Source organism: Ammospiza caudacuta, chromosome 10 (assembly GCF_027887145.1).
Source record: "Ammospiza caudacuta isolate bAmmCau1 chromosome 10, bAmmCau1.pri, whole genome shotgun sequence".
NCBI lineage: Eukaryota > Metazoa > Chordata > Aves > Passeriformes > Passerellidae > Ammospiza > Ammospiza caudacuta.
In genome coordinates this window covers 28,407,952-28,479,074 of record NC_080602.1, presented here as the reverse complement: position 1 = coordinate 28,479,074, position 71,123 = coordinate 28,407,952, and the positions used below count along the sequence as shown (strand labels likewise).

At 51.3% G+C, this 71,123-nt stretch overlaps 1 protein-coding gene and 2 long non-coding RNA genes across 4 annotated transcripts; all 3 read right to left on the bottom strand.

Moving 5' to 3' along the window:
* Positions 1-12,729: 12,729 nt before the first annotated feature.
* On the bottom strand, positions 12,730-16,214 carry LOC131562049 (uncharacterized). 2 transcript variants are annotated; one of them, XR_009275124.1, is made up of 4 exons: positions 16,078-16,214; positions 15,390-15,453; positions 14,630-14,705; positions 12,730-13,862 (listed from the first exon to the last, which is right to left on the bottom strand). It is a non-coding gene; the product is annotated as an uncharacterized LOC131562049 (long non-coding RNA). The 2 variants fall into 2 exon arrangements; XR_009275125.1 differs by lacking the exon at positions 12,730-13,862 and adding an exon at positions 13,896-14,511.
* Positions 16,215-35,425: 19,211 nt separating this feature from the next.
* LOC131561738 (steroid 21-hydroxylase-like) lies at positions 35,426-42,226 on the bottom strand. The gene is made up of 10 exons (XM_058811111.1): positions 42,040-42,226; positions 41,584-41,673; positions 40,909-41,060; positions 40,342-40,437; positions 39,962-40,069; positions 39,219-39,305; positions 38,675-38,860; positions 37,828-37,988; positions 36,719-36,822; positions 35,426-36,129 (listed from the first exon to the last, which is right to left on the bottom strand). The coding sequence occupies exons 1-10, from the start codon at positions 42,224-42,226 to the stop codon at positions 35,882-35,884; spliced, it is 1,419 nt and encodes a 472-aa protein (XP_058667094.1). The 3' UTR covers positions 35,426-35,881.
* A 653-nt stretch (positions 42,227-42,879) lies between these two features.
* On the bottom strand, positions 42,880-47,841 carry LOC131561953 (uncharacterized). Its single transcript, XR_009275115.1, has 3 exons — positions 47,155-47,841; positions 46,141-46,241; positions 42,880-42,983 (listed from the first exon to the last, which is right to left on the bottom strand). It is a non-coding gene; the product is annotated as an uncharacterized LOC131561953 (long non-coding RNA).
* Between the last annotated feature and the right edge of the window lie 23,282 nt (positions 47,842-71,123).

Genomic DNA, 71,123 nt, shown 5'->3' with positions numbered 1-71,123 from the left:
CTCACCGCGCTCCTAAGAAGGCCCGGCACCTCCTAACCCTGACCCTCTGCCACACATGTGGAATGCATCTGCACCTGAAAGAAAGTTAGAACATATTTCAAACACCACCAGGATAACTCACAAGCTGCAAACACCTTATGTCAATCTAGGAACAGCATCTAGAGCCCAACTACAGCCCACATTACAAATTCCAACTCTCCATGGTTTGTCCTACTGCAGCTGGCCATGCGGCAGGGCAGAACAGCTCCGGCACAAATACCGGAAGACACCCGTGACACAGAACGTGACAAACAGGGGGGACATTAAACACGACACATCATGCTTGTGGTGAGGGCCTCGAGGGAAGAGGGCAAAAGGGACCCCAAAGACGCACTAGGTAACACTGCACACCAGACAACACGACACAGACCGGAGCTGTTCTGCACTGCCCGCCTGAAAGCTGCCATCAAAAGTAGAGCCTCTCCCTTTAGCTGTCCTAAGAGGCCCTTGGAGAAGAATGCTTTTCCCTTGGCTAATTTCTAAATCTGTCCCAAGAACTCCCAACCCACTATTCTCTCATCTCCAGGCCGTGGCCCCCGACTTATCTGTTAGATGATGGGTGATATGGATCCACGTTCCACCTGAAATGAGTCTGCCTTGGAGGGCTCTGTGATGGCCTGTGAGCCTCTTGGTCAGCTACAATAAAGACAACCAAAACCAAAGTGTGAGTCCAGAGTTATGTGGGCCAAATCCCTGCAAGGCAGCTACTTGCCCTCTACTGAGTGTGCCTGGCTCCCTCAGGCTCCAGCTTCATCCTGATTCCAAGGCTTTGGCCTTCATTAGGGGTGGCACCTGGGTAAGAGAAAGGCAAAGTTAAATGGCATTCCTGTGAGTGCAGTGGATGACCTTGTGTGCTCTAAGACATGGGAATGCCTCTGGCTAGGCTTCTGAACAGCCTTGTGTGGGGGGGCCCTCAAATAAACATCCTTTCTCACCCTGCTGCCTGCAAACCCTCTCCCAAGAACTCCTAACTGGATACCTGATCACCCTCCCTCTCCCAGTCACCATCCTCAACTCACCTGAAGCCTCAATCTCAAACATCATCTTGGACACTGGGCAGATCCCTCTTGTGACACGATGAATCTGCTGAAAAATTGTTGTGCTTGAGAGCCGAGCAATAACAACCACTTCTCTCCACTGCTCACCTTGGCTGCTGGTATCCAGATTTATTTCCTAAAAACAAAGACAAAGAACAGAGCTGTAACACAGTCACCATACACACTTCTGCTGCAGAGACAAATGGGGCCTCACCTGCTCGGGACAATCCCCTCACCCATGATGGGGCCCTCTGGCATAGATTTAATCCATCTCAATCTGAATAAAAAAGTTAGGACAAGAGTCAAACCTGCATGATAACTGAAGAGCTCCAGATATCCTGTGTCCATCTACAAATACCATCTAGAGTCCAACTACACCCCACGTTACAAATTCCAAGTCTCCAAGACTTCTCCTATTGCAGCTGGCTATGCGGCAGGGCAGAGCAGCCCCATCCCAAATGTGTGCTGACACCCGTGACACAGAACAGACAGGACAGACAACGGGGACACAACAGGAAAAGAAATCTCTTGGCAAGGAAAATGGCTGCAAGGACTGAGAGAATGCAAAAGGAGATGAGTGAGCTGAGACCGATGGTGAGCTGATGAGGCTCAGAAAACCCTGGGGGACGAAGATGATAACTGAATGATTAATTCCAAGAACAGCAAAGATGGATGCCTAGGAATCCTACTGTCAGAATGCTGTACCTAACCTCATATTATTACAAGTCCTAATCCACCACAATGGATCCTGGTGGGGCAGAGCTGTCCATACAGCTCAGAACTAGACCTGACAAGAAATCTGACTGGATGCTTCCAAAGAGAGAACTTTTGACTGGGGAGCTCAGACAGGTATCAGAAACTCATATATGGCCTGGGTGCCAGGCCAGGGAATGCAGAGATCAGAGATGCTAACAATGATGCCAGGGGTACTGACAGGGCCCTCCAAAGGTAAAAGACATGGGATACACAAGAAACACATAATGCACAACAGACAAGTGACACCAGACACACCGGGACTGCTCTGCCCTGCACACCTCCACACTGCGATCAAAAGTGAGACTTTGCTTTTATGAGGCCTAAGGGGCCACCTCATGAACATCCCCCACCTCCAAAGCTGAATCAAAAACCCCACCCAGTATTTCCCGAAACAGCACCATGCCTTCATCCCCACTGTGGGGCACAGCCCTCTACTTATCTCTCAGACATCTGGGGATGCGGGTCTCGGGTGCAAAGAAAGGCCACCTTGTCAAATGGGAAGGTCCTGCTGGCACCAGGCTGGTGTCTCTGAGACAGCTTATATTCAAGAAAACCAAACATCAGTGCCTGATCTTGGCACCGCATTGGCCAAAACCCCACCACTCTGCTACTCACCGCGCTCCTAAGAAGGCCCGGCACCTCCTAACCCTGACACCCTGCCACACATGTAATGCATCTGCACCTGAAAGAAAGTTAGAACATATGTCAAACACCACCAGGGTAACTCACAAGCTGCAAACACCTTATGTCAATCTAGGAACAACATCTAGAGCCCAAGTACAGCCCACATTACAAATTCCCCCTCCCTATGGTTCGTCCTATTGCAGCAGGCCATGCGGCAGGGAAGAACAGCTCCGGCAAAAAATTTGTGCACACACCCGTGACACAGAAAGTGACAAACAGGGGGGACATTAAACACGACACATCATGCTTGTGGTGAGGGTCTCGAGGGGAGAAGGCAAAAGGGACCCCAAAGACACACCAGGGAGCACGGCACACCGGACAACACGACACAGACCAGAGCTGTTCTGCACTGCCCGCCTGAAAGCTGCCATCAAAAGTAGAGCCTCTCCCTTTAGCTGTCCTAAGAGGCCCTTGGAGAAGATTGATTTCCCCACTGCCAATTTTTAAATCTGGCCAAAGAACTGCCAACCTGATACTCTCCCATTGTCCCATCTCCAGACCGCGGCCCCCGACTTATCTTTTAGATGATCGGTGAGGGGAATCCACGCTGCACCTGAAATGAGTCTGCCTTGGAGGGCTCTGTGATGGCCTGTGAGCCTCTCGGTCAGCTGCAATAAATAAAACCAAAACCAAAGTGTGAGTCCAGAGTTATGTGGGCCAAATCCCAGCAAGTCAGCTACTTGCCCACTCCTGAGTGTGCCTGGCTCCTTCAGGCTCCAGCTTCATCCTGATTCCAAGACTGTGGCCTTTATTAGGAGTGGCACCTGGGTTAGAGAAAGGCAAAGTTAAATGGCATTGCTGTGAGTGCAGTGGATGACCTTGTGTGCTCTGAGACATGGCAATGCCTCTGCTAGGCTTCTCAACAGCCTTGTGTGGGGTGCCCTCAAATAAACACCCATTCTCACCCTGATGCCTGCAAACCCCCTCCCAAGAACTCCTAAACTGGATACCTGATCACCCTCCCTCTCCCAGTCACCATCCTCAACTCACCTGAAGCCTCAATCTCAAACATCATCCTTGACACTGGGCAGATCCCTCTTATGACACGATGAATCTGCTGAAAAATTGTTGTGCTTGAGAGCTGAGCAATAACAGCCAATTCTCTCCACTGCTCACCTCGACTGCTGGCATCCAGATTGACATCCTGGAAAGAAAGACAAAGAACAGAGCTGTAACACACTCACCATACACACTTCTGCTGCAGAGACAAATGGGGCCTCACCTGCTCGGGGCAATCCCCTCACCCGGGATGGGGCCCTCTGGCACACGTTTAATCCATCTGAATCTGAAAAAAAAGTTAGGACAAGAGTCACACTGTTGTAGGATAACTGATGAGCTCCAGATACCCTGTGCCCATCCACAGATCGCATCTAGTGTCCAACTACACCCCACATTACACATTCCAAGTCTCCAAGACTTCTCCTATCGCACCAGGCTGTGCAGCACGGCAGAGCAGCCCCGTCCCAAATGTGTGCAGACACTCGTGACACAGGACAGGACGTGACAAACAATGGGCACAAGACACAGACAGAAATCTCGTGGCAAGGAAAATGGCTGCAAAGACTGAGAGAATGCAAAAGGAGATGACCGAGCTGAGACCGATGGTGAGCTGATGAGTCTCAGAGAACCCTGGAGGAAGAAGATGCTAACTGAATGATTTATTCCAAGAACAGCAAAGACGGATGCCTCGGAATCCTACAGTCAAAATCCTCTACCTAACCTCGTAATATTACAAGTCCTAAACCACCATAATGGATCCAGCTGGGGCACAGCTGTCCATACAGCTCAGAACAAGACCTGAAAAGACGTCTGACTGGATGCTTCCAAAGAGAGAAGAGAGTCTGATGCCTGTCTGAGCTCCCGAGTCAAAAGCTCTGTGGCCCGGGTGCCAAACCAGGGAATGCAGAGATCACAGATGCTAACAATGATGCCAGGGGTACTGATAGGGCCCTCAAAGGCCTAAGCTAAAAGACAGGAGATACACAAACAACATACAATGCACAACAGACAAGTGACACGATGCACACCGGGACTGCTCTGCCCTGCACACCTCAGCACTGTGATCAAAAGTGAGACTTGGCTTTCATGGGGCCTAACGAGCCGTTTAATGAACACCTCCGCTCCAAACTGGACTCAAAAACCCCTCCCAGGAATTCCCAAACCAGCACCATGCCTTGATCCCCACTGTGGGGCACAGCCCTCTACTTATCTCTCAGACATCTGGAGATGCTGGTCCCTGTCAGGTGCAAAGAAAGGCCACATCGTCAGATGGGAAGGTCCTGCTGGCACCGGGGCTGGGGTCTCTCAGACAGCTGTATTAAAGAGAACCAAACATCAGTCCCTGATCTTGGCACCGCATCGGCCAAAACCCCACCACTCTGCTACTCACAGTGCTCCTAAGAAGGCCCGGCACCTCCTAACCCTGACCCTCTGCCACACATGGAATGCATCTGCACCTGAAAGAAAGTTAGAACATATGTCAAACAGCACCAGGATAACTCACAAGCTGCAAACACCATATGTCAATCTAGGAACAACATCTAGAGCCCAAGTACAGCCCACATTACAAATTTCAACTCCCCAAGGCTTGTCCTATTGCAGCAGGCCATGCGGCAGGGCAGAACAGCTCCGGCAAAAAATGCGTGCACACACCCGTGACACAGAAAGTGACAAACAGGGGGGACATGAAACACGACACATCATGCTTGTGGTGAGGGTCTCGAGGGGAGAAGGCAAAAGGGACCCCAAAGACACACCAGGGAGCACGGCACACCGGACAACACGACACAGACCAGAGCTGTTCTGCACTGCCCGCCTGAAAGCTGCCATCAGAAGTAGAGCCTCTCCCTTTAGCTGTCCTAAGAGGCCCTTGGAGAAGATTGCTTTCCTCTCTGCTCATTTTTGAATCTGTCCCAAGAACTCCCAACCTGCTACTCCGCCATCTCCAGACCGCAGCCCCCGAGTTATCTTTTGGATGATCGGTGAGGGGAATCCACGCTGCACCTGAAATGAGTCTGCCTTGGAGGGCTCTGTGATGGCCTGTGAGCCTCTCGGTCAGCTGCAATAAAGAAAACCAAAACCAAAGTATGAGTCCAGAGTTATGTGGGCCAAATCCCACCAAGGCAGCTACTTGCCCTCTCCTGAGTGTGCCTGGCTCCTTCAGGCTCCAGCTTCATCCTGATTCCAAGGCTGTGGCCTTTATTAGGAGTGGCACCTGGGTTAGAGAAAGGCAAAGTTAAATGGCATTCCTCTGAGTGCAGTGGATGACCTTGTGTGCTCTAAGACATGGGAATGCCTCTGGCTAGGCTTCTGAACAGCCTTGTGTGGGGGGGCCCTCAAATAAACACCCATTCTCACCCTGCTGCCTGCAAACCCCCTCCCAAGAACTCCTACACTGGATACCTGATCACCTTCCCTCTCCCAGTCACCATCCTCAACTCACCTGAAGCCTCAATCTCAAACATCATCCTTGACACTCGGCGGATCCCTCTTGTGACACGAAGAATCTGCTGAAAAATTGTTGTGCTTGAGAGCTGAGCAATAACAACCACTTCTCTCCGCTGCTCACGTTGACTGCTGGCATCCAGATTTACTTCCTAAAAGAAAGACAAAGAACAGCAGTGTAACAGAGTCAGTTGAGAGGTGTAACAGAGTCTGCTGCAGAGGCAAATGGGGCCTCACCTACTTGGGAGAATCCCCACACCTGGCATGGGGCCCTCTGGCACAGATTTAATCCATCTGAATCTGAAAAAAAAGTTAGGACAAGAGTCAAACTGATGCAGGATAACTGATGAGCTCCAGAGATGATGTGCCCATCTACAAATCCCATCTAGAGTCCAACTACACCCCACATTACAAATTCCAAGTCTCCAAGACTTCTCCTATTGCACCAGGCTGTGCAGCAGGGCAGAGCAGCTCCGGCACAAATGTGTGCTGAGAGCCGTGACACAGGACAGGACAGACAACAGGAACAGAAATCTCTTGGCAAGGAAAACAGCTGCAAGGACTGAGAGAATGCAAAAGGAGATGACCGAGCTGAGACCGATGGTGAGCTGATGAGTCTCAGAGAACCCTGGGGGACGGAGATGCTAACTGAATGATTTATTCCAAGAACAGCAAAGACGGATGCCTAGGAATCCTACAGTCAAAATCCTCTACCTAACCTCGTAATATTACAAGTCCTAAACCACCATAATGGATCCAGCTGGGGCATAGCTGTCCATACAGCTCAGAACAAGACCTGAAAAGACGTCTGACTGGATGCTTCCAAAGAGAGAAGAGAGTCTGATGCCTGTCTGAGCTCCCGAGTCAAAAGTTCTGTGGCCTGGGCACCAGGCCAAGGAGTGCAGAGATCACAGATGCTACCAATGATGCCAGGGTTTCTGACAGGACCCTCAAAGTGGAAGATATGGCATACACAAACAACACATAATGCACAATAGAGAAGTGACACGAGACACACCGGGACTGCTCTGCCCTGCTGCACACCTCAGCACTGCAATCAAAAGTGAGACTTGGCTTTTATGGGGCCTAAGGGGCCACTTCATGAACACACCACAGCACCCCCCCAAAATTGGACTCAAAACCCCCTCCCAGGAATTCCCAAACCAGCACCCTGCTTTCATCCCCTCTGTGGGTCACAGCCTTCTACTTATCTCTCAGACATCTGGGGATGCTGGTCCCTGTCAGGTGCAAAGAAAAGCCACCTCGTCAGCTGGGAAGGTCCTGCTGGCACCGGGGCTGGGGTCTCTCAGACAGCTGTATTAAAGAGAACCAAACATCAGTCCCTGATCTTGGCACCGCATCGGCCAAAACCCCACCACTCAGCTACTCACCGCGCTCCTAAGAAGGCCCTGCCACCTCCTAACCCTGACCCTCTGCCACACATGGAATGCACCTGCACCTGAAAGAAAGTTAGAACATATGTCAAACACCACCAGGTTAACTCAAAAGCTGCAAACACCTTATGTCAATCTAGGAATAGCATCTAGAGCCCAAGTACAGCCAACATTACCAATTCCAACGCCCCACGGTTTCTCCTACTGCAGCACGCCATGCAGCAGGGCAGAACAGCTCCGGCACAAATGCCGGAAGACACCCGTGACACAGAACGTGACAAACAGGGGGGACATTAAACACGACACATCATGCTTGTGGTGAGGGTCTCGAGGGGAGAAGGCAAAAGGGACCCGCAAAGACACACCAGGGAGCACGGCACACCAGACAACACGACACAGACCAGAGCTGTTCTGCACTGCCCGCCTGAAAGCTGCCATCAAAAGTAGAGCCTCTCCCTTTAGCTGTCCTAAGAGGCCCTTGGAGAAGATTGCTTTTCCTGCTGCCAATTTTCAAATCTGCCCCAAGAACTCCCAACCCACTATTCTCTCATCTCCAGGCCAAGGCCCCCGACTTATCTTTTGGTTGATTGGTGATGTGGATCCACATTGCACCTGAAATGAGTCTGCCTTGGAGGGCCTCGTGATGGCCTGTTAGCCTCTCGGTCAGCTACAATAAAGAAAACCAAAACCAAAGTATGAGTCCAGAGTTATGTGGGCCAAATCCCACCAAGGCAGCTACTTGCCCTCTCCTGAGTGTGCCTGGCTCCTTCACGCTCCAGCTTCATCCTGATTCCAAGGCTGTGGCCTTTATTAGGAGTGGCACCTGGGTTAGAGAAAGGCAAAGTTAAATGGCATTCCTCTGAGTGCAGTGGATGACCTTGTGTGCTCTAAGACATGGGAATGCCTCTGCTAGGCTTCTGAGAAGCCTTGTGTGGGGGAGGCCTCAAATAAACAAATAAAGAAATAAAGACCCTTTCTCACCCTGCTGCCTGCAAACCCCCTCCCAAGAACTCCTAACTGCTCACCCTCCCTCTCCCAATCACAATCCTCAACCCACCTGAAGCCTCAATCTCAAACATCATCTTGGACACTGGGCAGATCCCTCTTGTGACATGATCAATCTGCTGAAAAAAATGTTGTGCTTGACACAGCTTGGAATTTCAGGGAGTTGCACTCATCAATTAAAAAAAAAAAACCAAAAAAAAACCAAAACCAAAACCAATCCCAAAAACAAACAAAGGAAAAAAAAAAAAAGAAACAAACAAAACCCCACAAAAACAATAAATCCTAAAACACCTAACTCCCCACAGAAACAAAAAAACCACAGAAAACATCAAAAAATCCAAAACCCCCACAAAAACCAACTAAAAACCCCAAAATGAAAACCAAAAAAACCAAAAATTCCACCAAAAGAAATCCAACCAAAAAAACAACCAGAGCAAAACTAAAAATTACAAAAGCACCTTACCACTCCTAAACACAAAACCCAAAATCACAAACCTAAATACTCCCTGTATTCCATGCTGTTTTCTTCACAGAATCTTCCAAGCCTCTGTGCTTTAGATGCCCAGAAACACCTGCTGAAAAGATGCTGAGACGGGCTGAAAAAGCCTCTTCACTGAAATGAGGAGAGCTCTTAACCCAGCACATCCCAGAGAGGGAATGAAGCCCCTCAGCCACGGCTGGGGTTAACATACCCCTGATTGTGCCCGCCTCTCGTTCCCACGCCACCCAGGAAAAGGGAGGGGGCAAATCCCACCAACCCCTCAGAGCAGCTGCAGCTGTTTGGCTCCTCTGACTCACATTCAAGGGCAGTAAAGGGCTTGTTATAGAAGAAAACTTTTCAGAAAAGGAACAGTGCTTTCTTTTTTTGCAACAACTACTTGGAGCAGAAGAACAGAAAACTGGCAAGATATAAAACTTTGTGGTAAGGTTACATAGCTAGATCAATTGGGTAATTGGGTAATTTGCTGTTACCTTACATAATTATTCTGTGTTTAACAAAAGCCATCTAATAAATTCACACCCAAAACTCCAGCAGCCCAGCTGGCCCTACCAAATCTCTATGTTTATGCATACAGTAAACAAAACCAAAATCCCAGTAATACCTATCAGAAGTCTGTGAAAGAAACCTCTTGAAATTGATCCTACCTCAAATACAAAACAACCCATGCAAAGTTAGCTTGACTCAAAAAACAATTTACACAGAGCTAACAACACCAAGAAATAAAACAGCACACCATATACCACCAAAGAATATAATAGTGAAGAAAAAAGAAACCACTTTTTTTTTTTTTTTAAAGCTTTTGCCAGGACTCCAACAACAACTTCTTCTCCTTCTGAAATGTCCCTTCTCCTTCCCAAATTCCTTACAACTTCTGAGTTTACATCCAAGCAAAAAGCAAAATTCGTGCACTTGTGCGTTCGATGCTCCTGCCAGATTCTCTATTTCCCTCCACATCTTCTTACACTTTCAGTCTTCACTCTGTCCTGCCGTGATGAGTTTGACGGACGAACTGGTAAACGTTAAGAGAGGATTTCCCTGCCTCCCTCCCCAGAGCTGGTTTCCTTAGTGCATTTCACTCAATCCCAGGCCGGCAACGATGCACGCTCACCTCAAGCGTGCAAGGCTCACAGCTGCTCGGCTAAATGCGGCTGTAATCGGCTAAACTCGGCCATTGTCATCTGCATTCGGCTGGACTCGACCCTTCGGCGCGGCTCGGCTCGCTTCGGCCGAACTCGGAGCCGCTCTCTGCGCTCGGCGCGCCTCGGCTCGCTTCGGCCCAACTCGGAGCCGATCAGTGCGCCCGGCGCGGCTCGGCTCGCTTCGGCCGAACTCGGAGCCTCTCTGTGCGCCCGGCGCGGCTCGGCTCGCTTCGGCCCAACTCGGAGCCGCTCTCTGCGCTCGGCGCGCCTCGGCTCTCTTCGGCCGAACTCGGAGCCGCTCTCTGCGCGGCCCGGCTCGCTTCGGCCGAACTCGGAGCCGCTCTCTGCGCCCGGCGCGGCTCGGCTCGCTTCGGCCGAACTCGGAGCCGCTCTCTGCGCTCGGCGCGCCTCGGCTCGCTTCGGCCGAACTCGGAGCCGCTCTCTGCGCTCGGCGCGCCTCGGCTCGCTTCGGCCGAACTCGGAGCCTCTCTGTGCGCCCGGCGCGGCTCGGCTCGCTTCGGCCGAACTCGGAGCCGCTCTCTGCGCTCGGCGCGCCTCGGCTCTCTTCGGCCGAACTCGGAGCTGCTCTCTGCGCTCGGCGCGGCTCGGCTCGCTTCGGCCGAACTCGGAGCCGCTCTCTGCGCGGCTCGGCTCGCTTCGGCCGAACTCGGAGCCGCTCTCTGCGCTCGGCGCGCCTCGGCTCGCTTCGGCCGAACTCGGAGCCTCTCTGTGCGCCCGGCGCGGCTCGGCTCGCTTCGGCCCAACTCGGAGCCGCTCTCTGCGCTCGGCGCGCCTCGGCTCGCTTCGGCCGAACTCGGAGCTGCTCTCTGCGCTCGGCGCGCCTCGGCTCTCTTCGGCCGAACTCGGAGCCGCTCTCTGCGCTCGGCGCGGCTCGGCTCGCTTCGGCCGAACTCGGAGCCGCTCTCTGTGCGCTCGGCGCGGCTCGGCTCGCTTCGGCCGAACTCGGAGCCGCTCTCTGCGCTCGGCGCGCCTCGGCTCGCTTCGGCCGAACTCGGAGCCGCTCTCTGTGCGCCCGGCGCGGCTCGGCTCGCTTCGGCCCAACTCGGAGCCGCTCTCTGCGCTCGGCGCGCCTCGGCTCGCTTCGGCCCAACTCGGAGCCGCTCTCTCCGCGTTCGGCTGAGCTCGGCTCGCTTCGGCCCAACTCGGAGCCGCTCTCTCCGCGTTCGGCTGAGCTCGGCTCGGCTCGGCTCCCTGACGGCGGGCAAGCGGCGCCGCCTCACGTTAAACTCGCCCGGCTCGGGGCTCTCCTGCTGCCGCGTCCCGCGGGCGGCCCGGCCATCGCACGGACACGATCGGGAGCGCGGCGTGGCACAGGAGCTCATTGGGCTGTGACCGCACTCGCGCTAATTAGCGCGCACGAGAGCAGCGGGCTTGGTTCGGCTGAGCTCGGCTCCGTTCAGGCAGCCTCGTAAGCCTGGCCTCGGTTCGCTCGAGGCCGTCAGGTTCCGCCGGTCTCGCCTTGGTTCGGCCGAAGGAGGCGTCGTTCGCTCGTGTTTTTACAAATATCTTTCTATATTGACTGTATATTTCTATATTTCATTTTATACTTCTATAATACTTCCATTATTCCAAATAAAAACCCCGTCTCTAACCAAATAAATAAAAAAGCCCCTTCTTTTAAAGGATACTGAAATATTTTTTATTTATACTTTGTACAATTATACATTCATATTTTAATTTATCGTTTCTTTGGATGTATTACATTAATAATGATATATATATAAAATTTTAAAATAGATTTAAATTATTATTTAAATTATGTATAATATCTACTGCTACAACTAATTTTTTCTGATATTTTTAATTTTTATATTTATCTGTATGTATTTATTATATATTTCTAAACTTAGATTTCTACCTTTATATTATTTGTATTTATAATTTTTACAATCAAAACACTGCCTATTGACCAATAAAGAAAACCCGCTTTATTTATTTTAAAAATATTTTCATGTTTATAATTTTCATATTTATATTTATAATTTGTTCAATATTAGATGAGAACACACCTGCTCCCGCACCGCAGTGGGGCCCCCTCTCCTGGGGACCTTGGGGTGCCCCAACGGCATCAGAGCCCCGAGTCTTCACCCCCTTCTCCTCTATTTAGAAACTACACTGGAACTTTTTCCTGGAAATAAAGACATTACCTAAATCCTCTCCCCATGTCCTAGACAGATGGATATTCAGTTATTAGTTGGCTGGGCAGCAGTTTCTTAAATAGAATGATAAACAAGATGTGAACATTTCAGCTACAAGCAAATAGGCAAATCTGAACAAGGTACTGGTGGGCGACCACTGAAGTTATTTTGAAGGAATTTTTTAAACAATAAAATGTTGATACCACAAAAATAAAGCAAAAAGCTAACTACTGACTAAGAAAAAATTAACTTTTGACAGCAACAACATTCCAACCACACAGGCTTTTTCCCAATGTCATACCTTGTAACTACCTCTCTTGGGAATACTCCTCATGTATCCCAAAAGGAATAAATACCTCAGAGCGTCCTAAAGCAAAAAGTAGCACACATGAGCTCCTCACACTCCCGGGAGGCCTGCACAGCGTGCACTGAGTCTGCAACAAATTCTGCTCAGTGAGAGTCTGCAAACAAAGGTTCAACTGATGGACTGAACTGATTTTAAAGGGAGGTTTTCTAAGCACAGAAGCACAACAAAGAACAAGCAAAAACAATTCTTAAAAAAAACCTGCAAGTTTTATTTAGCATATATGCGACTGATTTCCACCCTGTGGCTTCTCACTTTGATTCGCGTCTGTAGGTTCAGGAAGATGACAATGCACACTCTGCCTTCCCTGAGCCCCCCACAGCAGCTGAGCGCTGCTCCGTGTGCTCAGATCATCAGGAGCTGGATTACACGTGCCCGCATGGACTGGAACTGCTCTGCTGCAGATTCAGGAGAGAGGGGCTGGCTGAGGCGTCGTCCCAATTCCATTTCTGTGTGACGAGAAGCGGTTTGTTCCCAATGGGTGCAACAATCCCCAGCTCCCATCTGTGGTGAGTACCGATGGCACACAAATGGCAGCCTGAGGAAATCGTGTTCTGGGCTCTAAGTGGTTGGGACAGGGTCTGATTTTTTGTTTTGCATCTGTATGACGATTAGTACGACAGGGCTCTGATGGATGACATGGCAACACAGAATTAAAAACTCCTCAATAGGATTACATCGACTTCTAGGAAAAGACAAAAGCCTAGGACCCTTCTGAAATCTATTTTTAATGCGAAGCACACGGATTGTCACTATGCTGTGCCTTCCAGCTTTTCAAAGCAGCTTACTTCTGAAGACCAGAAAACATTTATTTCTACAGAAACAATGGGCAACCCCCAGGCTAATCTCAGCACTACTGTTTAATAGGGGATCTGCCAGCATGCCAGTCCAGCTTCAAGTGTGCTTTATTTCAGTCTAACATCCCCTCAAAATTCTTCTCACATCTCCCAACCCTGACATCTTATTTTTCCCTAAAGCTTCTCATCATTAGCAATTTCCAAGTAACATGGTATTTTTACAACATTCAAAAATGTCATGCTGGACTGTGCTAGAGAGTAATTTGCAAATATAAGCTTAGCAAAGTTTGAATTGACTTGTCCAGAGAAAAAACCTACAAGTGAACACCTACACCTGCCTACAAAGAGCTAACAAGCCCCTGGCAGCTGCCAGCATCAAAGCACAGCGGATGTTTCTAATACAGGGTAAGGGTAACAATATCATCTTCTGTTCTCTCCAGCTTCTTTTCCCTGCAATCGTATTTTGCTTCTTATGATTTTTTTAGTCTCTGCATCTTCTTGGACAGCACCGAGCCCGACGACAAGGATACAAGAGTCTTTCCCTGCCGTAGGGAGAGAACCAGGAAAACAGTTAAAATAAGAACAGGGTAGTTTGAAATTCATACTTGCAACGAGAAGCAGCGCCTAACAAACAGAACAAAAGGAAACAAAGCATGATACCTCCCTGGGGACAGAAGACTTATAAACTCTCCAGGATTTACAATTCTAGCGACCAACCCCTTCAGGACGGCAGCCAAGTGTCCCATGGGATGGTGCTGCACCAAAGAACGATCTGAGAGGTTCCAAAGAGTGAAATGACAATATTTTGCAAAGCCGTAAAATCTTGCAAAATAACAAAAATACAATAGATGTAAACTACAGGGTAAGAGTACAAGTGTTCACTTTAAGAGTTGGAACCATCCAGGTGAGCACCTGATAACTGGATCCTCACCAGAGTTTGAACCCTTCAGGACACAGAAGGGTTTTCCCCAGAAATTTCACAGACTGAGTTTTGATAGAAGTATACTTGCCAGACCCTCAGAAACATCACCCATTCTCCAGGTGTCTGGAGAGAACTGCAAATGGCTCTCACGTAGTTTGAGCTAGTTCTGTAAGGTCTCAGGGTGAATTTCACCAGATGCAACCAAACTGGGCAACTCCCAGTGGGACAGAAGGAACCCAAAGCTTGGGTTCGCAGAGCTGCAGCAAATACTGAGGAAACAAACATAACAGCATAAAAAATAATAAACCATCCTTTTTTTTTTCTCTTGCTTTTGTTTTTTTCTTATTCACATCAGCATAGCAATTAAAGAGAAGGTGAAAAACTCACCATTACTGAACATTTCATCATCTGTAGGCTGAGCATCCTTAGCACAGAGGACTCCAAAGTTAAAATTCACCGATCCCTGGGAAATAAAACCAAATATTGTATGATAAACAATCAAACAGCAGACGTAAAAATTTGTTTCCTCTAAGGACTTTCGGGTACGTATGTACCTTTGCATACATCCAACACATTGGAACATACACTTTATACCATCTCCTAATAAGTAAAAATTTACCTTTAAACTTTGATAGTACAGCATAAAATTATGAACTTAAATTGGTGATCTGTTATTATTAAGTTGGTGCCTAAAGTTATTTCTGCTGTCAGGTTCAAAAAAACATTAATTTTTTTTACTGGAATGAGCAATTGATTTCAAAGTCATCACAAGCCCACCAAAACACAAAGCAGTATTCACTGGATGGGTCTGTGAGCTAGAAGTAGTTAGGCTTGTACTTCCCTCTTGCTCTTCCAGAACCAATAAATCCTGTCAACAAAACCAGGATCTATAGCCCACTGCTGTGAAAGATTCTACGAGGATGATGGTTTGATTTGTGTTTAGAAGTTTTGATTTGAAATGGCCAGTTCAATGGATAAAGACAGTTTAGGTAGTATTACATTGCTATTATTATTATTTCTATTATTATTTTTACTATTACTACTGCTATTGTTATCATCTGCTACTGGAAGAAACAAACCAGTAGTACCTATTATTTCCAGGAAATAATAAAGAAAAAGAACCAAACCAAAAAAAGTCACTTCCTACCTTTTATATCAAGGGATGAAAAATTTCTCTTGGGCTCTTCTCCAATTTATCAAGACTCATAGCACTGAAAGGCAAACAAAACAGTGCTTTATAGAAGGGCAAGTGCACATTTCAAGGCTGAACCACCAACTGATTGCAGTGACAGCAGTTACAACATGAATCCTTCCTAGAGCCTCTGTTAAATGGAATGTTCTGTGGAACTGCCGTTTCTTTCCCAAAACACTAACTTCCAACACTTCCTAATCATATTTTGTATTTTAAAACAAAAGAAGTTAGTGAGACTCTGTGCGGAGGTCAGGTTTAAATTTATTTCCTTCTAAAGCACAGAGCTCTGTTCCATCACCCTTCACTTCGGCTCTACACTGAATCGTGGTGAGCATTTGAGGAGTGCTCAATAATCAATTCTATTTCTCTCTTTTTCTAGTTCTCTCTATTCCTAAATCATTCCAGACAAGTCAAATGAAAAATGAAAAAAACAAGTTCAGCATCAAAGTCACACTTTTTCCCGTTGTCTGGTCAAGAACAGGCTCTAAATCCACTTACTGCTGCCTTCAACGATTCAGACTTGCAAAAGCATTCTTACATGTTTTACAGATTTATCATAAAACCCACAGAACGCAAGCTCTCAATTACAGGAAAAGGTACACAGGCAAATATCTAAAGGGATCACTTATTAGTAAATACATACCTTGGTAGAGATCGCACTGAGAACCTTTCTGAGGGACTCTAAGGGACGCATGTTTTCTGAGCACCCTATAAACAAGAAAAGCTAGGATATATTACGGGACATCCCCACTTTTTCTATATATTCAAATAGGATTTTTAATAAAAACAATTCAGTTAAAAAAGAAGGAAGAAAACCAAGCTAATTTTACTCAGCTGTATTTACTGCCGATTTAGAGAAAAATGCCGGGCAGCGTCGGCCGTTGCGTCACACGCCGCGCCGGCAGCAGGGCCTGCCGGGAGTTGGAGTCTCGGGCTGGTAGCCACTCATGTGCCGCGATAGCTGTTGCGTCACACGCCGCGCCGGCAGCAGGGCCTGCCGGGAGTTGGAGTCTCGGGCTGACAGCCACGGCTCCGTCCCCCGCCACCGGGAGCTGCAGTCCCTCCCGGGCATCAAACGGGTCCTTCGTCCCAGGCCGGGGAAGGACCTGAGGCAGGACCGCTCCTCCCGAATGCCCTCTCTTTTTCCCTCCAACTCTTTTTCTTTTTTTAACGCTGTTTTTCACCCCTTTCCCTTCCCTTCCCTTCTGCTCTCCTGCTTTCTTTCCTTTCCTTTCCTTTTTTTTTTCCTTTTTTTCCCCTTCCCTTTCCCTTTCTTTTTCTTGTATTTGTAATCTTGGTTTTCCTTCCTAGCTTTAGAATCAAAAAGCAGCAGTAGTAACTTTCAGGCTACCTGGGAGTAAAAAAAAACCCCAAAACTATAATGATTGAAAGAAAACTATTTATTCCCTGGGAGCCTGAAATTTTCTACTGCTGCACATGACACAGAGCTTTTTATTCCTTCTTATATACAGTTGATATTTTATACTCGCTTTATACACCGCCCCCTGCCGTCTGCACCGGCGCTCTGCAGGCAGAGCGCTGCGGCGTCGTTCGGTTCTGTTTAAATAAACTCGGCTAAATTAGGCTTGGTTCGGCTTAGGTCTAAAATCGTTTCGGTTCGGCTTTTCGTCTAAATTCGGCTTTTCCGGCTCTTCGGCTGAACTCGGCCCGGTTGGGCTAAAGTCGGTCATATTCGGCTCTTTGTCTAAATGCGGCCAATGTCGGCTACAGTCGGCTATCGGTTACACTCGGCTATCATCGGCTCTTCGTCTCAAGTCGGCTGTGTTCGGCTACACTCGGCTCTTCGTCTCAAGTCGGCTGTTTTCGGCCACACTCGGCTCTTCGGTGAAACTCGGCTGTTTTCGGCCACACTCGGCTCTTCGGTGAAACTCGGCTGTTTTCGGCCACACTCGGCTCTTCGGTGAAACTCGGCTGTTTTCGGCCACACTCGGCTCTTCGGCTCTTCGGAACAATTCGGCCCAGCTCGGCTCCCTCAGGGCGGGAAAGCGGCCGTGAGAGGACCCCGGCACAGCGAGGCGTTTACCCACATGCCTGTCACAAACCCGCCGAAATACGCCCGCCCGCGGCGCCGCTGAGACCACAGCATGTGTCGGGTACACTTGAAACGTCACAGAAAATACCACCGGGGCCGCGCCGGGGTCGGTATTCCATGCAGGCAGTCCAGTGACATCCACCCCGGTCCTCCACTTCCCCGCCCTTTTCGCCGCCCTGTTGAGAAGGTCAATTAAAAGTCCGCGACATCCGCGACGCGCCACTCCCAAGGTGGCGGCCTCTCGGTGCAGGGCTGCAGCACCGCGCTCTGCCCACAAGGCGGCAGCACTGCCGCCCGACCCAGCCGGGGGCGCAGCGCGCCTCGGGGCTGCGGGCAGCAAAGGCGGCAAAAAAGAACAGGGGCGATCCCCGCCGAAAACTGCTCTGAAATAAATGCCCCAAAACAACCGGGAAGAGGAAAAAAACACTTCTGCCTCTAATCTAATAGGATAAAACAAAACAAAACCTCAACAATTTCTTAAAAAAAAAAATTAAATATTTTTAAAAATATTTTTTTCATATTAATATTCACATTTCTATTTACAATGTATATTGATGTACACTGTCCATTTATACATTTGTTTTTATGAATACATTTCTATTCCATATTGCATATATCCCTAAAACTTAAATTTATTTTTATATGTTTATACATATTTTTACATAGTAAGTATATATTTCTGTTAGGATTTTTACTTCTGTAACACTCACAGTACTCAAAATAAAACCCCTGCCTCTACCCCATACATGGCAAATAAAACCCCCTTTCATCTCAACTGTATTTAAATTTTTTAGAAAAAAATTTTTCAAATTTATATTTAAAATGTTTACTGATGTATGATCGATTTTGCATTTATATTTAGTGATTTATTTATAAATTTATATTCTATGTTACATGTGTTCCTATTACTTATATTTTTTATATACTTTTATTCATATCTTTATATATTTATTATATCTTTCTGTGTTAGGATTTTTACATCTGTAACACTTACATTATTTAAAATAAAACCCCTGCCTCTACCCACATTAAAGCCAAAAAGAACCTCAGTCTTCTCAACTGTATTTAAATATTTTTTAAAATTCTGTTTTTCAGGTTCATATTCACTTTTACATTTAAAATGTATACTAATGTATACTCTTATTTGTATTCTCCATTACATCTCTTCCTATTATTTATATTTACTTACATTTTGTGTTTATATATATATATTTATATCTTGATTTTATATCTCAATATTTAGAAATATATAACAATAATATCTACATTAATATTATTTAAAATTAAAACCCTGCCTCTAACCCAATAATAAAAAAGACCCCAACCCTTTCCTTTAAAAAATATTTAAATATGTTTTATCCTTATGTCTGATTTTTATATTCATATTTGTATTTATAATGTATATTAATGTCTATTGCTTACTTATACATTTATCTTTACCAATGTCAAGTTATAAATAAATTTATATTCTATATTACATCTGATGCGAGTAGTTATTTATATATTTTATACATATTTTTATGCATTGATTAAATATTTCTGCGTCAAGATTTTTACTTCTCTAACACTTATAATATTCAAAATAAAACCCCTGCCTCTACTTAAATAAAAGCCAAAACATTCCCTTTCTTTTAAACTATATTTACGTATTTTTATATTTATATTCCCATATAATGTTATTTATATTCTATACTACAACTCTTCATATTACTTACATATATTTATATATAAATTTATATTCATACTTTAGCAATTTCTCTTTATATATTTATTATATATTTCTATCTTAAGATCCACATTTCTATATTACTTATATTATTTAAAATAAAACTCCTGCCTCTAACCAAATAAAAACCAAGGACACCCCTTTATTTGAACCAGATTTAAAATTTAGGAAGTAAATTTATTTTTCAAAATTTAATGATATTTATATGGATATTTTTATTTATTTTATTCATAGATATTATATATATTAGAGAGAATACCTTCTAATATAATAATAGATATATATTTTCTGTATCATATTTTTTTACTTATATTTATTTAATTTAAATAAATATATACAAATATATGTATACAAAAACAACCTGATAAGAGACTAAGAACTTTTTCAACAGATAACCACAGTACTAATTTCAGACTTAGAAAAACATTTAGGCGTAATCACTACCACAAAATTAACCCAAAGTAGAAAAATTACCAGAAAACCAACAAAACAAGCTAAACTCATTTCTGAGCACCATAGTCCTTCCTCACTCACAATATGCAATTAATTCTCTCCTGCCATTTACATCCCCAGCATCATCCCATACTGAGCATTCCTGGCACCAGAAGTCACTCGGAGCCAATTAACATCCAACTTTCCCTTCCTCAGGACTGTGTGCTTTCTGTGTCTTTATGCACACAAGGAGCAGCTGTCAGACCCAACTCTCAGCAGCCTAACAAGCACTCAGATGTTCTCTCCAGGTTCAGGGGTTGCTCACTGTGAGGCAGCCTTCAATCCAGTGAGGATTGCCTCGCTTCTTCCCTGGCAGTAGCCTTGCACAATTACCTCAGCTGGAAGTCAGACCCCACTCCCTGAATTCTCATCTCTGCCTTTAAGTAATGCGTTGTGTGGAAGACTGTGCAGCGGTTTCTGAAAGAAAGTGATTTCAGGAGAAATGGGAAATTCATGGTGTCCAGTTTCTCAGTTAGTTGGTGTCAGGGGTCATCTAATAACAGCACCATCAACAGTTTCAGCACTACCTCTGTGCAACCAACACTTGTTAGGACATGAAGTGCAGTGCTGTCATGGCTAAAGTGAAGAGAAGTGCTGTCATGGCTAAACGCTTTCAGGGATCAGGGAAATGGGGAGGAAGCAGGAAGGCAGGAGATCAGGAGTTTCACAGTGTCTCTCACCATAGCTCTGTGCCAAGTACTTGACACTGGCAGGGGTCTGTGCACAAATCACAAACAGGGCAGGGCTGCTGGGAACTGCCTTGAGCCGTTTGATTTTCCAGCATCAGCCTCATTCCATGGTTACGGCAATGGGAAGATGCCACCAGCTCACATCCCAGGCAGCAGACCAAGAACTCAATGTCACAACTCACTTTATCAGTTTTTTGCCCAATCACACAAAGCAAAAGCACATTGACAGTAGCTCTATCCAACCACTGTAAGCACAGGTACCTTTGGTTAAACAATGCTTGCTTATTTCAAATACAATACCTGCTTGTGAGCCTTAAACACAATGCACAGAGCTCCAGTATTAAGCCTAGAACTTCCTAATATCTTGCTAGATAAACTTTCTGTAGCTTAGGGAGTTATTCTAGGCAAGTGTTAATACACAGACCATTGTTCCATTTGTTCTTGCTTTTCCACAGTTTAAATAGTTTTTCTGCTGACCAATCTCATGGCTGCTGCTCAGCTCTGATCACAGTTCTGCTGTCTCTGAGGCCTGCCTTTTGCAGCTTTCCCAAACCCCTCTGATTTTACGCATTCCCACAGTACTCAGTGCTGGATGAACCCTAGTGCAGAAACAGAGGAAGCAGGATTTAGTGAGTCTACTCACCCAAAGTACTGGGAAAGAAACTCCCTATCAGATGAGTTCTGCAGATCACAGACAGGAGGAAATGTAGTTACAATGGGTTACGCCTGAGAACTGTGCTCACATGCAGTTTCCCGGGGGGTTTTTGGCCCTGCTAGCAAACGTCACCCTTGGAAGCACATGAGCAGAAACAGATGGGTCCCCCAGTGAGCGCCTTGCTAAGATAACCCTCACAAAAAAACCATTCCATCCCCTGTGGTAAATTATAACTGCTGAACTGCCAGCTGATGGCATTGCTGCCCCAGGGCTCTGTGTTTGTAACTCTGCACACGTTGGGAGCGACAGCAGCTGAGCTGACACCTTTCTATGGGGAAGAGCCTTCAGTTTGCACGTCCTTTTCAACCATTTCAAGCAAAGACACCGGCCCAGGGTTACAAGGAATAACAGCTGTGGAACTTCTCCTTGAAAATGCTACAGCTGAAATAAAGCTGCCAAGGTGTGCTGATATGGGCCATTCTTGTTTCTCACACAGAACCTGTCACAAAACTAAATGCTGCAACAGGAGCAGACAGCATGCCAAGCAGGCACTGCTGATCTGAAATGCATCCAAAATAACTAAACCTCCTGAGCCTGGAAATCCTGGCTTGAAATTCCATTACAATAAACTTTCCAGCACTGGCACTCTGGGATTTGGAAAGTAGAGTCTGTTCTCTTGGTCTTGTTAATTCCTTGATTTATCCTCACTTTTGTGTTCAGCCCCAAATAAGCCAGATTCTACTCAATTACAGTCTGAACTGGACAATATTTCCCTACTCAGCTGAGTGGTGTTCCATCACAGTGAAATAAGAAAAAAGGCTACAGGTCTTTTCTTTCCTTAGCTTGCTATGCCTACTTTTTTATTACTACTCCATTTTCCTAGAAACCTACTTAGACTGGGAGAATACTACCAGTTACCTGCCTATCTGTGAAAGTTATCACAAAAACCAGAAGAAATAATCCAGATTAGGACCAAAAACAGCCCCCCCAAAAATTGCCACATCTGCAGAAAAGAATTCCACCAATAAGCCTGTTCTGGTGCAGATATAGCAGGCAGAATTTTTTCCCAAGCAAAATACAGCTGGACCTTGACTGATCCTTCACATTGAAATGAAGTTGTACTTTTGTACCTGGGAAAATCACTGCCAGTCTCAGTCACAGGTGCATTGACAGAATCCTAAAAGATGCTGAGAACCAGTCCTAAATTCATTTATGACTTCAGTTCTGTTATCAGAAGGATAGCATCAGTTTTCTTTGTCCCTATCTAGTTTTCTTCCTCGATTTTCAATTTCCCAGAAGGGAAGCCCCAGACTCCCGCATTTGTCCTTTCCTTACTGGAAGCCTCCTCAGGGAAGATGAGGTATTATCAGATGTCATTTCTTCCCTTGTCCTGGGGACCCTCAAACACCACCACAGTCTGATTACTTGTTTAGAGACAAAACCATTTGAATTAGTGCTAGGAACCTTGTCCCACCTCTATTGGACCTCTATTTCTGCTTCTCTTGTATTTTTATTTCACCAGACTGCAACTTGTTCAGATTTGTTTGTCAGCAAACCTGGCATGTCAAAAAATTGTTCAACTGAGAAGCTCCATCTCAAAGTGCTTAGGCTATCAGATAACCCAGGCAATGTTTTAACTCACACCCTGATAGTTAAAACTATTAAACTTGCATCCCACCTAGCATGTTGACACAGCATTACCAGGAAACAAAGTTTATTTTGTCTATACATGCAAAAATCATGAGGTGAAAGACGTGGCAGAGCATTTTGACTGATACAGCAAAGTTCTTACAACATAAAGTAGTGTGTGTGGTTTTCCTGGTTGGGGTTTTTTTTTTTTGTTTTTGTTGTTGCTGTATCTTTATTTTTTTTAATAATACACAAAGTTCAGTCATTTGAGAAAATCATCAAAGAGTAATTGCCACACCAGCGCTATTTAGCATGTTCCTTTCTCCTTTTTTCCCTGACTGAAACCCACATCAAGTAATTACATGCAATTAAACATATTCTTTCCAATGCTTTTGCCTTGTTTTCTTTTTTCATTTCACTACAATTACTGTGAATTCTCTTTTACTCATCAACTTGCACTTTTCAAGCAAATTTTCATGCATTTTATGCATCAAAAGGGCCAATACCTCAAAGAGGAGGATCTTTGTAGCCTGCCCTGATGGAGGGCCATTTCATCCAAATCTCATAATTTTCATCCAAATCTGTTCTGCGCCTCATCAAGGCTCTGATAATGGGCTCTACACAGCAGAAATAGTCAAATTGCAGTTTGAACCAGAGAAATGTTTTTTATTTGCTGCAAAGTAGCAATTACACGAATCTTCAGCTACACAAGGGAACCTCTCAAACAACAGTGCTGTAAATCAAGCAGTTTGTTCACTTGAGATAGGAACCTAATAAGAGAAAAATAGTCTCCAAAAGAATTCATCCCATCATTGAATTTTTAGGCTGTTTGAGATACAGACTGTGTCTGGATGCCTAAGGGGGTCTTAAGAGCTACACAGGCAGTGGTATGCTGCAAATAACAAACACATGTGAGTCAGCACTGACAGACAGAAAGGGTAGGATCCCTGTCCTTTATCAAATCACTATGGACAGGATCTTCCTTGTCTCAAATACTTTAGGAGCACAAACACTCTTCAGCCTCCATTAAATAACATGGTATTGACTCCTCTCTATGCCAAGGATTGAAGAAACATGCTACAGCCTCACCTAGAGGAGTTATAACAACTCCCAGTCCTATGCACAGGTGACCTGTCCAATTACTAACTAAAACAGATGAATAACAGAAATATAGTCAGAGACCAACAGAACTAATAAACCTTCTTCTATAGAACATCATACTTGTTTCTCATCCTCTCCATGAACCAGTCGCCACCAAAAACATATTGGGAAACCAGAGAGCCTGAAGGAAACCATTCCTCCATGCACTCCATGTTCTTAGCACTCAAAGCTCCAGGGAATTTTCCTTGAGCAGGTAAGGATATGGTGACAATGCACTTTGAGACTATTACTGCATGATGCTCCCAGGCAATCCATTCAAACAGACTGATTCACCTCAGCCCAGCTGAGCACACCACAGGAGCAGAATAACTCTGCTAGAGCTGGTTTCTGTATGGAACAGGCTGATGAGCTCCAGCCACTGTGCTGTGCCCAGTGATTCCAGCTCACCTCTCTGAATTTCTGCTGAAATGGGAGGGCAGGTTGCCAACACAGGCTGGGATTAGACAGAAGGCAGCACTGGAATCAGCTGGGGGCTCAGGACTCAGGAGCTCCCCACCTGAGAGCTCACATGTGTTTTGTTCTGCTGAAAATCCAATTTTGTCACTGGTCTGGAAAGAGGAGTGTTCTTGAATCATTTTCATCTGAGAAGCAGTTGAAAATATGTATATAAATATATAGTATTCATAGAAATATATCTTATATAGAGTATATACTTTATAGATAATATTATATCTATTGTTATATATAATTATATATTTTATATATTATATATTATTAATATATATTATATCTAATTCTATATATCTAGAGCTATATCTAGAGCTATATCTAGAGCTATGTGTTAAACCATCCATTTTTTGCCTGAACATCAGTTCCCTGTCTGAAGTTAAAATTATGAACAGTGAACATGTTATGGACAGTGGAAGCTGAAAGCCAAACTAATTTACAGATGGATCCTGAAAACTCAGCAGAGTTAGACTACTGAAGTCAAAAGGCTCCAATATTTTATTTTCTATTTTAACCTAAAAAGGATAGTCTGGTGACATTTCAGGTTCAAATTGAGGTTGGGACAACAATTACAATTGAAGAAGTAAAATGCCACAAGTTCTGTACATGACTGGAATCAACTTAGTCCACACAGCTATGAAGGGGGTGATACCAGCAGTAATCAATTCCTAATGTTATTTCCTGTGAGTACAATGAATTGTATAAACATAAATGCTCAAGAGTTAAGTTTATGTTTGGATTCTTCAAAACACAAACTTTTAGGGATTATAAAAACGCCTGGCTTTTCCTTCTTCCTCAGAGAATTCTCACCTGGTATTTTGCTTTGACAATTTATGCTTCTATTCTGAATCTGAAAATAATCATCAGTAACTCAAACGGGCATAGGAAAATACATTATTTTTTGCCAGTCAACCCATGATACCACTGCACAGTTTTGTGAGGGGAAAGTTTCATTTGCCTTCCAGCCATCAGGCACTGGCAAGCATTCAAGCAAGCACATCCATTCAGATGAAGGACCGGCTTGTTGCATGACTGAGCAGCCAAATTCAATTCATACTTGGAGTGAAACTAATTAATATTTGTAAATAGAATATATACTTTATATATAGTATTATATAGATTATATAGAATTATATATTGTATGTATTATATATTATGAATATATATTATACATAATTCTATATAACATAGAGCCATACCTAGAACCGTATCCGGAAGCATACTTAATACATATCTAGTACATATACAGAACATAACATTCTGGAACGTACCTAGAACTGTATCTAGAACAGAACCCAGAACACAATCTACAAAGATTCGTAAAGTCTAGAACATGTCTAGAACGCACCTAGAACGCAAATCTAGAGCCTAAAACAAAGCAATCTAGAACGCAATTTAGAGTATAGAACGTGCCTAGAACACAATCTAGCGCCCACCTAGAACGGAATCTAGAACATAGCTATAACGCGCTCCATAACGCGTTCTAGAACACACCTAGAACACACCTAGATCGCGCTCTAGAACAAACCTAGAACGCAATCTAGAACACGTTCTAGAACACACCTAGAACGCGTTCTAGAACACACCTAGAACACACCTAGAACGCGTTCTAGATCATACCGAGAACGCGTTCTAGAACACACCTAGAACACACCTAGAACGCGTTCTAGAACAAACCGAGAACGCGTTCTAGAACACACCTAGACCGCGCGCGCTCTAGAACAAACCTAGAACGCAATCTAGAACACACCTAGAACGCAATCTAGAACACACCTAGAACGCGTTCTAGAACATACCGAGAACGCGTTCTAGAACACACCTAGACCGCGCTCTAGAACAAACCGAGAACGCGCTCTAGAACACACCTAGAACGCAATCTAGAACACACCTAGACCGCAATCTAGAACGCGTTCTAGAACATACCGAGAACGCGTTCTAGAACACACCTAGACCGCAATAGAACGCGTTCTCGGTATGTTCTAGAACGCGTTCTAGAACACACCTAGACCGCGCTCTAGAACATACCGAGAACGCGTTCTAGAACACACCTAGACCGCGCGCGCTCTAGAACAAACCTAGAACGCAATCTAGAACACACCTAGAACGCAATCTAGAACGCGCTCTAGAACGCGGCTGGAACACAATCCAGAACGTACCTAGAACGCGCTCTAGGACAAACTTAGAGCGTAACCCAGAACATGCCTAGAACGCAGTCTAGAACGCAGTCTAGAACGCACCTATAACGTAATCTAGACCACACCCAGACCATATTCAGTGTACGGAACTACATCTAGAACATACCTAGAACGCACCTAGAACTAGACCTAGAACTGTATCTAGAACCTACCTAGGGCCTTTTACGACAGTCGCGCTTTACGGCACCTTTTACGACAGTCGCGCTTTACGGCCGGTTTTACGACAGTCGCGCTTTACGGCACCTTTTACGACAGTCGCGCTTTACGGCACCTTTTACGACAGTCGCGCTTTACGGCACCTTTTACGACAGTCGCGCTTTACGGCACTTTTTACGACAGTCGCGCTTTAAGGCACTTTTTACGACAGTCGCGCTTTACGGCACCTTTTACGACAGTCGCGCTTTACGGCACTTTTTACGACAGTCGCGCTTTACGGCACCTTTTACGACAGTCGCGCTTTACGGCACTTTTTACGACAGTCGCGCTTTACGGCACTTTTTACGACAGTCGCGCTTTACGGCACCTTTTACGACAGTCGCGCTTTACGGCACCTTTTACGACAGTCGCGCTTTACGGCCGGTTTTACGACAGTCGCGCTTTACGGCACCTTTTACGACAGTCGCGCTTTACGGCACCTTTTACGACAGTCGCGCTTTACGGCACCCTTTACGACAGTCGCGCTTTACGGCACCTTTTACGACAGTCGCGCTTTACGGCACTTTTTACGACAGTCGCGCTTTACGGCACCTTTTACGACAGTCGCGCTTTACGGCACTTTTTACGACAGTCGCGCTTTACGGCACCTTTTACGACAGTCGCGCTTTACGGCACCTTTTACGACAGTCGCGCTTTACGGCACTTTTTACGACAGTCGCGCTTTACGGCACCTTTTACGACAGTCGCGCTTTACGGCACTTTTTACGACAGTCGCGCTTTACGGCACCTTTTACGACAGTCGCGCTTTACGGCACTTTTTACGACAGTCGCGCTTTACGGCACCTTTTACGACAGTCGCGCTTTACGGCACCTTTTACGACAGTCGCGCTTTACGGCACCTTTTACGACAGTCGCGCTTTACGGCCGGTTTTACGACAGTCGCGCTTTACGGCACCTTTTACGACAGTCGCGCTTTACGGCACCTTTTACGACAGTCGCGCTTTACGGCACCTTTTACGACAGTCGCGCTTTACGGCACCTTTTACGACAGTCGCGCTTTACGGCACCTTTTACGACAGTCGCGCTTTACGGCACCTTTTACGACAGTCGCGCTTTACGGCACCTTTTACGACAGTCGCGCTTTACGACACCTTTTACGACAGTCGCGCTTTACGGCACTTTTTACGACAGTCGCGCTTTACGGCACCTTTTACGACAGTCGCGCTTTACGGCCGGTTTTACGACAGTCGCGCTTTACGGCACTTTTTACGACAGTCGCGCTTTACGGCACCTTTTACGACAGTCGCGCTTTACGGCACCTTTTACGACAGTCGCGCTTTACGGCCGGTTTTACGACAGTCGCGCTTTACGGCACCTTTTACGACAGTCGCGCTTTACGGCACTTTTTACGACAGTCGCGCTTTACGGCCGGTTTTACGACAGTCGCGCTTTACGGCACCTTTTACGACAGTCGCGCTTTACGGCACCTTTTACGACAGTCGCGCTTTACGGCACCTTTTACGACAGTCGCGCTTTACGACACCTTTTACGACAGTCGCGCTTTACGGCACCTTTTACGACAGTCGCGCTTTACGGCCGGTTTTACGACAGTCGCGCTTTACGGCCGGTTTTACGACAGTCGCGCTTTACGGCACCTTTTACGACAGTCGCGCTTTACGGCACTTTTTACGACAGTCGCGCTTTACGGCACCTTTTACGACAGTCGCGCTTTACGGCACTTTTTACGACAGTCGCGCTTTACGGCACCTTTTACGACAGTCGCGCTTTACGGCCGGTTTTACGACAGTCGCGCTTTACGGCACCTTTTACGACAGTCGCGCTTTACGGCCGGTTTTACGACAGTCGCGCTTTACGGCACCTTTTACGACAGTCGCGCTTTACGGCACCTTTTACGACAGTCGCGCTTTACGGCACTTTTTACGACAGTCGCGCTTTACGGCACCTTTTACGACAGTCGCGCTTTACGGCACTTTTTACGACAGTCGCGCTTTACGGCCGGTTTTACGACAGTCGCGCTTTACGGCACCTTTTACGACAGTCGCGCTTTACGGCACCTTTTACGACAGTCGCGCTTTACGGCACCTTTTACGACAGTCGCGCTTTACGACACCTTTTACGACAGTCGCGCTTTACGGCACCTTTTACGACAGTCGCGCTTTACGGCCGGTTTTACGACAGTCGCGCTTTACGGCCGGTTTTACGACAGTCGCGCTTTACGGCACCTTTTACGACAGTCGCGCTTTACGGCACTTTTTACGACAGTCGCGCTTTACGGCACCTTTTACGACAGTCGCGCTTTACGGCACTTTTTACGACAGTCGCGCTTTACGGCACCTTTTACGACAGTCGCGCTTTACGGCCGGTTTTACGACAGTCGCGCTTTACGGCACCTTTTACGACAGTCGCGCTTTACGGCACCTTTTACGACAGTCGCGCTTTACGACACCTTTTACGACAGTCGCGCTTTACGGCACCTTTTACGACAGTCGCGCTTTACGGCCGGTTTTACGACAGTCGCGCTTTACGGCCGGTTTTACGACAGTCGCGCTTTACGGCACCTTTTACGACAGTCGCGCTTTACGGCACTTTTTACGACAGTCGCGCTTTACGGCACCTTTTACGACAGTCGCGTTTTACGGCACTTTTTACGACAGTCGCGCTTTACGGCACCTTTTACGACAGTCGCGCTTTACGGCACCTTTTACGACAGTCGCGCTTTACGGCACCTTTTACGACAGTCGCGCTTTACGGCCGGTTTTACGACAGTCGCGCTTTACTGCACCTTTTACGACAGTCGCGCTTTACGGCACCTTTTACGACAGTCGCGCTTTACGACACCTTTTACGACAGTCGCGCTTTACGACACCTTTTACGACAGTCGCGCTTTACGGCCGGTTTTACGACAGTCGCGCTTTACGGCCGGTTTTACGACAGTCGCGCTTTACGGCACCTTTTACGACAGTCGCGCTTTACGGCCGGTTTTACGACAGTCGCGCTTTACGGCACCTTTTACGACAGTCGCGCTTTGCGGCCGGTTTTACGTCAGTTTTTTCTTGCCCATCTTGGCGTTTTTTCTTTCCAGTCTTGGGGTGTTTGTTCCAGATTTCTTCTTGGGTTTTCTTGCCCATCTTGGGGGTTTTTTTTGTGTTTTTTTCTGGGTTTTTTCTTGCCCATCTTGCAGATTTTTTCTGAGGTTTTTTCTGGAGTATTCTTGCCTATCCTTGGGTTTTTTTCCGTTTTTTTTTGTTTTTTTTTTTCCTTGGTTTTTTAAGGGTTTTTTCTGGTCCATCTTGGTTTTTTTTCCTGGGAGTTTTCTCACCCATCTTGGGGTTTTTTCCTTGGTTTTCTGTGGGTGTTTTCTGGGTTTTTTCTTGCCCTTCTTGGGGGTTTTTCTGTGATTTTTCTGGGTTTTTTGTGGATCTTCTCCTTGCCCATCTTGTGGTTTTTTTTGGGGGGGTTTTTTTCCTTGCCCATCTTGGGATTTTTTTCCCTTTTTTTTCCGTTTTTTTTTCTGGTTTTTCCTGGGTTTTTTCTGGTCCATGTAGCATTGTTTTTCTGGGATTCTTCTTGCCCATCCTGGGGTTTTTTTCTTGGTTTTCTGTGGGTGTTTTCTGCATTTTTTTCTTGCCCATCTTGGGGGTTTTTTTCTCGGTATTCTCACCCATATTGGGTTTTTTTTCTTGGTTTTTTGGTTCTTTTCTAGCCTATCTTGTGGTATTTTTCTGGGTTTTTACTTGGCCGGGACCAAAAAAAAAATCAGCCAGGGTGGAAGGCAGCTGGGGATTTTTTATTCTAAATTTAACAAGGAGTTGCAAAACCTGGAAAGCAAAAGTCACACACACAAGGTTAAATCCAGTCAGCATGCGCTCACACACACAGAGACAAGCAGACAGACACAGCCACGTGCTCTCACACATACTCCTTCCACTTACATGCTCACTGTGGCCCTTACCTGAGATGCTGAAGAAGGTGCTTTGACACATCTTCTGGCTGCCGCTCCTTGAGGTAAATGGCAGATCCTGGGGAAAACAGCAGCCACGAGGACCTGTGAGTCAACAGGAAGGGTCAACAGGTGGCTGACAGCTAGGACTTGTCCCCACTCTGGACTGATAAATTTTCTACCCAAAATCCCACGAAAGACAGATGAACAGTAAAGTTGTTATAACTGTTCTACCTAACTGTGACTACGTGCCAGGGCAGGGCAGCTGCGATCATAAGTGGTACACTGTAAGTACACACAATATAAGCTGATGCATACAGTGCAAGTCCACATAGAGTGTAAGTACACACAATATAAGGCGACATGCTTACATACATGCCAATTTTTAAATCTGTCCCAGGGATTCCCAACTTGCTACTCTCCCATCTCCAGGCTGTGGCCCCCGACTTATCTTTTGGATGATAGGTGATGGGAATCCATGTTGCACCTGCAATGAGTCTGCCTCGGAGGGCCCCATGATCACCTGTTAGCCTCTGGTCAGCTACAATAAAGAAAACCAAAACCAAAGTGTGAGTTCAGAGTTATGTGGGCCTAATCCCAGCAAGGCAGCTACTTGCCCTCTCCTGAGTGTGCCTGGCTCCTTCAGGCTCCAGCTTCATCCTGATTCCAAGGCTGTGGCCTTCATTAGGGGTGGCACCTGGGTTAGAGAAAGGCAAAGTTAAATGGCATTCCTGTGAGTGCAGTGGATCACCTTGTGTGCTTTAAGACATGTGAAAACCTCTGCTAGGCTTCTGAGAAGTCTCTTGGCGGGGGAGGGAGGGGGGGGGGAATGTGTCCTCAAATCAACAGCCTTTCTCACCCTGCTGCCTTCAAATCTCCCCCCACCCACAATAACTCCTATCTGGATACCTGCTCACCCTCCCTCTCCTAGTCACAACCCTTAACTCGCCTGAAGCCTCAATCTCAAACATCATCTTTGACACTAGGCAGATCCCTCTTGTGACAACATGATGAATCTGCTGAACAAAGTGTTATACTTGACAGAACTGGGAGCCTCTGGAAGATCTACTCCTCCTAAAAAATAATAAAAAACAAAACAAGAACAACACCAGAATTTGCAAATGCACTTTACCACCCCTAAACACAAAACCCGAAATTGTTAACTTAAATACTCCCTGTATTCCATGCTGTTTTCTTCAGTCTCTTCCAAGCCTCTATTGCTTTAGATGCCCAGAAACACCTGCTGAAAACAAGCTGAGATAAGCTGAAAGAGCCTCCTCAATGAAATGAGAGGAGAGTTCTTACCCCAGCACATCCCAGAGAGGGAATGAAGCTCCTCAGCCAAGGCTGGGGTTAATATACCCCTGATTGTGCTCGCCTCTCGTTCCCATGGCACCCAGGAAAAGGGAGGGGGCGAATCCCACCAAGCCCTCAGAGCAGCTGCAGCTGTTTGGCTTCTCTGGCTCAGATTCAAGGGCAGTAAAGGGCTTGTTATAGAAGAAAACTCTACAGAAAAATAACAGCGCTTTCTTTTTTGCAACAACTACTTGGAGCAGAAGAACAGAAATCTGGTAAAACATAAAACTTTGTTCTATCTATGTTCATCTAGCTAAATTGGGTAATTTGCTGTTAACTTATGTAATTATTCCTTGGTGATTACTAAGTAGTACATCAGTAGTACATGCTGCCTAGCCTGCTCGGGTGCTGCCCCTTGGCAAGAGGGTTCTTCCCTTGGCATTTTCTCAAAGTGATGCTCTACGCCCAGGTTGGCCTAGCAGCTCCCTAGTCCCTGCTGGATGCTTCAACCATAGCTCCCAGAGGGATGCTTGGGATACCCCCGTTAGCCCCTGTGGACTAGCAGCTCCCTGTGCAGGTGTGCCTGGGTAACCCTCTGAAAGCAGCTGGTCGCGTGGGGGGCTGCTAGACCTTGGAGCGGGGGACGAGGTGAAAAAAGGTCATGTGGGGTGTTCCCTTCCCTACACAGCTCTTCGTCTGCCCCTTAAACTATGGGGTGCCAGACTTGCCTTTCCTTCTACCCCAAAACTGTCGCCTTCAGATGCAAGGCGAGGTGACCTGGTTCTGAGGAAACGGCACGGCGACCCACTGCCCAGGGTCACTCGGGCCAAGAACACACGCAGACACCAGTGTGGTGGACGGTTCAAGACCTTTATTGTCCCGCCTCATCGGGTTTTATACTGGGAAAGTTTTTTCCCTACGTCAGGGGGTCTTACTTTATTGTAATTGGTTAGTAAGGAGCAGAAAGTTACTAATGTTAGGGGGGACAACATTCTTGGGTGATCCTTTATCACTAGGAGTTAGGGGGAGAGGAGCTCTGCTGCTTTCCGTAACATCGCGAGATTTTCCGACCGCCCGACCCTATCCACTACATCTCCCCCCCCTTTTTTACAAATGAACGAAGTAGTCATACTCATAGGTACTGAGATGAGGCATGAGGTTGTCTCTGGTCACAGCATTTGCTGTCGGCCTATGAACAGGATGTTGGCCCGTTCTAGGCGGGTCTGAACGAATGAGACTAGTTTGTTCAGCAGGCATGATCCGAAGGTGATAGCTAAAAGTAGCATTGCCAATGGACCAATTAGGGTAGAAATTAGGGTGGTCAGCCATGGCGATCGATTGAACCAGGACTCGAACCAACCCTGTTGGGCTTCCCTGTATCTCTGTCTCTGAGCCAGTCTGTTTCGGAGCTCTGCCATGGAGTCTCTCACGACTCCCATGTGGTCTGCATAGAAACAACACTCCTCTTTCAAGGCGGCACACAGGCCCCCTTGCTGCATGAACAGGAGGTCCAGACCTCGCCTGTTTTGTAGGACCACTTCTGAGAGTGAGGAGACCGACTTCTCTAGATAGGAGATGGATTTCTCGATCCTCTGCAGGTCCTCGTCAATCGTTGCCTGCAGCTGGGACAGTCCTTGGTGCTGGGTCACCAAGGCTGAGACTCCCGTGGCCGTTCCTGCTGTTCCTAGGCCCAGCAGCATTGCGATAGTTATAACTGTTACTATTTCTCTTTTGTGGAGCTGGTTGGGTTCTTCAAAAAGGTGATACACTTCTTCATCTGCGTGGTACAGGACCCTAGGAACAATCAGAACTTGGACACAAAAGTCGTTAGAGTCATCGAATTTGGCAAGGAACACACAGGGACTCACTCCGGACAAAACTCATTAAAATTCTAAAAAATCTACCCCAAAAAATACCTTAAAATTCCCTCAAAAGCCCTAAAGATACCCTAACTCATAAAAAGTCCTAAAATTACCCTCAATAGTCCTAAAAAAAAATCCCTAAAAATCCTTCATCTCCTGTCAAATGAGACATGAGGTTAGGAATTAACTTGGGTTAGAAATCAACTTCAGATTTAAGTGGAATATGCTGTTTTGAATTGTTTAAGTTGTTTAGTCTGTTAAATTTGCTGTGTTCAAAAAAGCCTGTAGCTCTCAAAATTGTCTCAAACAAGGTGAAAGGAATGTGAGCTTCCAAGCTAGAGGAAGGTAAGAGGGGCCCCTTGGACCTTGAAATAAGAAGCAAGCCAAAACTGAGGCTGCAGGACACAACTGACAAACAGCGAGCTCTCTGCTCAAGGACTGACATTAACTAATTGTAATGCGATGAATATGCATGAACCTATTGCAAAACTTAATGCATATGCAATAGGCTGGGGGAAAAAGGGGAGTTTGGACTCTCTGCGCGCATGTTCTTTAAGGAGTTATCCTGCATGCGTCCGACGCTGAATAAAGATACATACCCACTTCACGACTTTTACTAGTTGTGGAGTTTTTTCCGCAAATCATGCGGACCCTGTGGGAAACCTGAGTTATGTCACCGGGGCGGGGGGAGCGCAGGGGCTGTGGGGATGATGGAGCGGGAGCTGCGGGCGGCACCCGCGGGGCGGGGGGCCCCGGGACCGGTGCGGCACCCTGCAGACTCTTCCCTTGAGGGTCCAATGTTTATTTTGAACATTTACCCTGCAGCTGGATAGCTCAGGTAACAACCCCTCCGTTGCCTTGTACTGCCTTATCTGGTCTACCTCTCCATTTCCTTCCATTATCTTGGCTTCCACTGCCTCCCCTTGCCTTGCCTGGACCCCTTGTCTGCCCCTCCCTTTCCTCGTGTTGCCTTTACCAACCCTCCCTTCTGTCATCTTGCCTTCTCCTCTGTTGTTTTGCCTTGTTTAACCCTCCCTTGCATAGCGTTTCGTACCCTTCCTTTTTTTGCCTTACCTAACCCACACTTGCATTGGTGCCCTCTTGAATTGCCTCTTCCTCCTTTGCCTTTCCTCACCGACCAACCTTTCCGTTCCCTTGCCTTGCCTACCCCTCCTTTGCCGTTGCCCCCATTTCGACACATGACTCGAGGGGCGCGGACGGTCTCGTTCCCTCCCTGCCCCTCCTCGCTGTTCTCTCCCTCGGGTTTTTGCGCCGGGTGAGTGCTCCTGAGTGCCCCCGCTATGTTCGGAGCGGGCACTCCACCCTGCAGCGCCCGCTCCTCCAGGCCCTCGCTCTGGGGACGGCGCTCTACTCCCCTCCCGCCCCCAACAGCTCTAAGCCAATCGGTTGCCAGGCACACCAGGCCTCGGCCAATCAGAGCGCTTCATGCTTTGAGTCGCCTGTTGCCAGTCAGATCAGCAGAACGCAGCGCCCCGCACAAACCCACCGTATCTCGCAGGGCTGCGAGCCCAACCCGGACCGCAGCCTCTCCGGGGAGGGCTTTGCGGAGCGGGGAAGTGCAAATCAGCCAGACCGCTATCTTCTGATGCTGTCCGAGGGCTGTGGCGGGTGCCGAGAATGGCCGGTCAGGGTGGGCGCAAGGCTGGGCTTCGGGCGTTCCGGACGTTTAGGGGGTCCCAGGAAGAGCCGGGACTTGTGGGTTCAAAAGCACAAATTTTATTAGGAGGAGATAAATGGGGCCCTCCCACACTGCATTGACTCAGGCATCCGGGAGAGACCCAGCTATCTGGTTTTGAATGGGGGCACGCAGGGGTCAGGTGTCAGGTGAGTTGGGATGGAGTCACGCAGGGTTCAAGCAGAGTCAGATGGGGTTAGGTAGGGTCACAGCTGGGGTCATAGCCGGTGTCAAGGTGAGGCATAGGGTTGGCAGGGGTGAGGCCGATGTCAGGTGGGGTCAGTCAGGGGGTCACGGTCAGCCAGGTTCAGGCAGTGTCACACAGGCTCAGGTGAAGTCAGGTGTATTCAAGAAGGGTCAAAAAAACCTCAGGTGAGTCACAGTGTGTTCAGAAAAGTAATAAAGTGGTCAAGTGGAGTCAGGCCAGGGTCAGGGTAAGCCCGGGGGCTGGCAGGGCACCATACGCAGGCGAAAGGAGGGGCAGCGCAGCACCGTGCCCGGTGAGCCCCTCAGCCCCGGCAGTCCCTCCGGGCCCGGCTCCAGACGGAATTCCCGCAGGATCAGCCCCAGGAACACGAAGAGCTCGGCCCGCGCCAGCCCCTCCCCCGGGCACGATCGCGCCCCGCAGCCGAACGGCAGCAGTGACCGCGAGGGGGCGCCCGGCGCCAGGAACCGCTCTCGGGGGCGGTGGGTCAGCTCCGAGGGGTGCGGGGGGACCCGCAGGATCGGGGGGTTCCGGGGGGGGACCCACAGGCTTGGGGGGAGCGGGCGCCATGGGGGGACCCAGGACTTAGGGGCGGACCTCCACAAGTTTGGAGGGTGCCTGGGGGTTCCCCAGGTTGGACTTTGGGGTTCAGAAGGGAAACATGGGGGTTTGGGGTGACCCAGGGGCTCAGAGGGAGCCTAAGATTCGGGGGAGACCCCAGGATGACAGAGGGGATTCACATGTTTGGGGAGGGTTCAGACACCTGAGGGGGGTCTCAGGGGTTTCGGCAGGGGGGTAGAGGGGAGGAACAGGTTTTGAGGGGGGTACACAGATATATGGGAGAACTAATGGGGATGGTGGGGGGTAACCACAGGTTTGGGGGAGGGGGTGTGGGGTTGGGGTGGTTCAGGCATCGGGGGGGGGGGGACACTCATGACACAAAGGTGTTCCCAGGATACCCAGGAATCAGGGAAAACACCATGGCTGGGGGAACCCAGTTTGATGTTTGAGGAAACCCAGGAGTTCAGGGGGGCACTCAGAGTGCAGGCATACCCACATACCGGGCAGGAAGACCTCAGGGTGCTGCCAGATGTCAGGGTCCTGTTGGGCTGCCAGCAGGTTGGGGATCAGGACAGTGCCGGCTGCCACGGGGAGCCCCCCAAGACTGGAAGGGGACAAGGTGCATGGAGATAGACTGCGGTCTGCTGGGGGCTACTGAAAGTTACATGGGCCATACTGAGACCTACTGAGGCTCTCTGGGGGCTCACTAGGTATGACTGGATGTCTGTTTGGGTCTACAGGGTCTATACTGAGATCTGGTAGGTGCTGCTGGGAGTTACTGGGTGTCTGTTGGAGTCTACTGGGGCTCTCTGGGGTCTCCTGGGATCTATTAGGTGCCTACTGGAATTTGCTGATGCTATACTGGAATCTACTGGAGCCATACTGACACCTACTAGAATTTATTTGGGGTCTACTGGCACACTGGGTGGGATCTGCTAGCGCCATACTGGGATCTGGTGGAGTCCTACTGGAGCTCTCTGGTATCTACTGGCTATCTGTCGAGGTCTACTGGGGCCATACTGGGGTCTACTGGGCTCACTGGGAACTGCTGGACCCATCGTGAGCTTTTCTGGGGGCTACTGGATGTCTACTGGGGTTTCGTGGGGCTACCTTGGACTTACTAGGATATATTGGGAACTCCTGCTGGGATCTTCTGGGCTCTGCTGGGGCCTACTGAGGCTATTCTGGAATCTTCTAGGATCTACTGAGTGTCTGTTAGGGTCTACTGGGGTCATACCAGAACCTGCTGGGGCAAGTGGAATGTACTGGGGTTATACTGGGGCCTACTGGGACCTAATGAGTCTTACTGGGATTTATTGGGCCCTGTTGAAGCCTACTGGGTCCTACAAGGACTTACCAGACTGTACTGGTCTATTGGAGTCTACTGTGGGCCTACTTCTACTGGGCCCTACTGGTAAATATTCTGCATATTCGGGTCTTACCCGGGCCATGCTGGGACCTGATGGGTCTTAGCGGGACTTGCTGGGGTCTAATGGGCTCTGCTGGGTTCTCCCGGACCCTACTGATGATACCAGGTGGACCCTTCCTGTTCTGTGGTGGTTGCCCCTCACCCAGGCTGGCCGGTGGCGGCTCCTCCCTGCCCTGGTACCTGGTGTGGCGCAGGGCGCAGTGGGGCAGCGCCAGGGGCGCAGGGGGTCGCAGCCGCAGGGTCTCGCTGACGGTGGCCTGAAGAAGGGGCAGGCGCCCCATGTCCCCTGGCCCGGGTGGTCCCTGTGCCCCCTGCAGCTCCGCCCGCAGCCGCACCTGCAGCTGCACAGGTGTGCCATGTCTGCCATGGGGCACCAGGGGAGGGGGTGCATCCCAGGGGGCACACAGTGGCAATGGGATGACAGGGCGACTCCCCAGAACCCCAGACCCCCCCAAACTCACCAACCTGCCCCTGGGACCCCAAACCATCCTCAAGCCTGGCCCTCTCCCTTGGCAACCCCCTTGAACTCCCAGATCCTCCCCAGACCTGTCCTGAGACCCAACACCCACCCCAGACTTGCTCCTCCCTCCTCCTTGGGGACACCCCTGAGCCCCCAGATCTCTCTCTTAGGACCCTCTATCCCTGGACCCTGAGCCACCTCTCCATGGAAACCCCAAACCAAGGAGCCACATAGAGACACAGACACAGCTCTGAAATGTCTGAGAGATCCATGGGGCACCTCAGGGTGGTGCAAGGGCACAGTGTCAGCCATGGGGAGGAGGACGTGGGGGACATGTAGGACACAGGTGGGGATATGGGACCCCCAAGTACACACATGGAGCCCTGGCACTGTACAGGGGACAGAGGGTGCTCCACATCATCTGGGGGCAGAGCAGCAGGAAACCCACGGAGAAGGGAACATGAGGGACATATGGAACACAGGATGTAGGGGGGGACACAGGACCCCTGGGGACACAGAGGACCCCCCCAGGGCTGCATGGAAGACATGGAGGGACATGTGTTTCACCTCGGGGCGGTGCAGCAGGAAGGCCACAGCCCAGCCCAGCGCCGCCGCAGTGGTCTCAGTTCCCCCAATGAACAGGTCCACCAGCGCCATGTGCAGCCGGGGGGGGCTCAGGGGGCCCTCCCGTGCCCCAGGATTACGCCCCAGCAGTGCCCCCAGAACTGAGTCCGGGGGAGGGGAGGGGCACGCCTGGCAAAGGGGTGACACGTGTTGGGGGTTTCTCCTGATCCCCAGCTGCCCCCAAACACGGGAGTCTCTTCCAAATCCCCAAGTCCACCTAAACCCCTGGCCCTCCCCAAGGCCTTACAAGCCTCCCAGACCCCCGGCTCCTCCCATCCCCTTGGGTCCCCCCAAACCTCTGTTTCCCCAAAAATATGTGGGTGCCCCCAAGCCCCTGGGTAGCCCCCAAACTCCTGGTTTCCACCCAGAACCTGAGTCCTTCCAGACCCCCATGTAGTTTCCAAAGCCCTGGGTTTCCCCTGAGGCTCTGTTCCAACTGCACCGCTCCTGACCTCGGGCTGCCTCCCAGCTCCCCGGGCCTCCCCACCTGATGCCGCTGGATCTGGGTCTCCACAAACATGTCACGGTGCTGGACAAGCTGCAGCAGCTTCCGCAGTCCCGGGTTGGGCAGGGCCTGCACACAGGGACTCCATGGGGACCCCCACCGCCAAGAAACCTTTGACCTCAGAGAGACACCCGCTCCCCCAGAGATGCTGCCTGAGTCTCCTGAGCCCCAGAGATACCCTATGGCCGCTCCCCTGGGCCATACAGACCCCTCCAATGTCCTACAGGCATCCTCAGCACCACAGAGACACTTTACCCCACCTCAGCCCTATACAGCCCCCACAACTGCCCCTCCCAGGCCCAGAGATCCTCAACACCATATAGACCCTGTAACACTCACCCTAGCCCCACACAAACACTATAACCCCTGTCCAGCCCCATTAGAGTTATAGGGTCCCTTCCCAGTACCACAGACACCACCCAAGCTCTCTATGGACCCTATAAGCTCTCTGTCAGCTCTCCATACCCTTCTCCAGTCCCACACAGATGCTATAACCTCACTCCCAACCCCATATAATCCCACCAGCCCCATATCTCTCCCATGGGCCATATAATCCCCCTGAGACTCACAGCCCTTCCCAGGCCCCCAAGGGCCCATAGTCCCCCTGTAGATCTCCACAATTCCCTTATTGCCCCCATAGGGCTCTATAGCTCTGGGCTCCATAGACCCTCATTGAGCAAAAAGGCCACAGCCCCACAGCCACCCCCAGGAGCTGCCAGGCTCACCCGCAGCAGGGGCAGCAGGTCTAGCACCCGAACACTGCTGTGCCCCCAGACCTGCAGCAGCTCCCCCAGGCAGCGTGAGAAGGCCCGGAGCTCCCCTGGAGGGGGCACCTGGAGGAGAACACACCTGTGTACTGCCCAGTACTCAATTGTCTCTGGATCCCCCAGAACACCCCGAACATCATTTCAGACATTCGGGTCCCCTCAAATTCCTATGTGCCCCCAAACCCCTGCCACCCACACACAAATTGGTCAGTCCCCCCAAACAGCTGGATGTTCCCTCCACAGACTCCTGGGTCCCCCCCAAACCCTGGGCCCCCATAAAAACTGGGGTCCTCCTCCAAACCCCTGTCTCCATCCTGGGCCCCCTGCCAGATCCTCACCAGCTCCCCAAAGAGGAGGCGTGCGATGGTGCTGCAGGTGTGGAAGGTGAACACCTCAAAGGGGTCCAGGGGGGCCTCCCCATACGAACGCAGCTCCTGGGGGAAAGAGAAGGTTAGAGAGAGCCCCAGAGCAAATAAAGGGGGACTCCAAGGCTGGTTTAGGGGGTCGCACAAGAGAAGTGCAGAGCTCTGAGGGAGTTATGGGGACTCACAGGGATAATGCCCTTTTGGGGTGCAGAGGGTGAGGTTTGGGTGGGTAAGTTTTGGGGGACAGTGATGCGGGTGCAGGGTTTGGGGATCAGGTTTGGGATGCAGAGATTGGGGGATGAGTGCAGGGGGTAGGGTTTGGGGGGCAGTTTCCAGATGCAGGGGACATGGTTAAGGTGCATGGGTGGGGTTTGGGTGAAGGGAGTGAGACTCAAGGTATCAGTTTTGGGGTGCATTGGCCAGGGTTTTGCTGGTCAATATTGTGTGGGGATCTGTTTTGCAATGCTGGGAGGATCAGTTTTGGGGGTGTCGGGGTTGCAGAAGGATCATTTTGGGCAGGAGTCGGTTTCAGGGTCTCACCTCACACAACTCCCGGCCCTGCAGCCAAAGGAGGGGCCCGAGATGCCCCCCAGCCCGTGCCAGTGCCCCCCGAACTGCTCCCCGCTGCCGCCGCCAGCCAGGGCAGGGGTCTCCCAGTGCCAGGTCCCGGCCCCCCCGTGACACCAGCAACCCTGGGGTTGGGCAGGAGCAGTAAGGGACCCCCAGAAACCCCCCAGCCCCTATAGGGACCCACCTCCAATACACCAGGGGTGTGCTACAGGGCCCCACTACCTCATAAAGCCTCCTTCAACCCCATAGCCGCTTCCTCCATGGGACCCTCCTAATGCCACCCTGGAGGCTGAAGGGTGTGTCTGGTGGGGCAGAGACCTCTAGAAACTGCCCTAGCCCCTACAGACAACCCACCCCTCCAGAACTGCCCCCCCCCCCCAGTACCCATGTCCCCAACTCCATTGGGACCCCCTCCCAATCCCGTAACAACCCCTTCAATCTCATAGGGACGCCCTCAAAACCCATAAGGACTTGCCATCCCACAGGGCCCCCCCAAACCCTTAGAGACCCTCCCCGAGCCCCACAGAGAACCCCAGAAACCACACAGTGACTCCCTTCAAATCCCCCGAAGGGCTTCACTACACACAGGATACTCCCCAAACCCCACAGGAACCCCTCCAACCGCCCCCCACCCCGCCGCCATACCCAGATAGCTGTGGGGGCGCCCCAGCCAGTCCCCCCAGTGCCGGACCAGCGCCTCGCGGATGGTCGCCACCGAGCTCGGCACCAGCACCTCTGCAGGGAAGAGGAGGGGCTGGGGGTACTCCAAAACTGGGGGAGATCCCAAACCAAGTGGGGAGTCCTGGCGTGGGATTTTGGGGAGAGCATCGGGGGATTAGGGCCCCAAGAAAGGTTTGGGGGGGTTTGAGGAGAGGTCCCCACCGCAGGGGGAAAGGGCAGAGTTGGGGGCTCGGAGAGTCCCTGGGGAGCAGGGAGGGGGGTTTGGGGGGCTGTGGGGTCCCGGGCGGTTGGGTTGGTGTCGGGTTCGGGGGTCCCGGGCGGCTGGGGTGGGGTCGGGTTCGGGAGTCCCGGGCAGCTCGGTCAGGGTCGGGTTCGGGGGTTCCGGGCAAGTTCGGCTGGGGTCGGGGATCCCGCACTCACCGCGGCCCGCCGCGCGCAGGCGCAGCACGGGCCCGTGCCGCCGCGTCAGGCGGCTCAGGTGCAGCGCCCCCTGTGGGTGCAGCAGGTGCAGCACGCCCCAGCGCGGGCCACGCCCATCGCCACGCCGCGACAGTCGCGACAGCAGCGACAGCGACAGCTGGCCCAGCAGCAGCGCCGCAGCCGCCATGGCCCGCGGGGTGGGGGGGCGGACCGGAGAGCCCTTATATTGGGGAACCCCACAACCACGCCCCATGCAGCCCCACCCCCTAAGTCCTGCCCCTCTCAGGTGGCGCACACGCACCCTACTACGACAACCCGCCACCGCCAGCATAAAAGTGGACCCTGGGCCCAGCCCCATAAAGAGCGCCCCTTAAAACCCCACCCCTCGAGGCTCGGGCCTCACACGGGAGGCTTAAAGCCCCGTCTCACGTCAAGCCCTGCCCCGCACCGGCCGCTCTGCCTTTGTAAAGGGGAGCCCTACGCCCCTGCCCTGGAGGCAGCCCCCCATCCTCTATAAAACAGACCCGAAGTCCCTGCCCCGGGATCCCTGACTCCTGATGCATTGATTCCTCCATAAAGCAAACCTCTAATCCCTAACCCCCCAAAATGACCCCACCACTATAAAAGTGCCCCCTCAAGCCCTGCCCCTCCAAACACCACCTTATTAAGGGGACATTTTAAGCTTCACCCTCCTCCTCACCTCCCCAAATATCCCCTATCCCAATTCCCACAGCCCTCGTGGAGGTGCTCCCACCCCCCCCCTTAAGTCCCTGCACCCAGAGCCTCCTTCACAGGTGCCTGCCCCCAATTTCCCTCACTCTAGCAGCAGCATTTGAGGATCAGAGACATTTATTGGGGTCCAGCAGAAGTGAGGGAGGTCTCCAATAGAGTGTGAGTCCTAGGGATGTCCCCTTGGGGGATGATGTCCCTCCAGTTCCCGGGTCCTGGAATGATTACAGGTGGGGACTCACAATAATCTGAGAAGTGCTGAAGTCAGGAAGGGGACCCCCACCCGGGGATGTGTTGCCCGGGGAGTTTGTGGGGTGCTATGGTGGGGGCCCTCAGGAGGAGTATTGAGAAGGGAGTTCCAGGTGGGGCATGTCTCAATGTGGGGATCTCTCAGGGACCCCCCAATAGGATTAGGGATGTGAAAGTGTCAGGAGGGGGGCTCCTGTGGGTGGGTGCCAGGGATTGGGCCATGGTGTGGGGATCCCGGGGGTGCCCCCCATCAGACGCTCCCCCTCTGGGGCCCTTGCAGGTGTTGGGCCAGCTGCAGGTCCTTGGGGAGCAAGAGGATGCAGTGGGCAGTGAGAACAGTTATGAATCCTCCATCACCTGCACTGAAGCCCCTCAGCATCCCCTGACCCCTTGGCAGCATCTCCCAGGGGCAGAAACCCCCTAAACACACTCTCAGGGCACAGGGTCCTTTCAAATCCAGCCACTGGCAGCTCAAACACCCTGTACCCCTCAAAGTGGGTAGTGGGCCCCAGTATCAAGTGACCCTCTCCCCATACCCTGACAGACCTCCCCCTGGGGGAAGGGGCCCCCACATAGCACTTCCCACAGCCCTCCATCCATGGAGGCCACAGACCCCCCGCCACTACAAACCTGTCAGCCCCATGGGCTCTCCCTGAGCCCCAACAACGTCCCCTTAGCACCCACAGATATCCTCCTAGACCTCCCTAAGCCCCCAGAGCCACCCCCAGGATCTGCCACAGCCCCTCTGGACACCCCCACCCCCTGAGTACCCATAGCTCCCTTCCAACTGCCCACAGAACCCTCCCAGCCCCCCCACCCCAAACCCCCACAGGAGGGTTCCCCTTGGACCATCTTTGGTCCCCCTGCAGCACCAGCTGACACAGGGGGACACGGGGAATGTTGGGGGACATAGGAGGACATGGGGGACGTGGTGACACGAGGGGGATATGGGGGACATGGGGACATCGGGGTCATGGAAGGCACAGGAGTCGGAATGATGTGGGTGGGCGTAGGGGACATGGAGGGGGGCTGTGGGAGACATCAGGACATGGGAAGACAGGATGGGGACATCCTGATCTGGGGCCATATCACCCTGGGGAGACCTTGGGGACACCCCAGGAAGGGGGACAAGGGGGTGACATCCTGGGGAGATCCTGAGCGTGGGGACTTGGAGGGCACCCCCCTGGCAACATCCACTGTGGGGAAAGGGGACACAAAGCCTAGGGGCATGGAGACAGTGCTCTAGGGACCCCCAAATGGGACAGGGCGCCAGTGCCACCACAGGGGAAGGGGCACAGGGGACATGCATCCCCTGGGGGATGGGTGGACGCAAGGACATCAGGAGGCACACAAGGACACTGCAGGAGGACAAGGCCATGTGCTGGGGGGAAGGCAAGGACGTGGTGGGGCTGGAACAGTGTGGAGGGGGGGCTTTGTGTAGGGGTGGTCCCAGGGGCCTCCAGGGAGTCTTTAGGGGGGCCCAGGGTGGATTTGGGTGGTCCCAGGGGCTTCTCAGCAGATGTTTGCACATCGCAGGGTGGATTTGGGGGATCCAGAAGGTGGTGAGGGACCCCAGGGGAGATCCTGGGGTGGATTTGGGGGCATCTAATGGGGGTTGGAGGGTCCTGGGAGGGGGTGAGGTTCCCAGGCACTCTGGGGTGTATGAGGGTGGGTTTAGGGGGTCTGGAGGGGGTTTGAGGGTTCCAGAGAGTGTTTGTGGGGATTCTGAAGGTGGAATTTGGTGTTCCAGGGTAGACTGGTGGAAGGGCAGTCTGGAGGGTCCCAGTTGGTGTTTGGGGGATTCCTGGGAGGGAGGGAGAGGTTTTCAGGTTACATTTGGGGGCTGCCAGAGGGTCCCAGGGAGTAGAGAGTGTCTGGGGGGGGGGGGGGGAGGGGGTGTCTCGTGGTGAATTTGAGGGATCAGGATGTTCTTGAGTGGATTTGGAGTGTCCCAGGGGTTGTTTGTGAGGATCCCAGGGTTGATTTGGGGGGTGCAGGGTGGATTTTGGGTGTCTAGGGCAGGGTGGATTTTGGGTGTCCCATTCTGCGATTAGTCCTCAGATCCACAGTGAGTATCCCTTGTAGCAGTGACTCTTTCTGCAGCACTGCAGCCCCCACCCCGGCACCAGTGATTTCAGCTCCAGTCCCACAAGCTTTATTTTACTGCCAGCTCTCTTCTTGCAGCTCCAGCTCTGTGTTTTTCCAGCTTCAAATGCCAGCATCTGGCTCTTGGCTCCAGCTTGGAAACAATTCAGCTCCCGCACCAGCCTCCGAAAGCCCACCCCACCATCCATATGCTAGCCCTGCAGTGATTTTAGCCCCCACCGAGCAGTCCCCAGTCACTTTGCCACCCCCTGCGTAAGTTCTCCTGGATGCCCACAGCCCCGTTCACAGGTCTAGTGCCTTTGCCATTTCCATTGACGTTGCCAGCCCCGCAGTCCACTTCCCAGCCCCACAGTGCGCCCCAAGAGGTGCCATCACAGGCGCAGACAATATTCTGCCATCGACGGGGTTTTCAGGCGCAAGCTTCCAGCCTCCCTTTCGCCACCCCGCACATCCTGTTCTACTATTAGCGGCAATACCCAGCCCCTGCACCCATGTCACGGGCCTACAGTGATCTCGGCGCAAGAACGCTACAGTTTCGGGTACCAGCCCTAAGGTTGCTGCGATGTGTTAAGCCGCAATTCCAGTCGCACAATGACAAGACCAGGCCCAGTGATCTCAGCCCTTTTAGCTCTTCCCCACAAGCTTTATTTTACTGCCAGCTCTCTTCTTCCAGCTGTGTCCCATTCTGCGCTTAGTCCTTAGATCCACAGTGAGTATCTCTTGTAGCAGTGACTCTTTCTGCAGCACTGCAGTCCCCACCCCGGCCCCAGTGATTTCAGCTCCAGTCCCACAAGCTTTATTTAACTGCCAGCTCTTCTTTTGCACTTTCTGCTCTAAATCTTCACAGTAGTGCCACACAATACTACTTGTGCTTCTCAGGACAGGATCTTTCTTTTAGCTCTCATTCTTGAGCTCTGATCACAGCTCTTACAGCAATTTCAATTCCAACCATGCAGTTCACCTCCCCGCTCCGCAATCCCTATCCCAGCCCCACGGGGGTTTTACACCAAACCCTACCATATTTCTGTCTTCTCCAGGTCTGCTGCCTCAGCTCCAGCTCCTCAGCTTCCTACTGGCTGCAGCTAAAAGCTGCTCATGCTTCTCACTGCACCTTGGGGCTGTTGATAAGGCCACAAATCAGTTACTGCCATCATTACAATTTCAGTATCTCTAGAAGCTGTCCCATCCACCCACCCAGCCCTAAGTGGCAACCCTAAGTGGCATCCCAACTCTGGGGACACTGGAGGCCTGAAGCTCAACATCCACCCTCCCCCTCACCCTGGCTCTCAGCCCAGCACCTGCACAAAGGCCCCCTCACCTCCCCTCAGGCAGCTCCAGGGGCTGGCAATAGCCACTGGACTCCTGCCCCCCCCCATCCCAAAAGGCACTCTTGGGCTGGTTCTTGGGCCCTAGAACCCTCTGAGCCCCCACACCCTCAGCCCCTTGTTGGTACCACAGGGCAGGGGCTGGGATCCCCCAGGCATAACCTGCAGGCCCTGTGCTGCAGCTCCATGCCTTCCTCCCATGGCATTTATCTAGCCTCAGCATTTCCACCACTCCACGTTGTTTTGGGCCTGGCTCATGCCAAAATCATTATTCCACACCCTGGGGTTTTATGTCCCCACTGCTCTCACAACTGGTGCTTCAGCCCCAGTCCCACAACCCTTACCGAATTAACATGAGATATCTAGTAAAGAAAACAAATCAAACCAAAAGGATGTATTAAAACAGGCAATAATAAAACAACACAATTAAGAAAAAAAAACACTACAAGTAAAAACAAAATAAAGTAATAAAAATACAAAAAGCAAGCTTTATTCCTCGTATTCTGAACATTTCTTTAAATCCAGAAAACGCAAAACGGCTACTTTCAGCCCCCAGAGACAGCAGGCAGTGCCCCCCCCCCCCCCCGCACCGCGCCACTCCAGGCCCCACACCAGCCGCCGGCTACCCGAGCCACGCAGGGCGCGGCAGAAAGAACTGGACACGGCCGGCCCCAGATACGGCCGCAGGCGTCGCGTCCGTGCTCACCAGCGCTCCCCGGATCAGCTGCCGCGGGGGTCCCGTCCTGGCGCAGCGCCGCTCCTCGGACCGCGCATCCGCAGCTCCCGTCGCTCCCAGCTTCACCGCCGAACTGACGCCATCGCGCTCCAACGCCCGCTATTTATGCCCCACGGGCGGACAGCCAGCCAATCACAACCCGAGGCGGCGCCTGCCGGCTCCACCAATCCCAGCCCGCAAATTCCCGCCGCGCTCCGCTCCGCGACTCCCCGCGGTCCCCTCAAGCGCTGCTCCCGCCGCCGCCATTGCTGTGGCCGCGTCCGCCCGCTGCCCGCCGCCTGCCCGCTTCCCTGGACCAGAACCTGATCCCGACCAGGACCTGAACTGGAAGCTCCCGGCCGCCCTTCCCGTCCGCAACAGCGCCTGCCGAGGCAGCGGCAGCGGGGACGCTGCTCCGCCGGCTCCCAAAGCGGCGGTGGCGGGAGCGGCGCCTCAGACGTACGGGCGAGCGGGGCCAGTCTGAGGCGGCGAGCCGCGACTGAGCGGGCTGAGATCGGCGAGACCGCTTCCGGTTTGAAAGGGCGGCTGTGATTGGACAGGGCGGACGGAGAAAGGCGGGCCGTGATTGGCAGGCTTAGGAGCCGTCAGGCTGAGGCCCGTGGGAGCGTGGGGCGGAGCTCGGGCTGCCCGAAGGGCTCGCAGGCGGCGGCGGCGGCGGCGGCGGCGGCGGCGGCGCTCGCCAAACCCCCGTCCCCTTCTCCGGCCTTCTCTCGTGCCCAGGTCCCGGCGAAAAGACCCCCGCAGAGCCCCTACCGGAGCGCCCCATCGGCACTCGGGGCAGGAGGCGGAGAGGAGTGTAGCCCGGGAGGAGTTCCGGGTCGTCTTTGCGGCAGCAGGGCGGACTAGGGAGCGGCGGCGATTTGGTGAGGAGAGGGCTCGGGAGCGGGGAGGGCGTGCAGCGCCCGCTGCGGGCTCTGGGTGCCTCTTCTACCGCAGTGCTTCCGCTTCTGCGGGGACTTGGCCTGCCCCGACTGGCCGAGATCAGCACCCTGGCCAAAGTTAAGTGCCCGCGTCCCCCTGCCCGCCCTCCGCCTGCTGCGGGCCCGCTGCTCACCCTCGTCGTCGGATGTTATAGATGATAAAACAATATTGGCTTTCACATTCATAGATTAGCTTTTTGCATTACAAGTATTTTGATATGGTAAAACTTATACTTACTTTTAACTGCTTTGTATAGTGTAATATGCCAGTTTATGTATGCACTGTATATTTCATATGAATAGTAGCCTGATAAATATATCGTAGGCTTTAGCAAAATGTTGAAATAGAAACTAAAGTACTTCTATGTAACTAACTCAGAAAATGGTGTAAAGCAATTATTCTGTTTCTTATAACTGCAGACTGCCCCTACCAAGTGATAATAGTGACAAAAAGAGCTTAAGCATCCAGGAAGCATTTATCGACTCTTATCGGTATTATCAGGGAGTGCGAAGCAACAGGATAAAACTACAGGAAGAAATAAAATGTGTAGACCTCATTTACAGAACGTTCTGCAGACAAGTCAGAGGTTAAAACCAAACAAGAGAGTTCCTGGAACATCAAAAAGTCAAAGGAATGTTTGAATAATGTGTAAGTTAATGAATATGCATGTAACCTCAGCAATGTAACAGTATATAGTGAACATGTTTTTAAGCTACCTCTGTGCTCTTTGGCTGTGTGCTAAAAGCATCCCAGTGCTGGATTATTTTGTCCTTTTATCCTTTAATAAACTTTTAAAAATTTTAAAGAATGAACTCTGTTTATCACATCAGTGAAGCTTAAGCTGATCTGCATCCAGGTGTTTTGGGACCTGCTGGGGCAGGCCATCGAGGTAAGTGTGGGGCTACTGCAGTGGAGGCCAAGTATTTCAACACAATAGCATAATCAGCAACGTTAATTAATTTTGTGTTCCTCATGCAAGCCTCAGCCTTAAGAACTCTACCAGCCTCTAATAGGATTAATAATACGCATAGTAAGTGTTACTAGCATTAATATTTAGGTAAGGATTGTTAGTGTTAACACTGGTACTAAGTATGTTAGCTGGTATTTACTGTGAAGCTCTGCTCTCCCACAGTATGACAAGGTCCTGAAGCTGTTCTCAGGTGCACAGTTAGGTGAGCACTGCTGTCCTTACCACGATCGCCCGATGGAGCCATGCTCCAGAGACGGGCAGCAATGAATCTGCAGGTGCCTTCCCAAGGTGACAGAGCTCGCCCTCCTTCCCATCTGCAGTCAGGGGATGTGAAGGCAACCATTGCTGTCCTCGGCTTCATCATCTGCAGTGCAGCCAAGCACAGCATAGACAATGAGTCTCTGTCAAGTGAGCTGCAGCAGCTGGGACTGCCCAAAGGCAGGGGAAGCCCTCAGGGTGGCACCATCAGCCAGACCTGCTGGGATGTTGCTTACAGTTCCCAGCCCTGCCTTCTTCACACCCAGATGGAGGGCAGGCTGCCTGCTGTGCTGTCCTCCATCACCTCCCTTCTGTACCATCCGTCCCTGGGGGCTCCTCAGGTGCTTTGGTGAGGTTTGGCAGCTGCAGGTCTGGTGTGAGCAGAGGGATTCTTCTCTTGTCTCCCCTCATAAGCAAAGCATGCCAGCCAGCTGTGCTGTTTTACATGTCACTGACCCACAAAATTGCAGGAGACTGAGGACTCGTAACAGGTGCAGGACAGGTTCAAAAGGAACTTGGGACAAAACCTCTGTCTTTGTCAGTCCAAAGGGACAGCAGAGCTCACATCTGCTCACAATAATCCTCTGGAGAGCGGAGCAATGTTTGTATGGAAAGATGACTGGGGGTAAAATCAGTGGAAACCGAGTTACATTTGTATCCTAACAGGATACAAATGTAGGATACAAATATCCTACATTTGTCCCCTATAATGGGACAGAAATTTTAGGGTAAAATACAGGAAAACAGTAGTCTTTTGCATCTGCATATCAGCTGTTGAAATTTTGGGTTCAATTTCTTGAATCACAAATGTCATAGGATTCCTCCCAGATGGCAGCTGCCATGAAGTATGGCTCTTCTTGGTCTTGAGTTTCAGGGGCTGTTTCCAAAGTGACCTACAGACATTGGAATGAAATCATTATTTACTGTGTAAAGGAATCGCTCTCCAAAGCATCAGCCAGGGTCTAAATGTGCCATTCTGCCTTTTAAAAGTACCAACATCACAGGATTTTTCTCAGATTAAAGCTTCCATGGAGTCGGATCTCTCAAGCCTGGCCCTTGAGAATTGTGGGCCTCCTGTGAACTGGTCTTGCCAGAAGGGCTTGCTGAGTTTTCCACTGTGTGGAAAAGAGATCCCATTTGGAGCCTGAAGCCTCGTGTTTCCTGTAGGATTTCCACTCCTAGAATTGCACACTTTGAAGGATTTCTTATAGCTGAAGTTTTCTGGGAGCTAGGACTCTGGCTGGATTTGGGTCTCTGGACTCTCAGGTGAAGTGACCTTGAGACACTAGGGCATGCAGATTTCCTTGCTGTTGAAGAGCTATTGTTCGCACCCAGGAGCCATGGTCTGAATGGGGGTGTCACCTCTTAAATTTGCAAATGTAACAGGATTTCTTCTAAATGAATGGTGCTAAGAACATAAGGTCTGGCTGGCTTTCGACTTAGAGGCGCCTCCTCTAAATTGGTCTTCAGATGCTAGGTTGGAAAGTGTTCCTACATATGCCAAATAGCCCTTGCTATGCAGTTAATAAGCTTCAAAGTACCATGGAGTAGCTGCCCCTGCAAAGATTTTGGCAGAGCCTGGTTGTGGTGCCCCATTCCACTCCACCCCCCTTAGCAGGTCCTTATGGTTGTATGGGGAATCATTGTGGAGCATGCCAACCCAGCTCCATCCTGGGAACAGCACCTGTATTTTACCCTAAAATTTCTGTCCCATTATAGCTCCTGTTAGGATACAAATGTAACTCGGTTCCCACTGATTTTACCCCCAGTCATCTTTCCATACAAACATTGCTCCGCTCTCCAGAGGATTATTGTGAGCAGATGTGAGCTCTGCTGTCCCTTTGGACTGACAAAGACAGAGGTTTTGTCCCAAGTTCCTTTTGAACCTGTCCTGCACCTGTTACGAGTCCTCAGTCTCCTGCAATTTTGTGGGTCAGTGACATGTAAAACAGCACAGCTGGCTGGCATGCTTTGCTTATGAGGGGAGACAAGAGAAGAATCCCTCTGCTCACACCAGACCTGCAGCTGCCAAACCTCACCAAAGCACCTGAGGAGCCCCCAGGGACGGATGGTACAGAAGGGAGGTGATGGAGGACAGCACAGCAGGCAGCCTGCCCTCCATCTGGGTGTGAAGAAGGCAGGGCTGGGAACTGTAAGCAACATCCCAGCAGGTCTGGCTGATGGTGCCACCCTGAGGGCTTCCCCTGCCTTTGGGCAGTCCCAGCTGCTGCAGCTCACTTGACAGAGACTCATTGTCTATGCTGTGCTTGGCTGCACTGCAGATGATGAAGCCGAGGACAGCAATGGTTGCCTTCACATCCCCTGACTGCAGATGGGAAGGAGGGCGAGCTCTGTCACCTTGGGAAGGCACCTGCAGATTCATTGCTGCCCGTCTCTGGAGCATGGCTCCATCGGGCGATCGTGGTAAGGACAGCAGTGCTCACCTAACTGTGCACCTGAGAACAGCTTCAGGACCTTGTCATACTGTGGGAGAGCAGAGCTTCACAGTAAATACCAGCTAACATACTTAGTACCAGTGTTAACACTAACAATCCTTACCTAAATATTAATGCTAGTAACACTTACTATGCGTATTATTAATCCTATTAGAGGCTGGTAGAGTTCTTAAGGCTGAGGCTTGCATGAGGAACACAAAATTAATTAACGTTGCTGATTATGCTATTGTGTTGAAATACTTGGCCTCCACTGCAGTAGCCCCACACTTACCTCGATGGCCTGCCCCAGCAGGTCCCAAAACACCTGGATGCAGATCAGCTTAAGCTTCACTGATGTGATAAACAGAGTTCATTCTTTAAAATTTTTAAAAGTTTATTAAAGGATAAAAGGACAAAATAATCCAGCACTGGGATGCTTTTAGCACACAGCCAAAGAGCACAGAGGTAGCTTAAAAACATGTTCACTATATACTGTTACATTGCTGAGGTTACATGCATATTCATTAACTTACACATTATTCAAACATTCCTTTGACTTTTTGATGTTCCAGGAACTCTCTTGTTTGGTTTTAACCTCTGACTTGTCTGCAGAACGTTCTGTAAATGAGGTCTACACATTTTATTTCTTCCTGTAGTTTTATCCTGTTGCTTCGCACTCCCTGATAATACCGATAAGAGTCGATAAATGCTTCCTGGATGCTTAAGCTCTTTTTGTCACTATTATCACTTGGTAGGGGCAGTCTGCAGTTATAAGAAACAGAATAATTGCTTTACACCATTTTCTGAGTTAGTTACATAGAAGTACTTTAGTTTCTATTTCAACATTTTGCTAAAGCCTACGATATATTTATCAGGCTACTATTCATATGAAATATACAGTGCATACATAAACTGGCATATTACACTATACAAAGCAGTTAAAAGTAAGTATAAGTTTTACCATATCAAAATACTTGTAATGCAAAAAGCTAATCTATGAATGTGAAAGCCAATATTGTTTTATCATCTATAACATCCGACGACGAGGGTGAGCAGCGGGCCCGCAGCAGGCGGAGGGCGGGCAGGGGGACGCGGGCACTTAACTTTGGCCAGGGTGCTGATCTCGGCCAGTCGGGGCAGGCCAAGTCCCCGCAGAAGCGGAAGCACTGCGGTAGAAGAGGCACCCAGAGCCCGCAGCGGGCGCTGCACGCCCTCCCCGCTCCCGAGCCCTCTCCTCACCAAATCGCCGCCGCTCCCTAGTCCGCCCTGCTGCCGCAAAGACGACCCGGAACTCCTCCCGGGCTACACTCCTCTCCGCCTCCTGCCCCGAGTGCCGATGGGGCGCTCCGGTAGGGGCTCTGCGGGGGTCTTTTCGCCGGGACCTGGGCACGAGAGAAGGCCGGAGAAGGGGACGGGGGTTTGGCGAGCGCCGCCGCCGCCGCCGCCGCCGCCGCCGCCGCCGCCGCCGCCGCCGCCGCCGCCGCCGCCGCCGCCGCCGCCGCCGCCGCCGCCGCCGCCGCCGCCGCCGCCGCCGCCGCCTGCGAGCCCTTCGGGCAGCCCGAGCTCCGCCCCACGCTCCCACGGGCCTCAGCCTGACGGCTCCTAAGCCTGCCAATCACGGCCCGCCTTTCTCCGTCCGCCCTGTCCAATCACAGCCGCCCTTTCAAACCGGAAGCGGTCTCGCCGATCTCAGCCCGCTCAGTCGCGGCTCGCCGCCTCAGACTGGCCCCGCTCGCCCGTACGTCTGAGGCGCCGCTCCCGCCACCGCCGCTTTGGGAGCCGGCGGAGCAGCGTCCCCGCTGCCGCTGCCTCGGCAGGCGCTGTTGCGGACGGGAAGGGCGGCCGGGAGCTTCCAGTTCAGGTCCTGGTCGGGATCAGGTTCTGGTCCAGGGAAGCGGGCAGGCGGCGGGCAGCGGGCGGACGCGGCCACAGCAATGGCGGCGGCGGGAGCAGCGCTTGAGGGGACCGCGGGGAGTCGCGGAGCGGAGCGCGGCGGGAATTTGCGGGCTGGGATTGGTGGAGCCGGCAGGCGCCGCCTCGGGTTGTGATTGGCTGGCTGTCCGCCCGTGGGGCATAAATAGCGGGCGTTGGAGCGCGATGGCGTCAGTTCGGCGGTGAAGCTGGGAGCGACGGGAGCTGCGGATGCGCGGTCCGAGGAGCGGCGCTGCGCCAGGACGGGACCCCCGCGGCAGCTGATCCGGGGAGCGCTGGTGAGCACGGACGCGACGCCTGCGGCCGTATCTGGGGCCGGCCGTGTCCAGTTCTTTCTGCCGCGCCCTGCGTGGCTCGGGTAGCCGGCGGCTGGTGTGGGGCCTGGAGTGGCGCGGTGCGGGGGGGGGGGGGGGCACTGCCTGCTGTCTCTGGGGGCTGAAAGTAGCCGTTTTGCGTTTTCTGGATTTAAAGAAATGTTCAGAATACGAGGAATAAAGCTTGCTTTTTGTATTTTTATTACTTTATTTTGTTTTTACTTGTAGTGTTTTTTTTTCTTAATTGTGTTGTTTTATTATTGCCTGTTTTAATACATCCTTTTGGTTTGATTTGTTTTCTTTACTAGATATCTCATGTTAATTCGGTAAGGGTTGTGGGACTGGGGCTGAAGCACCAGTTGTGAGAGCAGTGGGGACATAAAACCCCAGGGTGTGGAATAATGATTTTGGCATGAGCCAGGCCCAAAACAACGTGGAGTGGTGGAAATGCTGAGGCTAGATAAATGCCATGGGAGGAAGGCATGGAGCTGCAGCACAGGGCCTGCAGGTTATGCCTGGGGGATCCCAGCCCCTGCCCTGTGGTACCAACAAGGGGCTGAGGGTGTGGGGGCTCAGAGGGTTCTAGGGCCCAAGAACCAGCCCAAGAGTGCCTTTTGGGATGGGGGGGGGCAGGAGTCCAGTGGCTATTGCCAGCCCCTGGAGCTGCCTGAGGGGAGGTGAGGGGGCCTTTGTGCAGGTGCTGGGCTGAGAGCCAGGGTGAGGGGGAGGGTGGATGTTGAGCTTCAGGCCTCCAGTGTCCCCAGAGTTGGGATGCCACTTAGGGTTGCCACTTAGGGCTGGGTGGGTGGATGGGACAGCTTCTAGAGATACTGAAATTGTAATGATGGCAGTAACTGATTTGTGGCCTTATCAACAGCCCCAAGGTGCAGTGAGAAGCATGAGCAGCTTTTAGCTGCAGCCAGTAGGAAGCTGAGGAGCTGGAGCTGAGGCAGCAGACCTGGAGAAGACAGAAATATGGTAGGGTTTGGTGTAAAACCCCCGTGGGGCTGGGATAGGGATTGCGGAGCGGGGAGGTGAACTGCATGGTTGGAATTGAAATTGCTGTAAGAGCTGTGATCAGAGCTCAAGAACGAGAGCTAAAAGAAAGATCCTGTCCTGAGAAGCACAAGTAGTATTGTGTGGCACTACTGTGAAGATTTAGAGCAGAAAGTGCAAAAGAAGAGCTGGCAGTTAAATAAAGCTTGTGGGACTGGAGCTGAAATCACTGGGGCCGGGGTGGGGACTGCAGTGCTGCAGAAAGAGTCACTGCTACAAGAGATACTCACTGTGGATCTAAGGACTAAGCGCAGAATGGGACACAGCTGGAAGAAGAGAGCTGGCAGTAAAATAAAGCTTGTGGGGAAGAGCTAAAAGGGCTGAGATCACTGGGCCTGGTCTTGTCATTGTGCGACTGGAATTGCGGCTTAACACATCGCAGCAACCTTAGGGCTGGTACCTGAAACTGTAGCGTTCTTGCGCCGAGATCACTGTAGGCCCGTGACATGGGTGCAGGGGCTGGGTATTGCCGCTAATAGTAGAACAGGATGTGCGGGGTGGCGAAAGGGAGGCTGGAAGCTTGCGCCTGAAAACCCCGTCGATGGCAGAATATTGTCTGCGCCTGTGATGGCACCTCTTGGGGCGCACTGTGGGGCTGGGAAGTGGACTGCGGGGCTGGCAACGTCAATGGAAATGGCAAAGGCACTAGACCTGTGAACGGGGCTGTGGGCATCCAGGAGAACTTACGCAGGGGGTGGCAAAGTGACTGGGGACTGCTCGCTGGGGGCTAAAATCACTGCAGGGCTAGCATATGGATGGTGGGGTGGGCTTTCGGAGGCTGGTGCGGGAGCTGAATTGTTTCCAAGCTGGAGCCAAGAGCCAGATGCTGGCATTTGAAGCTGGAAAAACACAGAGCTGGAGCTGCAAGAAGAGAGCTGGCAGTAAAATAAAGCTTGTGGGGAAGAGCTAAAAGGGCTGAGATCACTGGGCCTGGTCTTGTCATTGTGCGACTGGAATTGCAGCTTAACACATCGCAGCAACCTTAGGGCTGGTACCTGAGACTGTAGCGTTCTTGCGCCGAGATCACTGTAGGCCCGTGACATGGGTGCAGGGGCTGGGTATTGCCGCTAATAGTAGAACCGGATGTGCGGGGTGGCGAAAGGGAGGCTGGAAGCTTGCGCCTGAAAACCCCGTCGATGGCAGAATATTGTCTGCGCCTGTGATGGCACCTCTTGGGGCGCACTGTGGGGCTGGGAAGTGGACTGCGGGGCTGGCAACGTCAATGGAAATGGCAAAGGCACTAGACCTGTGAACGGGGCTGTGGGCATCCAGGAGAACTTACGCAGGGGGTGGCAAAGTGACTGGGGACTGCTCGGTGGGGGCTAAAATCACTGCAGGGCTAGCATATGGATGGTGGGGTGGGCTTTCGGAGGCTGGTGCGGGAGCTGAATTGTTTCCAAGCTGGAGCCAAGAGCCAGATGCTGGCATTTGAAGCTGGAAAAACACAGAGCTGGAGCTGCAAGAAGAGAGCTGGCAGTAAAATAAAGCTTGTGGGGAAGAGCTAAAAGGGCTGAGATCACTGGGCCTGGTCTTGTCATTGTGCGACTGGAATTGCGGCTTAACACATCGCAGCAACCTTAGGGCTGGTACCTGAAACTGTAGCGTTCTTGCGCCGAGATCACTGTAGGCCCGTGACATGGGTGCAGGGGCTGGGTATTGCCGCTAATAGTAGAACAGGATGTGCGGGGTGGCAAAAGAGGGCTGCAAGGTTGCGCCTGAAAACCCCGTCGATAGCAGAATATTGCCTGCATCTGTGATGGCACCTCTTGGGGCGCACTGTGGATCCAGTACGTTCCAGGTACGTTCTAGGTATAGTTCTAGGTACAGTTCTAGGTTTCTGAGGTGGTCCTGAGTCAATGCTGAGATTGTGCTGAGTGAGTGCTGAGATGGTCCTGAGTCGGTGTTGATTGTTTGCTGCGATGGTGCTGAATGGGTGCTGAGATGGTGCGGATTGGTTGCTGAGATGGTCCTTAGTGGGTGCTGATTGGTTGCTGAAATGGTCCTGATTGGGGGCTGATTGGTTGCTGAGATGCTCCTGAGTCGATGCTGATTGGTTTCTGAGATGGTCCTGAGTCGTGGCGGATTGGTTGCTGAGTGGGTGCTGATTGGTTGCTGAGATGGTGCTGAGTGGATGTTGCCATGGTCCTCATTGGGTGCTGATTGGTTGCTGAGATTGTTATGAGTGTGTCCTAATTGGTTGCTGAGATTGTTATGAGTGGGTCCTGATTGGGTTCAGATTGGTTGCTGAGATGGTGCTGAGATGGTGCTGATTGGTTGTTGAGATTGTTTGAGTGGGTGCTGAATTGGTGCTGATTGGTTTTTGGGATGATGCTGAGTGGGTGCTGAGATGGTCCTGGGATGGTGCTGAGTGGATGCTGCGATGGTCCTGATTGGGTGCTGATTGGTTGCAGAGATGGTCCTGAGTCGGTGCCTAGATGGTGCTTATTGGTTTCTGAAATGGTGCTGAATGGGTGCTGAGATGGTGCTGAGTCGGTGCTGATTGGTGGTGAGATGTTGCTCAGCGGATGCTGATTGGTTGCCGACATGGTGCTGAGATGGTGCTGAGTGGGTGGTGTGAAGGTCCTGAGATGGTGCAGATTTGTTGCTAAGATGGCCCTGAGTGGGTGCTGAGGTGGTGCTGATTGGTTGCAGCGATGGTCCTGAGTGGGTGCTGATTGGTTGCTGCGATGGTGCTGAGTGGGGCCTGATTGGTTGTTGAGTTTATTATGAGTGGGTCCTGATTGGTTGCTGAGATTGTTATGAGTGGGTGCTGATTTGTTGCTCAGATGGTCTGAGGGTGTGCTGATTGGTTGCTGAGATGGTGCTAAATGGGTGCTGATTGGTTGCTGAGATGGTGCTGATTGGGTGCTCAGATGGTGCTTTGGGGGTGCTGATTGGTTGCTGAAATGGTCCTGAGTAGGTGATAATTGGTTGCTAAGATGGTGCTGGGTGGGTGCTGATTGGTTGCTGAGATGGTCCTGTGTGGGTGCTGTTTGCTGGTGAGATGGTGCTGAGCGGGTGCTGCTCGGTTGCTGAGATGGTGCTGAGTGGGTGCTGATTGGTTGCTGAGATTATTAAGAGTGGGTGCTGAGATGGTGCTGAGATATTGCTGATTGGTGGTGAGATGGTGCTGAGTAGGTGCAGATTGGTTGCTGCGATGGTCCTGAGTGGGTGCTGATTGGTTGCTGAGATGCTGCTGAGTGGGTCCTGATTGGTTGTTGAGTTTGTTATGAGTGGGTCCTGATTGGTTGCTGAGATTGTTATGAGTGGGTGCTGATTTGTTGCTCAGATGGTGCTGATTGGGTGCTGAGATGGTGCTGTGATGGTGCTGAGTGGATGCTGCGATGGTCCTGATTGGGTGCTGATTGGTTGCTCAGATGGTGCTTTGGGGGTGCTGATTGGTTGCTGAAATGGTCCTGAGTAGGTGCTGTTTGCTGGTGAGATGGTGCTGAGCGGGTGCTGCTCGGTTGCTGAGATGGTGCTGAGTGGGTGCAAATTGGTTGCTGAAATGGCCCTGAGTGGGTGCTGAGATGGTGCTGAGTCGGTGCTGATTGGTGGTGAGATGGTGCTGAGTGGGTGCTGATTGGTTGCCGAGATGGTGCTGAGATGGTGCTGAGTGGGTGGTGCGAAGGTCCTGAGATGGTGCTGATTGGTTGGTAAAATGGCCCTGAGTGGGTGCTGAGATGGTGCTGAGTGGGTGCTGATTCGTTGCTGAGATTTTTATGAGTGGGTCCTGATTGATTGCTGAGATTGTTTTGAGTGGGTGCTGATTGGTTGCTTAGATGGTGCTTCGATGGTCCTGATTGATTGCTGAGATTGTTATGAGTGGGTCCTGATTGGTTGCTGAGATGGTGCTGAGTCGGTGCTGATTGGTTTCTGAGATGATCTGAGCAGGTGCTGATTGGTTGCTGAGATGGTGCTGAGCGGGTGCTGATTGGTTGCTGAGATGGTGCTGAGTGGATGTTGCCATGGTCCTCATTGGGTGCTGATTGGTTGCTGAGATTGTTATGAGTGTGTCCTAATTGGTTGCTGAGATTGTTATGAGTGCGTCCTGATTGGGTTCAGATTGGTTGCTGAGATGGTGCTGAGATGGTGCTGATTGGTTGTTGAGATTGTTTGAGTGGGTGCTGAATTGGTGCTGATTGGTTTTTGGGATGATGCTGAGTGGGTGCTGAAATGGTCCTGGGATGGTGCTGAGTGGATGCTGCGATGGTCCTGATTGGGTGCTGATTGGTTGCAGAGATGGTCCTGAGTCGGTGCCTAGATGGTGCTTATTGGTTTCTGAAATGGTGCTGAATGGGTGCTGAGATGGTGCTGAGTCGGTGCTGATTGGTGGTGAGATGGTGCTCAGCGGATGCTGATTGGTTGCCGACATGGTGCTGAGATGGTGCTGAGTGGGTGGTGTGAAGGTCCTGAGATGGTGCAGATTTGTTGCTAAGATGGCCCTGAGTGGGTGCTGAGGTGGTGCTGATTGGTTGCAGCGATGGTCCTGAGTGGGTGCTGATTGGTTGCTGCGATGGTGCTGAGTGGGGCCTGATTGGTTGTTGAGTTTATTATGAGTGGGTCCTGATTGGTTGCTGAGATTGTTATGAGTGGGTGCTGATTTGTTGCTCAGATGGTCTGAGGGTGTGCTGATTGGTTGCTGAGATGGTGCTAAATGGGTGCTGATTGGTTGCTGAGATGGTGCTGATTGGGTGCTGAGATGGTGCTGTGATGGTGCTGAGTGGATGCTGCGATGGTCCTGATTGGGTGCTGATTGGTTGCTCAGATGGTGCTTTGGGGGTGCTGATTGGTTGCTGAAATGGTCCTGAGTAGGTGATAATTGGTTGCTAAGATGGTGCTGGGTGGGTGCTGATTGGTTGCTGAGATGGTCCTGTGTGGGTGCTGTTTGCTGGTGAGATGGTGCTGAGCGGGTGCTGCTCGGTTGCTGAGATGGTGCTGAGTGGGTGCTGATTGGTTGCTGAGATTGTTAAGAGTGGGTGCTGAGATGGTGCTGAGATATTGCTGATTGGTGGTGAGATGGTGCTGAGTAGGTGCAGATTGGTTGCTGCGATGGTCCTGAGTGGGTGCTGATTGGTTGCTGAGATGCTGCTGAGTGGGTCCTGATTGGTTGTTGAGTTTGTTATGAGTGGGTCCTGATTGGTTGCTGAGATTGTTATGAGTGGGTGCTGATTTGTTGCTCAGATGGTGCTGAGGGTGTGCTGATGGGTTGCTGAGATGGTGCTGATTGGGTGCTGAGATGGTGCTGTGATGGTGCTTAGTGGATGCTGCGATGGTCCTGATTGGGTGCTGATTGGTTGCTCAGATGGTGCTTTGGGGGTGCTGATTGGTTGCTGAAATGGTCCTGAGTAGGTGATGATTGGTTGCTAATATGGTGCTGGGTGGGTGCTGAATGGTTGCTGAGATGGTCCTGAGTGGGTGCTGATTGGTTGCTGCGATGGTGCTGAGTGGGTCCTGATTGGTTGTGAAGATTGTTATGAGTGGGTCCTGATTGGTTGCTGAGATTGTTATGAGTGGTTGTTGATTGGTTGCTCAGATGATGCTTTGGGGGTGCTGATTGGTTGCTGAGATGGTGCTGAGATGTGTCTGATTGGTGCTGAGTAGGTGCAGATTGGTTGCTAAGATGGCCCTGAGTGGGTGCTGAGATGGTGCTGAATTGGTGCTGATTGGTTACTGAGATGGTCCTGAGATGGTGCTGAGTGGATGCTGCCATGGTCCTGATTGGGTGCTGATTGGTTGCTGATATTGTTATGAGTGGGTCCTGATTGGTTGCTCAGATGGTGCTGAGTGGGTGCTGACATGGAGCTGAGATAGTGCTGAGATGTTGCTGATTGGTGGTGAGGTGGTGCTGAGTGGGTGCTGATTGGTTGCTGAGATGATGCTGAGTGGGTGGTGCGAATGTCCTGAGATTGTGCAGATTTGTTGCTAAGATGGCCCTGAGTGGGTGCTGAGATGGTGCTGAATGGGTGCTGATTGGTTACTGAGATGGTCCTGAGTGGGTGCTGAGATGGTGCTGAGTGGATGCTGCCATGGTCCTGATTGGGTTTTGATTGGTTGCAGAGATGGTCCTGAGTCGTTGCTCAGATGGTGCTTATTGGTTGCTGAAATGGTGCTGAATGGGTGCTGAGATGGTGCTGAGTCGGTGCTGAGATGGTGCTGAGCGGATGCTGATTGGTTGCCGACATGGTGCTGAGATGGTGCTGAGTGGGTGGTGTGAAGGTCCTGAGATGGTGCAGATTGGTTGCTAAGATGGCCCTGAGTGGGTGCTGAAATGGTGCTGATTGGTTGCAGCGATGGTCCTGAGTGGGTGCTGATTGGTTGCTGCGATGATGCTGAGTGGGTCCTGATTGGTTGTTGAGTTTGTTATGAGTGGGTCCTGATTGGTTGCTGAGATTGTTATGAGTGGGTGCTGATTTGTTGCTCAGATGGTGCTGAGGGTGTGCTGATTGGTTGCTGAGAGGGTGCTGATTGGGTGCTGAGATGGTGCTGTGATGGTGCTGAGTGGATGCTGCGATGGTCCTGATTGGGTGCTGATTGGTTGCTCAGATGGTGCTTTGGGGGTGCTGATTGGTTGCTGCGATGGTCCTGATTGGTTGCTGAGGTGGTGCTGAGATGTGTCTGATTGGTGGTGAGATGGTGCTGAGTAGGTGTAGATTGGTTGCTGAGATGGCGCTGAGTGGGTGGTGCGAAGGTCCTGAGATGGTGCAGATTGGTTGCTGAGATGGTGCTGAGATGTGTCTGATTGGTGGTGAGATGGTGCTGAGTAGGTGTAGATTGGTTGCTGAGATGGTGCTGAGTGGGTGGTGCGAAGGTCCTGAGATGGTGCAGATTGGTTGCTGAGATTGTTATGAGTGGGTCCTGATTGGTTGCTGAGATTGTTATGAGTGGGTGTTGATTGGTTGCTCAGATGGTGCTTTGGTGGTGCTCATTGGTTGGTGAGATGGTCCTGATTATGTGCTGATTGGTTGCTGAGATGGTGCTGGGTGGGTGCTGATTGGTTGCTGAGATAGTGCTGAATGGTTGCTAAGATGGTGCTGAGTGCCTGCTGAGATAGTGCTAGATGGATGCTGGGATGGTCCTGAGTGGGTGCTGCTTGGTTGCTGAAATGGTCCTGAGTGGGTGCTGAGTGGATGCTGCCATGGTCCTGATTGGGTGCTGATTTGTTGCTGATATTGTTATGAGTGGGTCCTGATTGGTTGCTGAGAATGTTATGAGTGGATGCAGATTGGTTGCTGAGATGGTTCTGAGTGGGTGCTGATTGGTTGCTGAGATGGCCCTGATTGGTTGCTGATTGGTTGCTGTGATGGTGCTGAGTGGGTCCTGATTGGTTGTGGAGATTGTTATGAGTGGGTGCTGATTGGTTGCTCAGATGATTCTTTGGGGGTGCTGATTGGTTGCTGAGATGGTGCTAAGTGGGTGCTGATTGGTTGCTGCGATGGTCCTGATTGGTTGCTGAGATGGTGCTGAGATGTGTCTGATTGGTGGTGAGATGGTGCTGAGTAGGTGTAGATTGGTTGCTGAGATGGTGCCGAGTGGGTGCTGATTGGTTGCTAAGATGGCCCTGATTGGTTGCTGAGATGGTGCTGAATGGGTGCTGATTGGTTGCTGAGATGTTCCTGATTGGGTGCTGATTGGTTGCTGAGATGGTGCTGAGATGGTTCTGAGTGGGTGGTGCAAAGATCCTGAGATGGTGCTGATTGGTTGCTGAGATGGTGCTGAATGGGTGCAAAGATGGTGCAGAGTCAGTGCTGAGATGGTGTCGATTGGTTGCTGAGATGGTGCTGAGTGGGTGCTGATATAGTTCTGAGTGGGGGCTGATTGGTTGCTGAGATGGTGTTGACTGGTTGCTGCAATGGTCCTGAGTGGGTGCGGATTGGTTCCTAAGATTGTCTTTATTTGGTGCTGAGTGGGTGCTTATTGGTGTCTGAGATGGTCACCATCTCAGCAACCAATCAGCACCAACTCAGGACAATCTCAGAAACCAATTAGCACCCACTCAGTATCATCTCAGCACCAATCAGCACCCATTCAGCACCATCTCAGCACCCACTCAAGGCCATCTTAGCAACCAATCTGCACCATCTCAGGACCTTCGCACCAACCTCTCAGCACCGTCTCAGCAACCAATCAGCACCCAATCAGGACCCTCTCAGCAACCAATCAGCACCATCTCAGGACCTTCACACCACCCACTCAGCACCATCTCGGCAACCAATCAGCACCCGCTCAGCACCATCTCACCACCAATCAGCACCGACTCAGCACCATCTCAGCACCCACTCAGGGCCATCTCAGCAACCAATCAGCACCCATTCAGCACCATCTCAGCAACCAATCAGGGCCATCTTAGCAACCAATCAGCACCCACTCAGCACCATCTCAGCAACCAATCTGCATCCACTCATAACATTCTCAGCAACCAATCAGCACCCACTCATAACAATATCAGCAACCAATCAGCACCCAATCAGGACCATGGCAGCATCCACTCAGCACCATCTCAGCACCCACTCAGGACCATCTCAGCAACCAATCAGCACCCATTCAGAACCATCTCAGCACCCACTCAGGGCCATCTTAGCAACCAATCTGCACAATCTCAGGACATTCGCACCACCCACTCAGCACCACCTCACCACCAATCAGCAACATCTCAGCACTATCTCAGCACCATGTCAGCACCCACTCAGCACCATCTGAGCAAACAATCAGGACCCACTCATAGCAATATCAGCAACCAATCAGCACCCAATCAGGACCATGGCAGCATCCACTCAGCACCATCTCAGCACCCACTCAGGACCATCTCAGTAACCAATCAGCACCAATTCAGCACCATCTCAGCACCCACTCAGGGCCATCTTAGCAACCAATCTGCACCATCTCAGGACCTTCGCACCACCCACTCAGAACCATCTCAGCACCCACTCAGGGCCATCCCAGCAACCAATCAGCAACCACTCAGCATCGTCCCAGCAACCAAACAGCGCCAACTCAGCACCATCTCAGGACCATTTCAGCAACCAAGCAGCACCCCCTCAGGACCATCCCAGCATCCATCTAGCACTATCTCAGCAGGCACTCAGCACCATCTTAGCAACCATTCAGCACTATCTCAGCAACCACTCAGCACCCACCCAGCACCATCTCAGCAACCAATCAGCACATAATCAGGACCATCTCACCAACCAATGAGCACCACCAAAGCACCATCTGAGCAACCAATCAACACCCACTCATAACAATCTCAGCAACCAATCAGGACCCACTCATAACAATCTCAGCAACCAATCTGCACCATCTCAGGACCTTCGCACCACCCACTCAGCACCATCTCAGCAACCAATCTACACCTACTCAGCACCATCTCACCACCAATCAGACACATCTCAGCACCATCTAAGCAACCAATCTGCACCATTGCAGCAACCAATCAGCACCCACTTAGCACCATCTCAGCAACCAATCAGCACCCCCAAAGAATCATCTGAGCAACCAATCAGCACCCACTCATAACAATCTCAGCAACCAATCAGGACCCACTCATAACAATTTCCATAACCAATCAGGACCCACTCAGCACCATCACAGCAACCAATCAGCAACCACTCAGGACCATTGCAGCAACCAATCTGCACCTACTCAGCACCATCTCACCAACAATCAGCACCATCTCAGCACCATCTCAGCAACCAATCAGCACACCCTCAGCACCATCGGAGCAACAAATCAGCACCCACTCATAACAATCTCAGCAACCAATCAGGACCCACTCAGCATCATCGCAGCAACCAATCAGCACCCACTCAGGACCATCGCTGCAACCAATCAGCACCATTTCAGCACCCACTCAGGGCCATCTTAGCAACCAATCTGCACCATCTCAGGACCTTCACACCACCCACTCAGCACCATCTCAGCACCATGTCGGCAACCAATCAGCATCCGCTCAGCACCGACTCAGCACCATCTCAGCACCCATTCAGCACCATTTCAGCAACCAATAAGCACCATCTGAGCAACGACTCACGACCATCTCTGCAACCAATCAAAACCCAATCAGTACCATCGCAGCATCTACTCAGCACCATCTCAGGACCATCTCAGCACCCACTCAGCATCATCCCAGAAACCAATCAGCACCAATTCAGCACCCACTCAAACAATCTCAACGACCAATCAGCACCATCTCAGCACCATCTCAGCAACCAATCTGAACCCACTCAGCACCATCGCAGCAACCAATCCGCCCCCAATCAGGACCATCTCAGCAACCAATCAGCACCCACTAAGGACCATTTCAGCAACCAATCCGCACCATCTCAGCACCCATTCAGCACCATCTCAGCAAACAATCAACACAGACTCAGGACCATCTCAGCACTCACTCAGCACAATCTCAGCGCTGACTCAGGACCACCTCAGAAACCTAGAACTGTACCTAGAACTATACCTAGAACGTACCTGGGATATACTGGATCCACAGTGTGCCCCAAGAGGTGCCATCACAGGCGCAGACAATATTCTGCCATCGACGGGGTTTTCAGGCGCAAGCTTCCAGCCTCCCTTTCGCCACCCCGCACATCCTGTTCTACTATTAGCGGCAATACCCAGCCCCTGCACCCATGTCACGGGCCTACAGTGATCTCGGCGCAAGAACGCTACAGTCTCAGGTACCAGCCCTAAGGTTGCTGCGATGTGTTAAGCCGCAATTCCAGTCGCACAATGACAAGACCAGGCCCAGTGATCTCAGCCCTTTTAGCTCTTCCCCACAAGCTTTATTTTACTGCCAGCTCTCTTCTTGCAGCTCCAGCTCTGTGTTTTTCCAGCTTCAAATGCCAGCATCTGGCTCTTGGCTCCAGCTTGGAAACAATTCAGCTCCCGCACCAGCCTCCGAAAGCCCACCCCACCATCCATATGCTAGCCCTGCAGTGATTTTAGCCCCCAGCGAGCAGTCCCCAGTCACTTTGCCACCCCCTGCGTAAGTTCTCCTGGATGCCCACAGCCCCGTTCACAGGTCTAGTGCCTTTGCCATTTCCATTGACGCTGCCAGCCCCGCAGTCCACTTCCCAGCCCCACAGTGCGCCCCAAGAGGTGCCATCACAGGCGCAGACAATATTCTGCCATCGACGGGGTTTTCAGGCGCAAGCTTCCAGCCTCCCTTTCGCCACCCCGCACATCCGGTTCTACTATTAGCGGCAATACCCAGCCCCTGCACCCATGTCACGGGCCTACAGTGATCTCGGCGCAAGAACGCTACAGTCTCAGGTACCAGCCCTAAGGTTGCTGCGATGTGTTAAGCCGCAATTCCAGTCGCACAATGACAAGACCAGGCCCAGTGATCTCAGCCCTTTTAGCTCTTCCCCACAAGCTTTATTTTACTGCCAGCTCTCTTCTTGCAGCTCCAGCTCTGTGTTTTTCCAGCTTCAAATGCCAGCATCTGGCTCTTGGCTCCAGCTTGGAAACAATTCAGCTCCCGCACCAGCCTCCGAAAGCCCACCCCACCATCCATATGCTAGCCCTGCAGTGATTTTAGCCCCCACCGAGCAGTCCCCAGTCACTTTGCCACCCCCTGCGTAAGTTCTCCTGGATGCCCACAGCCCCGTTCACAGGTCTAGTGCCTTTGCCATTTCCATTGACGCTGCCAGCCCCGCAGTCCACTTCCCAGCCCCACAGTGCGCCCCAAGAGGTGCCATCACAGGCGCAGACAATATTCTGCCATCGACGGGGTTTTCAGGCGCAAGCTTCCAGCCTCCCTTTCGCCACCCCGCACATCCGGTTCTACTATTAGCGGCAATACCCAGCCCCTGCACCCATGTCACGGGCCTACAGTGATCTCGGCGCAAGAACGCTACAGTCTCAGGTACCAGCCCTAAGGTTGCTGCGATGTGTTAAGCCGCAATTCCAGTCGCACAATGACAAGACCAGGCCCAGTGATCTCAGCCCTTTTAGCTCTTCCCCACAAGCTTTATTTTACTGCCAGCTCTCTTCTTGCAGCTCCAGCTCTGTGTTTTTCCAGCTTCAAATGCCAGCATCTGGCTCTTGGCTCCAGCTTGGAAACAATTCAGCTCCCGCACCAGCCTCCGAAAGCCCACCCCACCATCCATATGCTAGCCCTGCAGTGATTTTAGCCCCCAGCGAGCAGTCCCCAGTCACTTTGCCACCCCCTGCGTAAGTTCTCCTGGATGCCCACAGCCCCGTTCACAGGTCTAGTGCCTTTGCCATTTCCATTGACGCTGCCAGCCCCGCAGTCCACTTCCCAGCCCCACAGTGCGCCCCAAGAGGTGCCATCACAGGCGCAGACAATATTCTGCCATCGACGGGGTTTTCAGGCGCAAGCTTCCAGCCTCCCTTTCGCCACCCCGCACATCCGGTTCTACTATTAGCGGCAATACCCAGCCCCTGCACCCATGTCACGGGCCTACAGTGATCTCGGCGCAAGAACGCTACAGTCTCAGGTACCAGCCCTAAGGTTGCTGCGATGTGTTAAGCCGCAATTCCAGTCGCACAATGACAAGACCAGGCCCAGTGATCTCAGCCCTTTTAGCTCTTCCCCACAAGCTTTATTTTACTGCCAGCTCTCTTCTTGCAGCTCCAGCTCTGTGTTTTTCCAGCTTCAAATGCCAGCATCTGGCTCTTGGCTCCAGCTTGGAAACAATTCAGCTCCCGCACCAGCCTCCGAAAGCCCACCCCACCATCCATATGCTAGCCCTGCAGTGATTTTAGCCCCCACCGAGCAGTCCCCAGTCACTTTGCCACCCCCTGCGTAAGTTCTCCTGGATGCCCACAGCCCCGTTCACAGGTCTAGTGCCTTTGCCATTTCCATTGACGCTGCCAGCCCCGCAGTCCACTTCCCAGCCCCACAGTGCGCCCCAAGAGGTGCCATCACAGGCGCAGACAATATTCTGCCATCGACGGGGTTTTCAGGCGCAAGCTTCCAGCCTCCCTTTCGCCACCCCGCACATCCGGTTCTACTATTAGCGGCAATACCCAGCCCCTGCACCCATGTCACGGGCCTACAGTGATCTCGGCGCAAGAACGCTACAGTCTCAGGTACCAGCCCTAAGGTTGCTGCGATGTGTTAAGCCGCAATTCCAGTCGCACAATGACAAGACCAGGCCCAGTGATCTCAGCCCTTTTAGCTCTTCCCCACAAGCTTTATTTTACTGCCAGCTCTCTTCTTGCAGCTCCAGCTCTGTGTTTTTCCAGCTTCAAATGCCAGCATCTGGCTCTTGGCTCCAGCTTGGAAACAATTCAGCTCCCGCACCAGCCTCCGAAAGCCCACCCCACCATCCATATGCTAGCCCTGCAGTGATTTTAGCCCCCACCGAGCAGTCCCCAGTCACTTTGCCACCCCCTGCGTAAGTTCTCCTGGATGCCCACAGCCCCGTTCACAGGTCTAGTGCCTTTGCCATTTCCATTGACGCTGCCAGCCCCGCAGTCCACTTCCCAGCCCCACAGTGCGCCCCAAGAGGTGCCATCACAGGCGCAGACAATATTCTGCCATCGACGGGGTTTTCAGGCGCAAGCTTCCAGCCTCCCTTTCGCCACCCCGCACATCCGGTTCTACTATTAGCGGCAATACCCAGCCCCTGCACCCATGTCACGGGCCTACAGTGATCTCGGCGCAAGAACGCTACAGTCTCAGGTACCAGCCCTAAGGTTGCTGCGATGTGTTAAGCCGCAATTCCAGTCGCACAATGACAAGACCAGGCCCAGTGATCTCAGCCCTTTTAGCTCTTCCCCACAAGCTTTATTTTACTGCCAGCTCTCTTCTTGCAGCTCCAGCTCTGTGTTTTTCCAGCTTCAAATGCCAGCATCTGGCTCTTGGCTCCAGCTTGGAAACAATTCAGCTCCCGCACCAGCCTCCGAAAGCCCACCCCACCATCCATATGCTAGCCCTGCAGTGATTTTAGCCCCCAGCGAGCAGTCCCCAGTCACTTTGCCACCCCCTGCGTAAGTTCTCCTGGATGCCCACAGCCCCGTTCACAGGTCTAGTGCCTTTGCCATTTCCATTGACGCTGCCAGCCCCGCAGTCCACTTCCCAGCCCCACAGTGCGCCCCAAGAGGTGCCATCACAGGCGCAGACAATATTCTGCCATCGACGGGGTTTTCAGGCGCAAGCTTCCAGCCTCCCTTTCGCCACCCCGCACATCCGGTTCTACTATTAGCGGCAATACCCAGCCCCTGCACCCATGTCACGGGCCTACAGTGATCTCGGCGCAAGAACGCTACAGTCTCAGGTACCAGCCCTAAGGTTGCTGCGATGTGTTAAGCCGCAATTCCAGTCGCACAATGACAAGACCAGGCCCAGTGATCTCAGCCCTTTTAGCTCTTCCCCACAAGCTTTATTTTACTGCCAGCTCTCTTCTTCCAGCTGTGTCCCATTCTGCGATTAGTCCTCAGATCCACAGTGAGTATCTCTTTGTAGCAGTGACTCTTTCTGCAGCACTGCAGTCCCCACCCCGGCCCCAGTGATTTCAGCTCCAGTCCCACAAGCTTTATTTAACTGCCAGCTCTTCTTTTGCACTTTCTGCTCTAAATCTTCACAGTAGTGCCACACAATACTACTTGTGCTTCTCAGGACAGGATCTTTCTTTTAGCTCTCATTCTTGAGCTCTGATCACAGCCCTTACAGCAATTTCAATTCCAACCATGCAGTTCACCTCCCCGGTCCGCAATCCCTATCCCAGCCCCACGGGGGTTTTACACCAAACCCTACCATATTTCTGTCTCCTCCAGGTCTGCTGCCTCAGCTCCAACTCCTCAGCTTCCTACTGGCTGCAGCTAAAAGCTGCTCATGCTTCTCACTGCACCTTGGGGCTGTTGATAAGGCCACAAATCAGTTACTGCCATCATTACAATTTCAGTATCTCTAGAAGCTGTCCCATCCACCCACCCAGCCCTAAGTGGCAACCCTAAGTGGCATCCCAACTCTGGGGACACTGGAGGCCTGAAGCTCAACATCCACCCTCCCCCTCACCCTGGCTCTCAGCCCAGCACCTGCACAAAGGCCTCCTCACCTCCCCTCAGGCAGCTCCAGGGGCTGGCAATAGCCACTGGACTCCTGCCCCCCCCCATCCCAAAAGGCACTCTTGGGCTGGTTCTTGGGCCCTAGAACCCTCTGAGCCCCCACACCCTCAGCCCCTTGTTGGTACCACAGGGCAGGGGCTGGGATCCCCCAGGCATAACCTGCAGGCCCTGTGCTGCAGCTCCATGCCTTTCTCCCATGGCATTTATCTAGCCTCAGCATTTCCACCACTCCACGTTGTTTTGGGCCTGGCTCATGCCAAAATCATTATTCCACACCCTGGGGTTTTATGTCCCCACTGCTCTCACAACTGGTGCTTCAGCCCCAGTCCCACAACCCTTACCGAATTAACATGAGATATCTAGTAAAGAAAACAAATCAAACCAAAAGGATGTATTAAAACAGGCAATAATAAAACAACACAATTAAGAAAAAAAAACACTACAAGTAAAAACAAAATAAAGTAATAAAAATACAAAAAGCAAGCTTTATTCCTCGTATTCTGAACATTTCTTTAAATCCAGAAAACGCAAAACGGCTACTTTCAGCCCCCAGAGACAGCAGGCAGTGCCCCCCCCCCCCCCCGCACCGCGCCACTCCAGGCCCCACACCAGCCGCCGGCTACCCGAGCCACGCAGGGCGCGGCAGAAAGAACTGGACACGGCCGGCCCCAGATACGGCCGCAGGCGTCGCGTCCGTGCTCACCAGCGCTCCCCGGATCAGCTGCCGCGGGGGTCCCGTCCTGGCGCAGCGCCGCTCCTCGGACCGCGCATCCGCAGCTCCCGTCGCTCCCAGCTTCACCGCGGAACTGACGCCATCGCGCTCCAACGCCCGCTATTTATGCCCCACGGGCGGACAGCCAGCCAATCACAACCCGAGGCGGCGCCTGCCGGCTCCACCAATCCCAGCCCGCAAATTCCCGCCGCGCTCCGCTCCGCGACTCCCCGCGGTCCCCTCAAGCGCTGCTCCCGCCGCCGCCATTGCTGTGGCCGCGTCCGCCCGCTGCCCGCCGCCTGCCCGCT

Bases quoted from the DNA above. Each gene is read 5' to 3' on its own strand.
- LOC131561738 (XM_058811111.1), bottom strand. From the start codon at position 42,226: ATGGCGGCTGCGGCGCTGCTGCTGGGCCAGCTGTCGCTGTCGCTGCTG. The intron at 41,674-42,039 runs GTGAGTGCGGGA...TCTTCCCTGCAG, and splicing joins CCTGCGCGCGGCGGGCCGCG to AGGTGCTGGTGCCGAGCTCG. The intron at 38,861-39,218 runs GTGGGGAGGCCC...CCCCTTTGCCAG, and splicing joins CCCAGATCCAGCGGCATCAG to GCGTGCCCCTCCCCTCCCCC.